The following is a 71,706-nucleotide window of genomic DNA, read 5'->3' on the forward strand; positions in this document are numbered from 1 at the left end:
GTATCAAATAATAAGTTATTGTGAGATCAAACGCATGATACATACATCTTAAGATAACAAATTGTTCCTTTTTATCAAAGACAAATTGTTCCTTGATGTCCTTCATGACTTCTGAATATGAAAGATACAGAGAAAGAAAAAAAAGGAAAGAAAGAAAGATACATGAAATCATAGAGAAAATAGTGAAAGCATCTTACCTCGTTTGAGTTTCCAGTGTTCCTTGATGATCCAGATGCAACGCTTTCACTATCATTACTCTCAGCACTGGGTGACTTATGGTGGACGGCAATGATTGGTTTCTCACCTGCATGTGTCAATGTCCAACATATTAGTACTATGTTTGAAGATATTTTTACAATTGATTCAAAATTCAAAATCACTTATGAGAAAAAGCTTTGTTTTGTAAACTCTGGGTATCAGAATTGACTCTATGAAAAATAAGTTGATCTAATCATGATATATAAGTTTGGGAAAAAGAAAAGAGAACAGTATGAATGTATGATACACTTTTGATATAAATGCAAACAAATTTATCAAAAATGCTGATAATAACATGTTTGAAAATTGTCATACAATTGATTCTAAAATCAAAATTAATTTTAAGAAGAAGTTGATTATGGAAAAAAATGGTTAATTCAAACATGCGTACTCACATGTTTTTTCTTCTTGTTTTCTCTTCTCGGCTTCAACATAATAAATTCTGAAGCTGGGCGAGCCAGGACCTATGCACCTGCCAATTTCATAATCATCCTCATCCTCCTCCTCCTCGTCATTCTCCTCATCATCACTGTGATGTTTTGCAGTTTCTAGTTCATGTTTTGCATTTGCTTCTTTCTGTTTTGCACTTTCTTCTTCACATTTTGCATATGCTTCTTTATGTTGTGCATATTCTTCATCATCTTTTGCATAATTTACTTCTTCATGTTTTTCACTCACTTCTTCAAATTTATCCTCTGGCTCCGGCACTGATTTCTTTATGTCAACCTCCTTTGCAACATCTTTCACTTTTTCTTGTTCTTGATCTTTATGATCTCTACATTGCAACTCATCATTCATGCATTCGAAGTCTGGCAATGGAACAACTTTAGAGAGCTTTTCTACAACCACCACACGCACCAACACGTTTTGCTTTTTTTCTATTTCATTTTCATCAGAAGATTGAGAGTTTTCATCTTCCGCAGCATCATCCTTCAGCAACTGCTTCTTGGACAAACCTCCTTCTTCTCCTACTCCCAGAGAGACTCTGTTGCTTCTCCGTTTTCGAAACTCCTCCATTCGTTGGCGAAGGAGAGGACGGAGTCTCACTGGCAATACCTCTCCATCTCCATTCAAGCTCGAATTGTTGCAACCCATTGAAGATAAATAATAATAACAAAGCAAAAAGCAATGTTATGTGACAATGTTTAAAATTAATTTAAAAACAAGATGAAAGAATATTGTTAGGTAACCTACCCTGCAATGAAGAGCAGGATAGGGGGATTAAGAAGGGGTTTTGCAGTTGAAATAACAAGATACAGTCTGTATTTGCAGGTGTTCTTTGTTGTTGGTCAATAATGGTACCAAAAACAGGTTATATTGTCCTTATTTTTCGTATTTGAACTTGGAAAGTGTCAACATTAGTTATTGGATCCCTTATTTGTACAAGTTATGTTGGTGCTTTATGTAAACCAGTTTGTGACCCCATATCTGTACATTTTCTAAAATAAGGTTTCCTCCTCGTTTTGCTCCTTTTTGTTTTGGATCATCACAAAGAGACTCTTTTCCACTCTTCCAATCATAGTATTTATTTATTTTATCCGACCATTAGGGATGGCAATGGGTCTCGGGCCCATAGGGTACCCACAAAAAATACCTATTTTTTTGGGTAGGGTAAAACCCCGCTAGATGGGTATGAGGTTGGGTATGGGTAATTACCGGCAAAAAGTATTGGGTATTGGTGTCATACCCGCACACACATATTATTATTATTATTATTATTATTATTATTTAGTATTATATGAACAAATTAACTTAAGTTATAGCTTTCAAACTTACTTATTTTAAAAAATAGGTGAATATTTAAGGTATTCATAATCATTACTAATTTACTCTCACTTATTTTTAAAATTAGTAAGTTAATAACCTACAACTTTAGGACTATATTATAAATCCAAAATTATAAATTAAGTTATATCTTTCTTGCTTATTCGTTCTAAAAAAATATTCTTAGTTGAATGATTTTATTAGTTACGTAGATAATCTTTTGTATTTATATTAGTGTTTTTTATTTAAAAAGTTAGTTGTATTTTTTGTTTTCTATTAACAAAAATAGTGAAAAATATATTTTGGTTAGCTAAATTGCGGGTAATGGGCACGAGTACAGGCATATAAGTACCCAGAGGGACGAACATTCAAGTTGCTACCCATGCGGGTATGGAGACAGCTACGATAATTTTTTAAAACGCGGGTACGGGGATGGGTACTATAGTACCCTACCCATTGCCATCCCTACCGACCATCAAAATATGTAACATGACCCAGATAGTTTTATTCACATTTTTTAAAACCAAATTAAATATCGAAAATCTAATTCTTAATTTTTAGTCCTTAACATTATTCACGTGTCCCATATTATCACATGTGCTCTAAGCAACTTTTGCATATTTGCTTCAACTACAAGTTCTTAACTTTGAGTTCTTATTACTATTCATCTGGTCCCACCACACCACATTATTTATACTTTTTAATTTCATAAACTAATAAAACAAAACTCATAAAATAATAAAATGATTTGGATGAGAGAGAAAAAATGTTTTTTATGCTAAGAACTCATAAAGGAAAGTTGCTTAGAGCATCTCCAATACAAAGTTCTTAGTTCTTATTTTTGAGTAAAGAACTAAGAACTGAAAAGAATTTTGATTCGTGTAGTTCATAGTTCTTAAAAATAAGAACTAGGTTCTTATATAAGAAGTTTTACTTTTTGAGTTCTTAGCATAAAAAACTTATTTTTTTTTTCTCTCTCATTCATTTAATTTAAGTATTGAAATAACATTTAAATTTAAATCAAAATTATATGAAAATAAAAATATTAATATAATGGTATTGTGGGACCGAATGGGTAGTGCTAAGAACTAAGAACTCATGGTTGGAGTAAAATCTGCAAAGAGTTGCTTAAGCACATGTGGCAGTACAAGCCCACATGAATAGTGTTAAGAACTAAGAACTAGCATTGAAGATGCTCTTATAAAAGAACTAGTTCTTATTTTTAAGAACTAAGAACTCAATGTCAGCAATCTCCAATGCATAAGAATCAGGTTCTTAGTTTTTAACTTAAGAACACACCTCTAAGAACTAGCATTGGAGAAGAACACTCCTCTCTCAAATGAGAATATAATGTAGTCAAAGGCCAAACAACACAAAAATATCAAGACTGAATAATATTAGAAGAAGACAACATGTAGAACCAACAATATATAATATAGTCATATAGACACGACACATGGATATTCGAAGAGGTGTGACACATTTTAGAGTCAGGACACACACATTTGCGACAATTTTATGTTCTTTTGTAAAATACACACAAATCGCAGTGGTTGAAAATTATCTCAAATTCATTAGTCCCAAAAGTGTCAACCCTTTGCATCTATCCACCAAACATTTTCATATATAAAAGTGCACATAAAAAAGAATTTTGATGGACATTACCTTGAGCACATATAGCTACTTTTAGCAATGACATTCTATTCATTACTCTTTTCCACCTCCTTCTCTCTCAGAGAGAGAGAGAGAGAGAGAGAGAGAGAAGAGAAAAAAAAAAAGAGAAAGAAAAGAGAGAGAGAGAGAGAGATGAGAGAGAGAGAGAGAGAGAGAGAGAGAGAGAGAGAGAGAGAGAGAGAGAGAGAGAGAGAGAGAGAGAGAGAGAGAGAGAGAGAGAGAGAGAGAGAGAGAGAGAGAGAGAGAGAGAGAGAGAGAGAGAGAGAGAGAGAGAGAGAGAGAGAGAGAGAGAGAGAGAGAGAGAGAGAGAGAGAGAGAGAGAGAGAGAGAGAGAGAGAGAGAGAGAGACTAAAAGCAATTATCACTGCAACACCTTGTAGTTCCATTGTTTTTTGTTATCTGATTCTTTTTTTTTGGTTGATCGATCGTCATGTGACTATTATTAATCTTTTAATCATGATTAGATCTAAGACTCATGATTTACACTATAATAAAAACATAAATTTACATTTTTCTTACACTATAATAAAAACATAAATTTACGGTGGTTTAAATAGTTGCAAAATGAGCATTGAGGACGTGGAAAATGCCACAATTACGAGCGCCACACAATATCAATCAACGATGATTTTGGACAATTGCTAGAATAACTACCGGTTAACAAGGGTATTTAAATAAAATTCATAATATAAGATATTTTATGAAGTATATAAAAAATCAGCCCACATGCTAGATTGAACCACTTGAACATTCATCACTCTATTGTTCTTCATGGGAGCAGTACTGTTGTCATTCCATGCTTCTATTCTTATTATTGAATACGTGACACAGAACCCAATCCCCAATCTCCTCTTCATTGTTCTGCCAATCCAAAATCATTTGACATAAGAATTAATATTTATAAATTAAAGCATATACCTTATAACATTCTTTGAATAGATATCATGTTAACTTAAATGTTATACATTGTTGTGTTGCATTGTGACCCAAAAATTTGAAATTAATTACCTGAGATGAATAATTGGAAGCAGTAGTTTCTGAACTGACTAGGCGATATTGATACATGCTCCAATCAGTTTGAGATCCATTTGGAGATTTCCCTTCATAAAATACCAATGTTTTTCTTAGCCCTTCAATTCCATCACTTAATGATGGTAGAACTTTTTTGTCTGATTCTGATTCTTTCCAATATCCAGACTTGGTTGTTTGGTTTTGACAATTGGAGCTGAAAAAATACTTATCTTTCTGATCACAATTTCCTGAAACTAGAATACTAGTGAAGCTATAATTACATACAACTGATACAAGCAATAATCTACTGTAAGAACTAAAACGTGTGTAAGCACAGCGTCTAAGGGGCTGAAATTTTTTTTTTATCCACTACATGTATTTTTACATGAACTTCTTATTTTATTTTTAGTCTGCTCCTTTAAAGATTTTGTAGATTTTAATAATTTTACTCTAACCCTCGCAATGAAAAAATCATGGATACACCTCTCTTTATAAGCATCCGTTAATGGCGCATGTGTTTGTTTTCTCATTCATGTACCATTTCAAATGCCTATCAAAAAAAAAAAATGTACCATTTCAAAAATTCTCGAAATTAACACAAAACACACTTTTCCAAACAATATAAACTTCAAAGGAAGACATTGATCTTGTTAGCTTCCGTATGACGGAATTGATTCTGAAAAAAAAAAAAAAAACTATTTGCGTTTGGACAATTAACTTTGGTACCTGGCAAATTCCAAGGGTCGTTTTGGTAGACATTTATGTCAAGAATCATTGAAATTGATGGCAACTTGCGCGAGAAGATCTTAGATTTCAAGTAATGAAAGACAAGCTCTTCATCTGTTGGCTCAAAATATAAACCAGGAGGTAATCTTCTCATTTGCTCTGAAATTAACTTTGGACTTGTGACAAACTCAAAGTGTGGTTGAGGGCAGGCACATCAAGGAAAGCGTGCTTATACTTATACTTGGTTGGAGTTGGAGCAAGAGGCGAGAACAATGCTTAATGGACTAAATTTTATGCATGTTTGACAATTAATAGTAAACTAAAGTTCTTCCTATCAGTGCTAAAAAATCTTTTTCTTTGCCTTTTGCTACATGCACACGCATTGAAGTTTGATCATGCGACAGAATTATAAATGACATCGACTGTCATGGGATCTGAGGCTATTAGTGGGGTATATATTGTGAGTTTGAAATGCAATTGGTGGAAGTTTGTTGTGCGAGTTAATAGCTACATGGACAAAAAAACACAAAAAAACGCCAGCAAGTTTTCATACAGAAATGTATAGAAAGAGGAAACTGTTAAAAGTGTCTAGCCATGAAATATATTACCCTGACAACTGATGATGTCTATGTGAAAATGAGGCCAACCCCCTTTGAAAGCGCATGAATTATATTTGGAAGATGAAGGGTAGCCAACAATGGAGAAGATGACCCAACAATGTCAGAGCATGTTATTTAAGATGCTGTGTCTTTCATGTGAGTGATATGCATTAAAATTTATATGATATTTTAACAAAGGGATTTAATTTTCTTTTATTAAAATTGAAAAATACATAATCAAAAGCCGCCACAAGCTAATGAAACCAAAATATTAGCGTTCACAAGATGAACCGTAGCCAAAAGAGCATCTTCCACCCAAACTGAATTAGCTAAAGGATTTAATTGGAACATCTAAAAATATATAGGATCTCACTCAATTAAGGAGGGAAGAAGTTTAATTAGATTTTTTAGGAGGGATTATAAGTCAATTACAAGCAATTTTTTTTAGTTTAATTTGATTTCAGATAGTTGAACTCCTAAGGTATATAGGCAAGTGTTTGATTCCTTAGTATTGTGTATGGAGAATAATTTATTAAAAAAGAATTACCTACTTAATGTGATTTTAGAGTCTCGAGGAGATTAGTCTTATGACTGTTGGACGTGAGGATACCGTGGTACAACAATAAAAGTAAACCTTTTAATATTCATTTTTTCCAAAATTTTTATTAAATATTAATGGTCCTCTTCAACTTAGAAAAAAGATATTTTGTTTGAATACTCGGAAAATAATTTATTTTGGGCAAAGCCCTAAAGCCCCAAATCAGAAAATAGTTTTTGGCCATTTTTGGGCTTTGGGCCTTTAAATTTATCCCTCTTTGACAAAAAACCTAGTGTGTCCCCTTTCTTTTTATTTGTATTGACCGTGGTTTCAGTTCACTGGCGTTTTAGGTTTTCAACATACGGCTGGGAACTGAGTACTAGGGTTTTTGATTTCTCTTACGAATCCCTCTCCTCTCTCAATGGATCTTTCAGACATCAATTCACCCGAAATGCAGAGGTTCTACTCAGTAAGTTCGATTTCTTGTTCTCCTTTTCTTACGATTACGTTTGATAACATGAGCTTCCAATTTCCAAGTTATACAGCGTTAATTTCTACTGTTAATTTTGCATTTAGAAGCTTGACCTTGTACCCATTATGTTTTTAATTTTTATTTCAACTATTCTTGTATCTATTCTTGACAGTAATGAAACTTTTTAAAAATTCGTTGCTTAGATATCTAATATGGCTAAAAGGTGAATGAGGGAGTTAAACAAACTTAGCTGAGTTAGACTGTTACTAGTCACTAGACACATTGTCCCTTTGAACCCAATTTGGATTAGGAAAATAAATTTGATTAATTCATACCTATTAGCAATATTTGTGAGGCCTATTTTGTATGCGTTGAGACATGGAATACGCGCGTTCCAGCTGAAGCTCCATATTGTTACCTTAAGTAATAAGCCTGTTGAGAAAGGGGAACGCTACCCCAAACGTCCACCTTATTGTGTAAATAAATCATTTGTTTTAACTCACTTTCATTTTTCCTCTCTCTTTCTTGCACATTCCTACCTCTGTAGATAAAACAAAATTAGCACACATTCAGTTTTGGCATCCCTGAATTATGAAAGCAGAACCTGATGATTGTCTATGATTTGTAAATTAGATAATGTGTGTTTATGATTTGTAAATTGGATAATGAGTGTAACCTAACCTCTAGTGCTGCCTTTTCCAACCTTTTTCTGGTTTTAACTTTCATAGTTGAATATATCTTCTTGTGTTTATTTTGTGAAGAACATTAACAGTTTGTTGTTATTAATTTATTATATAGCTTGGAGTATCTAAATGGTATTACAGATTGTACCACTTATATGTAAAGATTTCCTTCTTTTCTAGGCATTCTTTTGCTTTCAGTTCAAATAATAGAAATTTTGCCTTGCCCCAGAAATTATAGCCTTAACGTTGCCCTCCAAATGCAGGAAGAACAAGAGAGAGCCATGGTTAATGAAATGGTGGCAAAGCTAACAAGTGAATGTTGGGACAAATGCATCACGGGTACACCTGGGAATAAGTTCAGTTCAAGTGAATCTAGTTGTCTTTCAAACTGTGCACAGCGTTACACGGAGATGACCATGCTTATAATGAATAGGTTTAAGAGCATGCAATGAAGATCAAGGCTATCAATATTCTCAGTTGACCAATGTAGTCTTAAATTTCTCCATTTTCACAATCATCAATCTTAGTATCATTATTACCCAATATTTGGTTCTTTTTTGGTTGTCGAGTGAGAATATTTAGTTTGCTGAGTTTTATTTATATTTGGTGAGATTTATATGAATTTTACCGGATAAGAAAGAGTTTATTGGTGTGTGATATTAGTATCTCACTATTTCTCAAAAAATAAATATGTTTTTATGATTGTGATACAATACATTGTGTACTGCCAACTGCCATTTATGCTGTCATAAGATGATTCTTTTAGCTAGCACTGCATTGATGGGTAGATCATGGATTATTAAAATAGGTGGTTGATTAATTCAATGAAAACTGTTTCTTGTGTCCCAGATGATTTTTGTTTGTTATTTTCTGGACAAGGTTTATTGATTTTGGGAAATTTTGAATCGATCAATCTTTGCACTTCAACACTTTCTTTTCCTACCTTAAACCTGTACAAACCTCCATACTCATGAAAGAATTGCAATTTTGTTCATTCCCCTTGTGTCAGGCAATGTGATCCACATTAGCTAGTCGTTTATTTGTCTGTTTTTCGACACCATTTGGCCCCATTTGGTAGTTCTGAAGCATGTCCTCAGCCCAATGAAGGAACCTAGTGTAGTATCTGGAAGGGAAATGAAAGTGACGGACCTGTGTATATTTAGATATTTCTCTTTTGTCCAATCTTTGATCATACTCCTTGTTGTTTGTTAAGGCAATGCCGGCTCGGTTTGTCAACTTCGTTGGTAATAAACCATAGCATAAATGTGAGGGAGGCGAAGCTTCAGTGTCCAAAACTCTGTTTGGAACACTGGGAGGGAGGCCAAGATTTTGTGTCAATTCTCTGTTTGGAAGACTGAACACTGGACTATTGATAATGTCATTGCGTTGTTTGTTGAGGAATCTTTCAACGCCTCCCTTCGGAATGGCATTAGCTACTGTTCCAGTTTTGATATTTATTCTGCTATGTCAGAAAACACTAGGAGATGATTCTAAGCATTTTTGAAAAGGAGGGTTCTCGCTTTTAGTTTTGTGCTTGGTATTTAGTAAGGAGACAAATAAGGCTTGCCAGAACCACTGCACCATTTTCTTATTTTGTAGCATGTCATCACTAATTTAGGAAACACTTACATGTCTCTTTAGATAAATACTAGCGTTTTTACCCCGTGCGTTGCACGACGATTAAGTTTATTGTGTAGATTTATATGTAGAATAGTTGCATAACAGAAAATAGGTTCAAATATGCATGTGAATAGACCAACTTAAAAATGTTAAATAGTAAACGCTGTATAACCCACCAATGTCAACACATGAACAGTAAAATAAATCCAAGTTTTTACGGAATGCCTTGAAAAACAAAATGTTAAATATTGTTTATTTTGGAGAATTAGGACAGGTCTAATCAAAATAAATTAAATCAATTCCTTTGAATAATTCCGGTTTTGTAATTTGTAAGAGTCATGTCAGAAGTCAAATTTGATAAAGACTTTTTGCTGATTTTCATTCCTTCAATTTTATGGTTCTTGGTTTAAATTTAAATGGCTTAAAAGTCAAGCATTAAAAACAACAATATGGGGAATTAAAACAGTTTTATTCAGTACCACAAAAATCAAATCCCCATAATTAATATAGGTACGTAGTTAAAAAAATTGGTACATACAACCGTTTCTTTTTTATTAAATGGAAATAAATTAAAAATCACATGATATTTTGCTAAAAATTATCTTTATACATAAAATAGGTTAAATGCATTAACCACCATCATTTTGATTTATTTATTGTAATTGGACAAAAGAGTTTAAATGTATTGACCACCGACATTTAATGTAATTCTATTTCCTACGAAATTTAATAAATTAATTACGTTGAGTGAATTTTTAAAAATCGTGATAAAAATTAACATTATGTGAAAAACGGTTTTCTTAAATGAATTAGTTACATTCATATTTAAATATAGGTGCAAATTATTATGAATAAAGAGTAAGCAAGTGAATAAGGTAGGAGAAGAGAGGAACAAGAGATAGAGAAATAGTGTGATGGAGATACTCTGCTAGGTGCAGACTCCCTTGTATTTATACTATTAGGTTTAGAGTGTTGAACAAGTATACATGTGGGCCTGGCCCATGGACTCCTAACTCTGATGGGCATCCAAATATTCATAACACTCCCCCTTGGATGATCATCCCTTAAGAATGTGCCTCATTAAAACCTTACTAGGAAAAACCCAGTGTGGGATAAAAATCTAGTGAAGGAAAAAAAGTACATCATTCTATAGTTCGTCTTTGTACATTGCCTCATTAAAAACCCTACCATGAAAAACCCAATGGGAAAAAACATGGTTAAGGAAAAAAGAGTACAATGCATTTTAATTGAAATCTTTAAGCCGACGAACTCCCACATTCTGCACAAGCTTTTCAAATGTTGTAGTTGGAAGAGTCTTCGTAAATAAGTCTGCCAAATTATCACTTGAACGAATTTATTGGATGTCTATGTCACCATTATTTTGTAGATCATGAGTGAAGAAGAGATTCGGTGATATTTGCTCTGTCTCATCTCCCTTGATGTATCCTTCTTTTGATTGAGCAGTGCATGTAGTATTATCTTCATATATAGTTGTTGGCGGCATCTTTCCAGAGGACAAATCAAGTACTCATTGAATCACGAATCTCAGCCAAACGTATTCTCGTCTTGCCTCATGTAATGCTAATATTCCTGCATGGTTAACTGAGGTGGCTATCATAGTTTGTTTCACAGATCTCCATGAAATGGTTGTTCCTCCACATGTAAACAAGTAACCTGTTTAAGATATTTAGACAAATATCCAGCATCTGCATAACCAGTTAGATCAAGCTTGGACGTAGAGGGGAAAAATAAACTCATATCCATTGTGCCTTTAAGATAACGAAAGACTTGTTTTATTCCATTCCAATGTCTTCGTGTAGGTGAAGAACTATATCTTGCTAATAAATTAATAACAAATGTTATATCAAGTCGAGTATGACTAGCAAGATACATTAATGCTCTAATAGCACTAAGATATGATACTTCAGGACCAAGTAATTCTTCATTCTTTTCTCAAGGTCTAAAATGATCTTTATTTACATTTAATGATCTTACAATCAATAGAGTATGGACATGATTTGTCCATATAGATTCCTTTTAATACCTTTGCAATATAAGTCCCTTGGTACATAAATATCTCAACCTTTAGATACTCAATTGATAAGGCTAGACAAAATTTTCATTCTCCACCATTTTATCTCAGATTATTTCTTTAGCAAATCTACAGCTTTGGTAGCTCTTCTAGAGTCCCAATAAATCATTGTCATTGACATTAATTATGACATAAGCAATCTCACATCTCATCATAAATATGCATGAGTTGGTTGGGCCATTTTGTGACCGTCCTTAAGCAAATAATCATCTAGATTGCTTCAATATAATAATTTGTTCATTGTTGAGAACATGAATTGTGTGCTTTAGGCATCTTACAATCTTCAAGGAGTTTTATAGAGATATCAATCTCAAGTGAGCCATACAAATAAGTTGTAACTCCAAGTATCCACCACGATTGTCACATGTGTCTTAAATATGACAGCATTATTTCATTTTACTACAAAGACTCTTTAAACCTTATCATCTTTATACCTTTAGGGTATAGACATGAGGTCCAAAGACCCTTAAATTCAGCAAATGAATTGCTTCTTTCTATTTATGGCCAATCATACCCATTCATTTTCGAATTCAAGATTCTCGCACATATTTCTAATATTGAGCGCTACTTCATCATGTCGACAATTCTTCATGTTCTTGGTTCCTTGTTTTAACTTGTAGAGACATAATCATATGAGATCTCTTAAATAAATAATTACAGGTACCTGAACCTCTTCAGGAGGAATAAACATTTTTGTAGTCTCTACACTTTTCAAGATAGTTTGCCTCCTCAACAAGACCATCATCCTTCTCTATGATCTATCTTTTTGAACCAAGTTTTAGGCATGCCTTAGTCTAATAATAAATTTTCCAACCGGGATATTAAGTTAGAGAAGGGTATTTGCAGCATATAAGGAATTTAATAATTCCTTTTCGGTCAGAGAATGCATCTTTTGAACTTCTGGTTCATAGTGCGAGTATACATATGCATTCTTTACAAATTTCCAGAGCTGCTTAATTTCATCTCCCCCTAATGCTGAGAAACAATAAGTAAGATATGAAATATCTATCGGTAATGGCTCAAATTGATTACATAATCTCAGCTTTTCTTGTGGTATCACCTTAGTGCGTTGTGGTGGAGCAATTGAAAATATATAACGCACATTGAGAATTCTTAGTTGAGAGATATTAGGTTCCTGACCATGAACCAATTACAATGGGAAGAATTCTAATGAATTGTTGGCTTGATGCGTGTCAATGCTGCTAATTGCAAAATCACATGTCCATAAATAAGGCTATTTGTTCTCATATGTAATTATCTAGCCATAAATATGAGGCGTTTAATTAAACAAATCAGCTAGATCATTTGAATACGAACATGTGCAACTAGATATTCAAAATCATGTCATTTACCAACTTGATCAAGGTTGGAATTTTCACTCTATCAATATTGAGAGTTGATGACATATATTTGATCATTTAGTCGATGCATCGATAAATTATGAAATACTTAAATGACTCATAAAAAGAGTGAATACGTGCACATGTATCGCATCTAATATACTCAAGAGTATGCGGGATTCAAACCCATATATTTTACCAATTATTAATTGGTCATGAGAACAAGATATAAGAATTATTATATTGAAGAATCTTCAGGTTCTTCGATGAGTGCTCATATGAATTCATATATTTTCGTATCATAAGACTCGGGATGGTCTAACCGGTCATGCCAATCACATTCACTTTGTTCCATATATAGAACTTTCTCATTCAAAATAATACTTCAATGCTTGAAGTAAAATTTTATGACGTTTTAAATCCTTTAAGGATTTTGATATTTTCAACCCATAGTTTATCGTTACATCAATTAGATGTAAATAAAGTCCTTCAAGACTTTCAAATTAATAAGGAATTTGTGTACATGACAGTTGTGTCACAAGATGAGTATTGCATCTCATAATTTCCTTTAACTCATATCCATCGCATGAAAAAACTCAATAGGTTTGACATCTCTGGATTACTACCGATCCAAGCAATATCTAGCAACAATGTTTATATATGCTCTTTATATTTGTATACTTTGATATCAATTTAGGGGGTGATAAGGGGAGTAGAAAGCATGAGATCATGCGCCAATGTGAGACTGCAACTCACACTTTAATTCTCAACATTCTCCCCCTAAGTGTGAGTCACAAACACATTATTCTCCCCCTAAGTGTGAGTCACAAACACATTATTATGCTCCCCCTTAGCAAGCTATTAGCAATTGCACTGCAATTTGCTTCATCACTGTGCCAATAGGACACGTCGACTGACCACCACATTGTGTCAGGAAGACTTCCGACATAAGGAGTCATTATCATGGTCACATCAACCATTGATTCAAATATCACTTCTATGATTCCAACCGCATTTGGGTTGTTTCTTGCAAAAATATAATATTATTGATCTATGGATCTATTCAAGAGTGTCAATGATCCATTTTAAAATATTGCTTTGAAATTTCATAGACTTCTTCTAGAGAGCCACCACAAAAGTTTCATTTCATGAAACAATACCATATATGTCATTGGATGTCCTTCAGGGACATTTAACCATGCGTTGATCTAAATGATCACAACTTTTGTCATGTTTGTTGAGATATTCACTTCAGGAAATATCTCAATCATTCCTTAATATAGCTACTTCTGTAGCTTACATGATAGACACATGTCTTTCAATCAACTTGATCATTTATAATGACAACGATATAGTTCTCCAGGAACTACAATATAAATATTGACAAAAGACTATAGAGTCTTCTTCTTTTGTTTATTTCAAAAGGCTAAGTTTGTTTAACTATTCTTTTATGATACAAGAAGGAAGTCCAAATATATGTAAATAATTTTTTTTATAAATAACTAAAATAATTTTATCATAACCCCATAGATTTATTCCTAAAATACTCTGTTCATGATCTCATAAATATTTACACATATTAAAAAAACTTTAAATTCTAATTTTATTAAGAGTCCCAAAATCAATTGATATTAGATTAACTCTTCCCATAATATCTAGCCATAAATCAAGCTTTGCAATGTTCTGCATTTTTACTAAAAAAAAAATTAATCAGTTATTATAATGAAAAGACTGGAAAAAGCACAACTCATGTAAATTTTTATTTATTTATTTAGGAACCGTATCCAATTTATTGAAGATAAAAATAAACTCATCATGATCATATATCTTTTAAATATATATATATATATAATTTGAATTGAATTTAAACTGATTATAACAAAAATTAAATGTATGATTATATAAGTATAAAATTTTCATGGAGATAAAAAAACTGATATTGACACCAATAAAAATACACCCGTGATCTAAAAAAAAATTAATTAGAAGATAGTATTTCACAAATCAATTATCAGAAGAGAATTTATGTAACAAATCATAGTATTTTACGTAGATTTTGGCTAATTACAACATTTAAAAATAATGCTGCTGCCACATATGGTATATTCATTTCATTAATGCATTAAAGTAATTTTGGCAAGATTATGATATGAGTTAATTTTTATAAATTAATTGTATAAAAAAAGTCAAACATTAAAATCAAGTGATTCGTACTTTTTTATGCATTATATGATTTCGGTTTATATATGTCTTATTATGGTTACTACACTTAATTAATGCAAAAATAAGCAATACTTAAACAATTAAATGATTGTAATTAATGAAGCAAATGTAATTTGTATCATGATTTTTAACAAATCACTCAACGATATTAATGCATATAATTGTCGTTTATATTTTTAAAATTTATATACATTGAATATAGTAAATGATTAAGCTAATATTGAATGTTCACACATTTTTTATTGAAGAGAACATATTGAAAGTAAATGTTTTTTCCTTGATCTATGGGTTCCACCCATTTTTAATTTAGGCGTTTTTTCTCAATTAATGAAAACATATACTGAACACATTATAGGCGGATTTTTTGTATATACAAAGTAAAGAAAGGTTAATTGAAAACATCCAAAGTAATATCAAATAATTAATAAAAATTTATAATTAAAAATCACATATTTATAATTATTTTCCGTATTTAATTTAATTTCCTTACTTAAAAAAAGTAAATTTAATTTAATTTCCTTATTTAATTCAATTTCCTCATTTAATTTAATTTCCTTATTTAATTTAATTTCCTCATTTAATTTAATTTCCTTATTTAATTAAATTTCCTTATTTAACTCAACAATCAATATTTAAAAAAAAATTAATCAATTAATGTTAAATGATAATTAAGGTGATTATGTTTATTGAATGGGTAATGATTGATTACGCTAAAATTACTACCATTTTTTAAAAACATTCCAAATTTGATTATCAAAATTTGGTGAGTCTGATTTGTTGGAAAAAATTAAGGTTAAGTAAATGCATTTATTTCTCAAAATGAAAAAGAAAAACTCAATATGTCTCAGTTAATTTAATTTCCTTATTTAAGTTAATAATGTAGATTTTAACACAATACTCAATATGTTGTTAAAAAAAATTAAGTAAAATATTGAGTGTATATTTTTAACGTCGTACTCAGGTATAAATTTGTTTTTTAACTTGACACAATGATTTTCCTTAGTGAAGCTCTGATATAGAATTTTTCCGATTTTTTTTAACTTGAAACAAATAATAGTGATATTTGATTTTGAATAAAAAAATGTGTTAATTCAGTTTTTTTATAAAATATAAACAATGAAAATTTGTATCTCATTAAGGAAATAGTGATTATTTATCAAAAATCTCACATTGAATAACGAAATTCTTTTATTTTGAACTTGGAATCAATCAAACATTAATGTCCAAAGTGTTTTACTCAACTTTAATTTTCTCCTTCAAATCAGACTCACCAAATTGGATGATTAAATTTGGAATATTTTTAAAAAATGATTTTCTTAAATGATTTTTATATATTGAACACTAATTTAAATTTGATGATGTTTTTTTGGAAGGTATTCTTCAGCAAACATACTAAATTGAAATCGAACTCAGAAGTACTTGCGAATTCCATTATCCGAATAATTTATTGAAAGGACTAATTGCCAGGCAAAGGTATCAAAATAGGCAATTACACCAAGAAAAACTGTAACGCCACAATTTCTCAACTGAGGAATCACATTAAGTATCCTAACAAAGTCTAAGGACTATTCTGCAATCCCTAAAATCCAAGGGTTTTTTTTTTTAAAATGACTAAATATTATAGGGTTGGAAACACATAATAACTTTATTTAAATAACCTGTTTCACGATATACAGTAATAATAGTTTACAATACCATAAGTAAGGTTCAGAATGAACATGCGCACTTTAACAGTGGCGGAAGCAAGGCTTTAATAACAGAGTTCTCATTATAAAAAAGGAGACTCAAACATAGTCCACAAGAAGAGAAGCAAAGCTGCTTCTCACACCTCTACTCCACCGCTTACAACTCGATCTCCAACTCGAGCAGCTAAGCCTCGGCGGAAGGATCTTCATCGCCTAATAGCGTTAAGCGCCCAAACAACAAATAGCAAATAGAAAGGGTTAACTCCATGATATTACCACGTATAAAAGGGAAAAATATGCTATTCAGATTTAAGTGCATTTCGTGGCACATAAACTAGCAACATAACTCAACTCATATATCAACAACTTAACATAGATTAACTCAGATAATAATAACCTCAACAATGTAACATCAAATCAGATATCAATAAACCAATAACTAAAATCTAACAACATGGGGTCGGGTGTTAGTTCCCTATAATGCAACTATATGCTGCTACCAAAATGGATCGATCAGCAATGTCTCTCAAGACGGGACAATGATTTTAAAACAAGGAAACACAATCATCAACACAAGGAAACACAATCATCAACACAAGCCTCACTAGGAGCAACATGATCTTATAATACTAATCGAAATCATAAAGAAAGCTTTTAAAGCTTCAGAGTTCACATTTGGGCACGAATGGACAACGGAGACTTCGTTCGCTAAAACGAGCATAACTCGAGCTACAGAACTCGGAATGACATGAAACCAACGCCAAAATTTCGACAACGGAAAGTGCTACTCTATAGCTCAGGTAATAGAGACCCAAAATTTATTTTTGGACACGGTACCCTAACAAACAGGTTTCGGCCACTCTAAAAAATAGGGTTTCCGAACTTTTTCTTCGATCTAATTTAATTCCTAGGTATTGTTAGGCGATATCTAGGCCAGGGAAACTCTCAGAAAAATTATCGGATCGAAAACTAGAACAGGGGTATTTTGGTCAAGATTTTTAGCTCGGAAACTCAAAATCAGAATTTCGAAAAATAAATTGGATGAGGTCGATACCAACGACGATTATGACGACTAATCCTACTGACGCTAAACTCAGTCGAGAGTTTTTGAATAAAAAAGCGGAACCTCAGCATAAAATGGGTATTTTGAGCAAAATTGAAGTTCTGCGGCGATTCAACGAGATTCGGCGAAATGTAATCCGCTAAACATGCTCTTGGGCATGCAGGGAATAAGTTTAGACAGAGAAATCAAGTTATTTGGACAGTTTTACAAAAAGCTTGAAACTTTGAGCACAGAAAAACATAGAGAAAAACGACAGAATTTACGATCAGAGGTAACGAAAAGCATCAGTACCTCTAGGCCTACGCGTAGCAACGAACTGTGCGAAGATCAGACAAGAATCGACGAAAAGCTCTCCTCCTCCTTCTCCTCTCCAAGCCGCGGGTTGTGTGTGTGTTGGTGGTGATGTTTTTTTTGATTTTTTTCAAGGGAAAATGAATATTTCGCGATTTCGATTTTTCCTGCACATTCCTCCGTGAATTCTAAGATATGTTCTGGCGACAGAATTCCCAAACTCAAAATAGATTTCTCAGAATTAAAGCAAACGATCCAAAGTCGGTGTAAATCTATTTTACCCGAAAAACTTCTTTTTGCAGTTGATGTCGGATGAGAAAACTTCTTTCTGAAGAAAGATTAGAAACATCGAAAGAAATGGGTGTACGCGTGTGGAATCTTCGTTTGAAGCTCCGATTAGAAAAGTCTTCATCAACAGTTTACTTTAAGGTTCTTGAGTTAACAGGAACTCGGTTTCGGCAAACTTCCGAGAATCGAAATCGATCGTTCGTACAGTCCAGGGTTTCTTGTCGAAACACTCGTCGTGGAAAGGAATAAGAGAAGTTCTTATATTCCCCTGAATATTGTTGAATATCATTTCTACAGTGCTTTAAGAGCAAATTAGTCATTTACTAACGTTTTCGCCCTAAGGCGGAAGTGAATGAAACTCATGTTATAACCTATAGTGAATTTAGTAATATTCTATGTCGTTTCCCAACTTTTCTTCTTCATAATACTGATCCAAACGTCACACACAAGTTAAGTTCCTCTCACGCTTACACATAATCCTATGCGTGAGTTGGAAATTAATTATTTATTTAATTCTAAAATCTTGGGTCTTACAAAAACGGATATTGAGTTTAGACCACATATGACCAGCAGAATTCAAAACAACAATAATGATATAGGTCAACAAAGAAAATTAAATCTAGACCACGTATGGTCAAAACGAAATCCACATCAAAAAACAGGAACATAATTTGCTCATATCTTCTCCTTCTTGACAACTTTCAAAAGCTGATTTCTCCTTCTTGACAACTTTCAATACCTTTTGTTGGTAATCATCAACTACAATTGAAAAAGACAAAAACTCAGTATTAGTTTACAGAAAAATTCAGATCTAACAGGTCAATTGAATAGAAAGTGAAAAAAAAAAACCTTTTGATATGAGAAGGTTGATTGATAAAAATTTGCATACAAAAATTTCGATTGATATGAAAAGTTTGTTTGAAAAAATACCTTTTGTTGTCAATTCAACAACTACAATTGAAAAAGCCAAAAACTCAGAATTATTTAACGAAAAAAATTCAGATCTAACAGTTCAATTGAATGGATAGTGGGAAAACCGGAAAAAATTCAGATCTAACATGTCAAATGAATAGAAAGTGCGAAAAAATACCTTTTGTTGTCAATTCAACAACTGCAATTGAAAAAGCCAAAAACTCAATATTAGTTAACGGAGAAAATTAAGATCTAACAGTTCAATTGAATGGATAGTGGGAAAAACAGAAAAAATTCATATCTAACAGGTAAAATGAATTGAAAGTGCAAAAAAATACCTTTTGATATGAGAAGGTTGAAACTAAAAACTTACAAAATAAGATGGCAAAAACACCTTTTGAATATGAGATGAAATCAACAATAAGAAGGTTGATTTATAGGAAATAATTTTGAAAATTACATTTAATTGGGGACAACAAAACCAAATTATAGGGAAATCAGTGCAATTAATAAATTTGTGTGAATTGTGGTGGCTGTGACACTTGTCAGCCAGTGAGGGGGGTGAGATGAGAGTGAACCTTGGAATGCCACGTGTCTAATGCTTGTTGATAACATTGTTCTTTTATATAGTACTAGCGTTTTTACCTCGTGCGTTGCACGGCGAATATTGATCTCATTATTTAGGCACGTATTAAAAAAAATGAAGATATAATAAAAAAATAAGCATTTAACCAAACAAAATCAATCACAATGGTATCACACAACTTGCAAAATTTGATAAATTTTTTTATATATTTAATCCTAAATATTTTTAAAATTATGAAAAATATACTTAAATTAGATGAAAAATTGTTCCCGAGAGTTAGCAAAAGTGGTAAAAGCTATGAGACATAAGGGTTGGAGGGGAATGAAGAGTTAGGAAAAATTATTAGTTTTTACCTGAATTATTCTTAATGTAAATTGTTTTCCCCTGTGAAAGTTTTTTACCATGTGATTTAAACATAAATATACAGTACTCATTTAAGAAAAATGTTTTAAAATCTGACCGAAAATTTGGCCCCAATTACTATTATTTCGTACTCATTTTAAATTTCAAACTCAATTTTTTTTTTACAATTTTTTAAAAAAGGAAATGCATTAACTTAAATTGAATATTAACTCCTTAATTATGAGGTGATTCTATAAATTATATTTATTTATTTAACAATAAAAGAAACCCAATTAATTTTTGTGAGCGTTTCTTACCCGTGCGTTGCACAACAAATTTTATTCTTTTTATTTAAGTATGTATGTTCATATCAAAATTGATATACTGAAATTAATATTGCCAAGATTTACATTAGGCTTAAAAAGGTGGAGGATATTGAGGCCAAAAAACGTGGATCACACCCCAAAATAAGTCTCTGCATTTAATTACTTATCTTACAATACTTTTCAGAAAAATGTTATTAGTTTTCCCAATATGTCCGTTTGCGAAATTGAAGGCATATGTTGTAGATGCCTTGACCAATTCCCACTCTGAACAATTTTTCTGTTTCTTTTGCAATTATGACCCTTTTAATTGTTTCATCGTTGTGGGCTTTTGGTTGATCCATAGCTCCTTTATAATGGGTTGTGCATGAATTATATTTTGGAGAGACTCATGACTCCTTTATAATGTTTTCATTTAATAGGGGACAAAGAATCAAAATTATAGGGAAATCGATTTGTATAATTAATTTGTGAAAGTTTCTCTGGTTGTGACACTTGTCAGCCAGAGAGAGGGGTGAGAGGAAAATCATTCTGGCAATGTCATGTGTTAATTTTTTGTGGATAAGGATTTTCTTTTAATAAGTATATATATATAGATTTTTTCAGGTATTCGAATTTATACTCTCATCTTTCTTTAAATCATTAATTAATGTATCAAATGTTTTTTTTTGGGTTCAATTATCAAATGTTAGATTTTCTTGACAAATGTTTATACTGCTTACTACTTACTAGTGCTCGTGATATTAGAAACCTCGGCCCACAGGAAATCCAATTAGAGTGACAAAAATAGCCTACTACCACACGCTCACTAAGAAAAGGCCCAACTACAAATTAGAAAGCCTCCATGTGAAACTGTTCATATAAAGTTTTGTTTTCGACCAAAACACATTTGTTTGTCAGTGAAGAAAAACTTTTGTTTTTGTTTTCTGATATATCATATGTATCTAGAAATACAAATGAATAAAATGTACTACATAACTCGGCGGCATACAAAGTTGCGACAATTTTTCACCACACAACTTGCAAAGTAGAAAATCTGTTTATGGTGATTTGAAACCCACATAAATTGTGCATAATTTTTAGGTAAGAATTTTGTGACAGTTATGTGATGTCAAATTGTGAAAAACATATGTCGATCGCATTTCCAATATGTCCAACAATCAATATTATTGTATTGTATACCGCGATTGCTATAGTTTCCACATAAATCTGATGGATTGATGAAAACAAAGTTTGGAAAGAAAATTCTTTGAAAGAAACATATATAGAGGACCATACGATCTAAACTTTGTCATTTTGATACTATACAGTTCTCTCGATTTAAACTTTGTCATTATTCATTTATGATCCATGTCATTCAAAAGCACCATTGAATAGTTTATAGTTCTTCTCTGAGTTTTCAAGGTTAGCCACGCATGCCAAGAATGTATGTGGACTCCATTGTATTAGGAGTGTTATCTACAGTTTTACTCCCATTGCAGCCTCGTCATGGAGAAGATAAGACCAATTTAATTGTTCAAGCATGCGAACATGGCATGACATGTTCAAGGACCTGAATTAATAAATTCCATCCGAATGTGACTCTGTTTTGTAACTTCCATTTATGCAGAGGCTCTCTGCAAGAACCAAATAGTCCACAATTGCTGCAAGCAATCTTGTTATATATGTAGTTGGCTAAAATCGAATAATGTATGACTCAACATTGCATTGGCAAAGTAGAATTAGAGGTGATTGTGAATTGCCTTAACCTTATGCCAAAGTAATCTCATTCATAGCCTCACAATTTGGACATTGATTATGAATGCTACCAACAATCACTCTCTATCCAATACCCACATTTACTCACTTTCAAAGCAGGTAGCTAACTCGTATTAACTCTAATATTGTGTATAGTAATGTTCGTAGGGTCCAGAGTAGTCTAGTTGCAATTCAATGTATGTATACAGTCTTCTTTAGTTAGCAACAAGGTTTTGGTTTTACGATCGATACATCAAGTTACCTTAGCAGACATTCTATTAAATGTTTGATTTCTGTATATGAGACCGATAACAGAGTTCAAGTTGCTGATCTGGAACAATTGCGAAGCCGCATGGTCCAGGTACTAGGTGGTGGCTTCCAAAATTATCTAGAAAGATCTTAAAGGGCTGCTATGGATAGAAATTATTGCATGATCATGGAAGTGATATGTTTGAAAAGTCTCACATTAATTAGAGATATGACTTAATAAGTCCCTATACATAGGAGCAATATTTTAGAACTATCAACTCGGTCGAAATATTGAGTCAATGAGTCACTCATGAATCATTGGTCGGAGTTGTTGACTTGGGATAGGGTTCAGCGGTTGGACGTTTGATAATATTTTGGAAGGTCTAGAGTAGAGTTCGAATCCATCACAATCAGTGGCGGAACTTGAAGACAAAAATTGCAGGGGCCAAAATTATTTTTCAATTCCAAAGTTAAAATATATTTTATTAGTAATAAACACATATATAATTATTTATATATACACACACACAATAAAAGGATTAAATTATTATTAACTTTGTTAGTAAAAGAGTTACACGGAGCCACTTAGTCAGGTAGTCAAGCAATAAAGTTTGAGAAATTTTAAAATTATACTAAATAAAAGAAAAGCAAGAGTTGAACCCGTTACCTCTTAGTCATTCTACAAATGAACAACCACTAGGACACAACATAATTAATGAAAATTTTCCATCGTGTTTTATATATACATATTAGTTTCTTCAAAAGTATGGAGGAGCCAAGGCTCCCACCTGTCACCACCAAAGTCCGCCACTGATCACAATCACATTCCTTCACTTTTTCACTGTTTTACTAGCAACTCTTCAATACTACAATATATTAAAACACGCGGACTTAGCGGCCATAATGTTCAAGCGACACAGTGGTAATGTGAGTTATTTCAATCATTCAGGTCTTGTGTTCAAATTCCTAATTGGTGACGTTTTACTTGCTAGATCCAAACGAGTGTTGATCAGTTTGAAAGCACATCCGATATGAACCTAAGATCAAACAAGCCACAACAACGGGTCCCGATCATACCAGTTCATCTGGTCCGAGTTTTAAAATAGTGAATGGAAGAGCAATCCTTTTCGCTAAATTATCTTTAGGAGTAAAGTTAAGTCTATCTTTTACAAAAGTGATTTATGATATTTTTGTAACATGTTTGATTTCTAAAAGAGACACTGGTCAGTGTGTAATATATAGCACAACTCTTTGAAATTTAGCCTTAAATAAAGATTAGTTTGAGTTGGTAGTTTGGGTAAGGAAAATTATTCGCAAAGTACATACACCTAATAAATACTGAAAATGGGAAATGATGAAGAAAAAAAAGTATAAATATTATATATATATAGAGATAAAAATAAATTAAAATGTGATGTTTATGAAATATTTGCCTTGTTTGAGTGTCCAAATATGATTATTCACTAGTTTAATATCTTAAATCCCCTCATAACTAAGTAAACTTCGTTTTTTCTAAGCCAAGGAAAATTTATAGTATTTAGAAGAAAGAAAGCAAAAGCAGACATGCATGAGTACAATGTGTACCAGCCTGATTAATGTAGAGGTAAAGTTTGTTAGGTTTATGTATGTGTAAGTGAGACAAATTTGTTCATAATTTGAAATGGAGATGTCAAACTAGGAATAAAGTGTATGATATAATTCCTCGATTATGGATGCTGTAATTTTTAATTTAATTAATAACGGTTAATTAATGACGAACGAAAGAAGGAGGAGTGGCCAACAATTAATTGCATGAAAATCATATTTCCAATTTTGTATGGTTGAAATTGAGATAAACATCTTGTCAATATCCACTTGGAGGGTCCCCCTCCCATCATTGTGGAAACAGATATAGATATGGAAGCATGGCTTCAGATTTATGGTCCTCCCTTCAGAAGTAACAAATGCCAACCCAGATAATAATACTAATGATCGAGTAATCAACATCTAACCCGAACCCAAAAACCAAATTTATCAGCTGATGATTTGAACAGTACTCTGTTTCTTGGTTGTGAGTAGACACAAGCACCAGTCAAGACAAATTAAATTGATGAAAAAGTGATGTCAAAAAAGATAGTAATATTCCACTGAATGAAAATACAAGTGATACAAAATCGTTTTATTATGAAGGCGAAACTAGTAAAGGATGATATTGTAGGGGTATCCTTCCCCAAAATGGTTTCTTGACCTCTGTTTGTTTGGGCTTTTTGCCCTTTCTTTTATAAAAAAAAAAGAAACTAACTGAATAAAAAGCTTTTAAATTTTTTTGATAGGCATAAAAAGCTTTTAATATAACTTTTATGTAATTTTGGATTTTATTTATATAATATTTATCAATCAAGACTCATTTTTCTTACTTTAGTACATTTTTTAACAAGTACTTCTTGAAATTAAAAATGCTTAAATATTTGATGGAGTTTTCTTAATTTAATAAAAAAAAATTTACTTTTACAATATAACAAACAATTTACATTAATTCTTTTTTGAAGCAGAACATTGATATTTTTGGTAGTATGTTATATTTTTCTTAAACTGAAATTCACAAGTTGTCTAATGTAACTTATAAGGTTATAAAGCTCAGTCTAGGCGGATAAATATTTTTATTTATGAAATTCAAGTTATTCCAAATTTACTTATCATACATACTATAAGCACATGTAAAATTTTGTGAGGGCGTTCCCCTTTCTGCCCTAGCGGAGTGAGAGCGAGAGGAAAACTGTTGTGAGGGTGCCGCCATTCCTTTCCCTCTTTGGGAGGTTTCTTCTTCTCTATGGAGGGTTTTTCTTATGTTTGGTAGGTGTTTTCCCACAACATTTGGGTTCACTTCCACTTATGTGATTTTGCAACCTAAACAGATGTACTTGAGAAGACTAAGTACAACCAAGCCCTCACAAGAGTGCTACATCAGGGAGGTAATGTTGGGGACAATGGAATAGGGTGACGCAGCTCCGGGATCTGTAGATGAACGTCGAGGGCTCCCGCCAATGAAGCATGTGAGGACACTCCGATTCCTAAGTCAATAAGAGGCGTGGAAATGTGAGGAATATATTAGAGCTGAAAACTTAGCTCCTGAGGTTCATGGTTGGGTCGTGGTATCCTCGCAATCCACTTGTAGTTCTGAACCGGTAGATCACTGATTCCCCCAATCATCGTGTGGTGTGGGATGAGTGTTTTGTCAAGGGATATTAATGAGGGGTTGTTATCACTATGTGTCGGGGGAGACGCGACTCGCTCGCCTCCTTTTATCATATAGTGGTCCCCCAAGCCGCGCCGTAGAAGATGGTGGGGATTATTTCTTACACCAGGTGTTGTCTTTCTTGGCTCTGCATTCGAGGATAGACTCGTCCTCTTAAGTTGTACCTTTGACGTATTAAGAAGTGAGATTGCTTCGCTTTTAGGATTTTGACAAGGTACGCAACTCGCATCCTCGTATGGTGACTCGGTCCAAGTCTTGGCGTTCCTTCCCTGTACCTCAGTCAATGGTCCTGCTCAATGTATGTCGGCGACATCGGTTGGTACCTCTACCCATAATTTTGGTCCTATATGCCTCGGCTACATAACTTTGTATCTCATCATATTGTCAAGCAACCAATTATCCCAAAAGCTTAAGCTGTTGGGTAAGAGTCACTTTAATGGTTTTATATTATATTCTAACACGCCCCCTCACGCAAGAGCCCTTTGGGCTTGAAGCGTGGATAAATGCACAGGCCCACCTACCATGTGCTTAATTAAATTCAACTTTTTAATCAGAAAGTGAGGGGAGCAAGGATCGAACTCTAGAACTCTCGGCCATAGAGGCTCTGGTACCATGTCAAGCAACCAATTATCCCAAAAGCGTAAGCTGTTGGGTAAGGGCCACCTTAATGGCTTTATATTATATTCTAACATATATGACCCTCCTTCAATATATCTCGACGATAGTGAACATTGTCTCTACCTCACTTTTCGGCCCGTGAGACTGTTCTGGTGCTGAGAAATTCGAGGTCACGTAGTGCCACCGCCATACAACACTACCACCATGCATGTACCACCATACAACACTATCACCACCACTACCAAAGCCAACTCCACTGTTGTTTAGATCTCCACCACCATTGTTAGTTCGCCGCTACAATCACCACTCTACCCCACCACTATTGCTACAACTACCATCCTCTGTTATCGCTACCACCACCGTCATCTCAACCACCACCATCCTCCACCAAACATATGATAGTATCAATTTAAACAATATGACAAATATATAGTGTGTGAACAAATGTTATATAGTATAAATTTTTATCAGATATTATCCTATGAGACCTGATACAGTCAAACACAATCCTATTTAATAAGTGCTATCAGACCTGAATTTGTATATATGGGCCCCTTTACATCGCATATGTATCTTAGCTTGCCAAACTGTCTCCGTACGTGGAGAAATATCACAAATAATTTAAGAAAACTTCTGATTCATTCTGATTTGGGAGTGTCTGATTCTCATACTTCCAAAGCACGTAATAGAGAGATGGCGAGAGTTCGAGTATTAGCTAGCAGTATCACATTGGTCAATTTTCATTTCAATCAAGTCATTCCAATGCTGACTATTCCAGGTGTCCCTCCACGTCATTGGTCTATGATGAGCCACACAAACAGAAACCTTCACAAATAATATGCAATCCAATGTTCTTAGCCACACGAAAAGAAAATCCATTATTCACTTATTTACATAAAATCATTCAATCATAGATATGATAGAACCAGCAATGCAGTTTGAGCCACTCGAGTATCTAAAACGTATCAATTTTAGTTATAATTAGTTTCGTGAGGCAATGTAACACCTATTAAAAGAATGATTGGCAAAATTATGATAAAATTGAAGGTTAAAAGTTAAAGCTATAAAATGAAAGTTGAAGATGAAAGCTGAACGTTAAAGCTGAAATATGAGTATAACAGTTTCTTTTTTGTTCCTAGTATAACAGTAATTATGAGTTTTAATATATTTATAGCTCTAATAATCTCTCATTTCATTTTCATTCTCTTTTTCTTTTTATCTCCTTTTACTCCATTACATCACTAATAACGTGTATGCATGTGGAGTTCAAAAAAACGTGTATGCATGTGGTGTGAAAGAAACATTATTGTAACAGTTATATAGGGTATAAGAGCATCCATAACGAAAATATTTGGAAATATTTTATCACTAAGCAATCAGAACTGTTTTTTACCAGTAGTGTTAAAAATTTCACATTGACTAGAGATATGATCAAGTGTTATAGAGTAATCCCTAACTCTAGGATAACCTTTGATATCATATTAAGAGTAAAATATGCATGAGGTGCTTATTATGGATTGTTTAAATACAATGTGGAATTTGAACTAAAGTATGTAGTATCAAGCAACCCAAATAAGCATCATTTTGGATACTTTAAGTATCACAAATTTTTCGGTTTCCTAAGGCTCTCTACAGGCAGCAGCCATATATGAGACTAATCTCTTGAGATTTTTTGATCACATTAAGTGGGTAGAGTTCTACCAACAAATGCTTCTTCAGACACATCACCCAAAAATCAAACCCTAGACTAAAAGTTTAAGGAGCTCAACTATATCTACCAGTTGTGCTATGTCTGATTGGTAAGTATCATAGCTATATATAAATTTATAAAATAAATCATCATAATCATTAGTAATATTATTTACTTACTTTAAAAAGTCATTAAAACAACTCAATCAATAATTGTGTAAAGTAAGTCACTCACTTCTCTAGCTTTAAATTTTAAAAGTGGTAGATAAATGAAAATAAAAAATCTCTTAAAATTATGAGTGATAAAAATAAGGGTTTAATATGTTTTTTTATCTCTAACTTATACACCACAATTTAAAATGGTTTATATAAAAAACAAATTCATAGTTTTTGATGCCTCAAAAAATTTGTTTGACTAACAACTAAAAGTATGAATTATTTATAAGAACTATTTTAGATTTTAGATTATAGTGTATAAATTAGAATGCGTTTAATTCAACTTATTTTGGAAAAATCACTTTTTGTGTTTGTTTCAGCTGAAGCTGAAAACAAATTATTTGAAACAGTTACTTTAGCTTATAATGAAAATCTATGATGATAGATGAGGGGAGATAAAAAAAAAGTGATTTTAATTAGAGTAGTCAAACACGAATCAACTTATGCTTTTTTCAAAATCTCTTAAAAAAATTATAATTAAAAATTAATATTTTTAATCTAAATAAACGCACTTAAAATAACTTAAATAGATAATTAGGTTTCTGCTTTTTTCAATAGCATACTGAAACAACTTAAACAATATATAAGTGATTATTTTAAAGAAATAAGTGATTATTTCATGAAGTAAGCAATAACAAACGGTTTCTATGCAAAATGTTCAATTAAGTTCAATTTGTTTTCCTCAATTAAAAATTAAACATGTAGGGTTATATATGCAATTAAAATCATGGTTCTATTCTATTGACTTGGAGTTACCAAACACAACACATAGAACATTATTGTCCTGTTCCATCCTGTTCTGTTCCGTTCCGTTCTGTTCTGTCCTGTTCCGTTCCGTCACCAAACGCTACCTAAAATATGAATGGACTTTTTTTCTTTATTTTGGCGCTGAAAACGTGTTTGAAGAGAAACGAAAAAGTTTTGCTTTAGGCCTTAAAGGTTAGGTCTTAAATCAATGGCTATTAATAAAAACAGTTAATTGAAAAAACTAAATTATTTAATTTATGAGGCAGCCACGTATGTACTCCCTATATATAAAGGGTTCGAGGCAGAGGTGTGTAACATAGAAATTAAGCTCCAACTACAGCTACAACTACCTTCCCTCCAAACATTCATTCTCTCCCTTCACACAAGAAAATTATCAGAGAGTAGTGAGTGTGTGAGAGAGATTCCAAAACCATGTCACATAGTCATGACCTCTCTTTTGCCTTTGGGCTTCTAGGTACTTAAAATAAATTTCATTAATTATCATTCTCTGTTGTTTCTTCATTTCTTCATATATTATTTACACACACACACACACATATATATATATATATATTATATATATATACTCCTATATTGAGGTCATGAAATATGAACTGATGTGGTTTTCTTCCTTATTTACTTGTGGATGTTTCAGGTAACATTGCCTCCTTCATCTGCTTCCTTGCACCAGTGTAAGTATATATGAACTTTCTTTAAATCCACTTTTTCATTTATATTTTTGATATTTGAACTATAATAAGTAATCAAAATATGTATGTATGTTTTTTTGCAGACCTACATTTTATAGAATTTGTAAAAAGAAATCAACAGAAGGGTTCCAATCAATTCCATATGTGGCTGCACTCTTCAGTGCAATGCTTTGGCTCTTCTATGCCTATGTCAAGACCGGAGCAACTCTTCTTATCACTATTAATGCATTCGGTTGTGTGATTGAGACCATTTACCTTGCCATCTTTCTCTCTTACTGCCCCAAGAAAACTAGAGTACGTGCATAAAATATTAACATTCTTGCTAGCAAACTTCACTTTTTGTCTTTTGTGGTGATCTCATTTAATTTATAAAGTTGAGTGTTAAATAGCTTAAATCTTCAGTGGACCAATGTGATCAACAGAATTACATAACCTTCTTAGCTTGATTTTTATTATTAAAATTTGTTGGTCGGTCATTTGACTTTTCCAAGTAAATTAGACGATCTCTGCTGGTTTCCTAAGTGATTTGTTAGTTTGGAAAATATTTTCCACCAACAGATTCTTGATTTGAAAACCAGCACAAATGAAGAAATCTAAGATTATCTTGAAGTTTATATAGCTGATTAACATAATTTGATATTGTTATTGAACTTGGCAGATGTCAACATTGAGGATGATTGTGTTGCTGAACTTAGTTGGATTTGGCTCAATTGTGGTTCTAACCCACCTCCTAGCAAAAGAACCTGAAGGGCGTGTCAAGATTCTTGGGTGGATTTGTGTAGTATTTGCTACTAGTGTTTTTGCTGCACCTTTAAGTATTATGGTTAGTACTAATATCTTACTTAATCACATATCAATTCGAATTTCTTAACTAACTAAAATACACATACTAAGCATGTATGCATGGTTAATTTGATTACAGAGGACAGTTATTCGAACCAAGAGTGTAGAGTTTCTTCCTTTTCCACTATCACTTCTACTCCTGATAAGCGCAATTTTGTGGCTGTTATATGGAATTTCATTGAAAGACATCTATGTTACGGTAAGTCCTCATCATATTATTCCTGAGAGTTAAGGAACGCCACAATGTGTGTTTTCTGGCACCTGCTATTTTGTCTTTATGGTTGATGAATAACACTCTTTTGTCTTGTGTTTTTTATCTGGACAGCTCCCGAACGTTGTGGGGTTAACATTTGGAATCATTCAGATTGTACTGTATGCAATCTACAGAAACAACAAACCAGTTCAGGATGAGAAGCTCCCACAACACAAAGGGGATATCAACAACAATAATGAAAATGTTGCTCCAGCAACCTTGAGTGATGAGAAACAAAAAGAGAGTGCTCCTCAGAAGGGAGATATTGAGTTTGGGGAGAAGATTAAGGAAGAGAAGCAAGTTGATCCGAAAGTTGATGAGAAGAAGCAGGAACAAGTAGCTAATGGTGATCAAACAGAGTTGAACAACAAAGCAGGGGATAGTGAGAATTGCCAAGTTTGAAGGAAGAACAATTGTGCATGCCTCCATCTCTATTGGTCTCTCTTCAATTTACGTGTGAAATTGTACAAGGGGCAGAGACAATGTAGATACCATTACCAATTTCTTTCTTTTGGTTCACTTTCTTTTTATGTCATTTCTGTTACTTCAAGTTTAATTAGTTATGCTTATGCCCCTGATTATGGAGAAGATGATATTGAAATAGTATCCAAATTATGGGGATATATTATATATAGAGTATAGTTGTAGAAGCTTATTCCAAGGGCCAATCTAGACATAGGAGCTGGTCGAGTCTCCTTGAAGAATTGAAGACCTTCTAATTATTATGTTTCTTCTTCTTCTTCTTTATGAATAAAATTTTGTCCTGTTCTTTTATGTTGTCAATTTTGTACTATTGAAACCGCCTTGTGTCATAAGTTATGAAAACGATTTCTAACTAGCCAGGGACAAAGCATTGCCAACTTGTGGAAGGAACACATGCCACTCAAACCATCAATTTGCCACGGGCCGGGGTTGGTTGGTGATATATGCCTCATTTCCATTGAACATTAGATTTGAGTTTTGTGGATGAAAAAAACTATGTTAAGAGAGTTAGGGCATGTTTAACCACAGTTATAGAGCCTGTTAGTTTGCAGTTTTCAAAATTATTTCAAAACTGTTTTCAGTTTTTAAAACTGGAAACTTGTTTGATACGACCTGTTTTCAAAAACTATTTTCGAAAACAGTTCTCATTTTCAGTTTTTAAAACTAAAAAACAAACCAGCTAAAAGATGTTTTTAGTTTCTGTTTTTAGTTTTCAAATATCAGTTTGTTAAATGTCGGAAAACATGTCCTTCAAATTGTTTTCTTCTTTTGAAAACTGTTTTAAAAACTTTAATTAAACAGACCCTTAGTTTTTCAATTTTTAAAAAGTTTTAAGAAACAATTTTGATCCTGCATCCCCTACGCAGCAAGTTGTGGGCTTTGGTTTCATGGCCAGAAACCACCGTTTCAAGGTGTTGACCTCGATAGCTATGACTCATGGAGGGTCCTTGTTAAAATTCTCACATTGGCTAGAGATAGAGCCTAGTTGCATAGATAGTCTTTATAAGGGTAGTGAAAAACCTCAGCTCTTGAGCTAGCTTTTGTAGTTGAGGATAGGTCTCCCAATTTCTAATATGGTATCAAAGTCTATCATAGATTCATTTGTTGTTTGTTTTAGAGACCTCTCATATTTGGGTCACCCGTTGTTGTTGATCCCACGTTTCAGTTTGTTAAATCCGGGACGTGACAGGGTGTGTTAAAAATCTCACATTGAGTGTGTGTTTGGATGAGCGTTAGCAGAATTGGATCTGGTCAGAAGTGGATCTGGCAGAATTGGATCCGGTAAACGTGAGTTTGAGTGACGTGATTTATGTTTGGATATAGTTACAAGAACGTAATTTTAGTAAGAAAATTTTGTTTGGATATCTTTGATTAGAATTGCTTTTGAGTGTGTAATGACTAAAAGGGGTATGAATACTTAAATCATTATATAAGGCTTGCACCATTTTTTTGAACTTTATATTAGTATGAATTAATTTAAAATTTAAATTCAATAACTTAATTATCATATATGAATGCTATAAAATTTTATTTCATTAAATTAATAATAATATTTGAATGCATACTACTAAAAACTTTCAAATGACATGAAATGGACGATAGTAATAATCAAATTAACATACAAGCAAATATAAAGTAGTCACTAAAAAGTACATTAAGAAATATAAATTATAGTGCCATTACAACTTGAAAAATAACTATGATCCTAGTTAATGTTGTTGGACATTACAATTTGATTTCTAATGATGTCTCGAACATGATCCATCTCTGGTGAGGAAGATATGCTTAAAACCGATGAGGACTCCGAGTTAACATCACCAAGTTGATTATGATCATCTGTGCCAACAATTATGTTCTCATCTTCATAGCGATTGAAGTCAATATCCATATCAGCGTGCCTCCTAATAAAGTTGTGTATAGCCATGGTTGCACAAACTAGTTGAACTTGTGTTTCAATTTTGTATTTAGGCATCTTCCGCAAAATTGCAAACCTATTCTTCCAAACACCAAATGTTCTTTCTATTGTGCACCTTAAGCTTGAGTGATAATAGTTGAATACCTCATTGTGATTCGAAAATCCAGATTGACGCCTAAAATCAGGAAGATGATAGCGTTCACATCTATAGGGTCCAAGGTAGCCCTTTGATGTTGGGTACCCAGCATCTACCAAGTAATATTTACCTGAAAATAAGAATTACATTAACTCCACGTTTACAAGCTAACTCACCCACCACTTTTTTCTTAAATACTGATATTTTGAAGAACTTTGAGCATCATAGGCAAAAGCGGTGGGTTGTTGATGATCTTGAAGCCACAATAAAAAGTAATAACTAGTGATAAGTAATAATTGATCCACAATAAAAAACAATACATAACAAAATCATATTTGGTCACAATAATGAGAGTACACAACAAAGTCATAACTAGTTCAAGGTAAATGGAGTACACAAGAAAGACACAACTAGCTAGTTCACAATAAAGAGAGTACACAATTAAGATAGTTTATAACTAGTCCTACATAGTCATAATGGCTAGGGCTTATTTGCCGCAACCTTAAGCCAATGCAACCTTTTCTCTTCTAAACCTCGCATTGCAACAAACATATCCCTAGCTGGCTTGTGCATCATTAGTAGGCAACATTTGGTATGCAACTCAATATCATTTGAAACTTCTTCAATGGTCTGAAGCTCAGCCATCACTTCACCAATGGATGAATTGTCCACTGCATCATTGCGTGACTTGCATGTTTCCGCAATCACACTAACAGCATCTGCTATCCTTGAGGAGGCAGTTGAGTTTTTTTTGTTCTTTATCTGTTCAGATTGAGTAATTCTCTTTCTCTTCTCTCCAGTCCTTTGACTCTCAACTCCTTGACTCACATTTCCTTGTGAACTATTTAAATTAATACCAGCTAAACCATCTGTTGCTCCAACACTATCATCTTCACTATCAGCTGAGCCTTCCTCTCTACTAGGGCAAAGATTTTCTAAGGATGGGCGGTATCCATCACTAGCATCTTGAACCCCATTAGGCATTACCCCTGATGAGGGTGCCCATGCATGCTCGCCAGTTGCCACAACATCTTTGTAAAGTATAGTCAAGTCATGAGCAAATGGAAGTCCCTTCTCCCTAAGTTTTTCATAATTGGGGTTTTCCTGCATGTTCCAATAGTCTAGTTATAACAGGAAAACACTAAATATAAATTTCAGACTTGCAATTTTCACAAATACCATCATTACATACCATGATCTTCTTCTCCCACCACTCATCTGGTGCATCAAAGTTGTGTTTCACATGATCCCATCCTACGCCAATTTCTTTGCCACATACTTTATACCATGTTCGCCATTCCCTTCTCAAATTATCATACTTATTTTTCTACTTATCCTTGTTATATTTCCTTCCACTTAACTCATTAAATTGCTTTTCAATTCCTATCCACCCCTTCTTAGTAAAGCTGGTACCTTGGCGTTCTCCATTAGCAACTTGAACCAAGCATGCTTGTACGAAATATCCAGTCACTTGAACGTCCCAAGAAGCTTTTGGTATTTTAGAAGTACTCATGTTACTATATACATAGGACATTACAAATATCATAAACTGCACATAGAATCTTTATAAAAATCTCAAGCTACTATTGTCATTTTTAAAGAGATCTAGAAAAACCTTTTCTCCTCTACCAGCAAGAAAGGGAAAATAAAAAGAATATATAGAGAAAGATTATTACGTTGTATATATTATATTCTTTTACATATGTTGTATTTTGTTTTGCCTAGAATATTTGTTTGATAGACAAGAATGCAACAAAATGTTCAAAAATCACACTTTTTTAACATGTTTAAACATAATATGGGGACCATCAAATAAAGCTTTGAGGACTAGCAAAATTTTGGGACCAGCCATTCGTTCAACTAACAAATTTTTTTATAGAACTAAGAAATTAAAATAAGACATATCAGTAGCATGTGACTTAAACAGCAAATGAAATCGGAATGGAAATATGAGAAGAAGTAAGAACTTACATGGCACACACTAGCAGCGGGATTCAGCCACACCAACAGAAAACTTCACAGCAAAAATAAGCTTCAAAAAAGAACAAATGAAGGAAGTAAGGAAATCCAGTAAATTTTGGTTGGTAAGTGTAGTTGAACTTAATAATAAGGTTGGTAGAAATTTAGAGTTCATTTATATTCTCCTGTGTGCAGTAACTACTCTGATCTAATGACCTGCTTTTTTTTTTCAATCCGATGAAGTGCTATATAATAAATATTCTACTGTATGTGCAATAAATATTATGCTTTTTTACATAGTTTATAAGAAACAAGTCGGTGATATCATTAATATATATGGCAGTGAAGTTATGAATTTACATGTGAATTTACATGTCGGTGATATCATCAATTTGAGTCAAGTTATGAATTGTAACATTGAATTTACATGTGTATGCTCGCTTCTATAGTGGTATAAGGAGTGCTTCTTAATTTGTCAATTTTCAGGATTGCTTATTCTCTGACCAAAAGTAATTGGTATTTTCAGTTAGCTGAACTATACCAGAATGTCATAGCCACGGATGCTAGTGAGAAACAGCTTGAATTTGCAACAAAGCTCCCCAATGTGCGATACCAGCATACCCCTTCAACCATGTCCATGTCAAATATGATTTTTTATTTTTGTTAGTCCCACATCGGTGAGAAATTTATTATTCCCACATTGCAACTTTGTTTTCCTTTCCCTTGATTACAGCCACCAAAAACAGAGAGAACAATCTAACCACGTTCTTCTTCGATTGGCATGGAATTGCAAGCCCTTCTTCAGAGGATCGATTGGCAGTGGAAAAATCTAACCATGACAGTGGATGAAGGGAAAAGGGGCACAAAGAGATAGGTTTCAAAAGTTTAAGATTTGGTATTGCCATGGTTTCAGAGATTCACGTTTGATGGATGGAGAAGCTGGTATAGGATGCTTCAGCCAGATCCACGTTCCCTCCTTGATCCGGTTCTCAGACGCGAGTAGCCAAACATCAATTTTACATCAATGATCCACGTTACAGCCTCAGATCCGATTTTCAGCTTCAGATCCACGTTCGAGACTCACAACCAAACACACACTGACTAGAGATAGAGTATAAATAGTCTTTATAACTCTTGATTTAGATTTTGTGGTTGAGTATAACTCTTCTAATTTCTAATAATAGTCATTTTCGGTTCTGGTGAGCCTCTAGCTTTGAGGTGGGCCCTCCGATTGGCGTTGATTTGGGTTTTCAAAAGGTGATTGTAGAGATAAATAACCTAATTGTTTGCAATGCGTGAGGTCTTTTAATAGCAATTTCTCTTATTTAGCGTCTGAGTGTGTTTGGGCTTCCCAGTGTTTCTGTAGTTCATGTTTGTCGCACGAGTAATACGGTGGCAGACTATCTTGCCAATTTTGCTCTCTCAAGTTTCTGCTTTATTTGGATTGAGAATTATCTTCATGTACTAATGAAGTTTCTCTCGTCTAATTTGATTGCTTAATGATTCTAACGTAAAAAAAGAACAAAAATCGTGATTTCTTTCCACTCTAATAATAATTATTTACGTACATAATATTCTTATGTTGTAACTCTGTTCCTATTTCAGTTTCTCTTTGGCGTGACATATTGTTTCCAACCCAATCGGACTCCGCAGCAGATATTTAATCAAGTTGAGCATTTCCTGCATTGTATGTTTTACTTCAATTTGTTATGCTTATTGAGAAAAGTAGGATTAATTTGTTGATTTTATTCCATATGATTTTTTTAAGGTGCTTGGTGTGGTACCTTAATTTAAATGAGGGTATGATACCTTAAATGATGTAAAACCTCTTTATCTCCCATTTTTTAACTTCTAAAAGCCTCTAGCACCATTATTCATGGGTATTTTAGTAGATTATATCATTATCTTGTCGTTCGCCAAACACCAATTTCCATATGTCACCCTTATTGTGGTCAATAACTCTCTTTTTCTTACATCGCATACATTTCCACTTCCGCCACTAGATTCTGACTTAAAAAGAGCTGCAACAACCGACATGACGTCTAAGATTCGAACAAAAGTTAAAAGGTTTAATCTTCTCTCTTTTTCTGCCCTTCAATTTCACAATTTCATCTAGTCGGGTTACCGGACCCAAAAGAATTTCAGGGTACCACAGAATTTGCCTTTTTTTAAAGCAAAGGAGAATATAATTTTGTAATAACTAGGAGCGCAAAATAACAAAAACAATTGTACCTATAAAGCCCATCAAAATAAAAATCCAATGAAAGCCCAAGCAGAGAAAACTCTTACCCAACCATGAATTGTGAATTTTCAATGAGCAATAAACAATAACAATCAGGCTTACTAATACATTTGGTCTTTCACTTATCACGATTTAGCAGTTCTGATCCCTCGGAGAATTTATTAGCCTACAATGTCTTTCACGTTTACTAATTATTGCAGTTTTGGTTTTTTACTAACTTCCATCTAATATTTAATGGTTTTTTAATCAAAAAATCACATAAAAAAATCATAAACTATAAAATTGTTAATCAGAAAACATAAAACTGTTCTTCAAACTTTTTTTAAATTGATTTTTTAATTACAAACGGTTAAATATTGGATGAAAGTTGACGGAAAACCAAAACTGCAACCGTTAGTAAACGTGAGGGATGTTGTAAGCTAATAAATTCCTTAAAAAATCAGAACTGTCATATCGTAATAAGGATTGCAATATGTTTGATCTCTTAACACAGTCCCCATTAAAATTAGAGACAAAACATGCTATTAAGCCTACTAATTATAATATGTTTGATCTCTTAACGCAGTCCCCATTAAAATTAAAGAACATATGATTTTCTTAATTACGTGTACACACCAAGCTAACTAACACATGTATAAATTAAAAAGATTAGTTAGTGTGTTTTGCTTGATACTGACCAGAAATTAAGGATTGCAAATGCAATGGTGGTCTACCAAGATAGTGACTAGATATGAAAATAAAGGCAAGAAGACATATTACAAAATTTGGAAATGTTTAACATCTAATTTTGTTTTTTTTTTTATAGGCAAATGTTAGTGGTTAGTTGTTAGTAAGTTAGAAAATCCCTTCAAATATCCCTTTCAGGATTCGAACCCTGGACCTTCCCCTCCCCAACCCTCATGTCCCCTAGCTCTTACCACTTGAGCTAACCTTCGGGGACAACATCTAATTTTGTACAACATTCAATATACATACGCTTTACTAACCGTTTTTACCGTTGTAAATATTATAACGGTTAAATAAAACCGTCAAATGTCACTCCAAACTTAGATGTCCACATATCATTAGCATTCAAGAAAAGTATTTGTGAATATAAATTAATATTTATCAATAGAAATGATAATAACTAGATTTAAACATGGCAGTGTGAGTTTTTTTATAGGCAAATGTTAATTGCTAGTAATATTAGTAAATTAGTCTCCTCAGGGTTCGAATCTTGGACCCTTCATCTCACCCAACCCTTATGTCCAAAGCTCTTACCATTTGAGCTATCATTCGGGTACAAACATGGTACTGTGGTATTTTACCCATAACTACTTTTTTTAGGAAACTCAATGATACATATTTATTGGTAAAATGAAAATCATAGGCTTAAATAAGTTTTTCGTTCCTAACCTTTCCATAATACCTGGTTTTCGTCCCTCGCCGGAGCAAAGGTGGGGTTTAGTCCCTAACCTTTGCCAAAACGTTTGGTTTTCGTCCCTCCGGAGCTCTGGGTCAACGCCGGAGCTCCGGTGGCCCATGTGGCAATGCCACATAGGATTAGTCAGGCCACGTGTTATTATTATTATTATTGTTAAATTTTGGATCTCATCCTCATGTATAAAATTGAATTTGGTTTTAGTCCCTGGAATAGTAATCATGATTTGGCATGCATCCTTACATAGAATATTGATCTGTGTTTTGGTCCCCTATTGGACATTAAAAGGCTACTTAGGAAGAAAAAACGTGTTAAAGTATGACAATTGCAAATGCCACAACATAATTTCATGCATAAGTCAATGGTGAAAACTTACTGGAGGGGTTGGAGCTGTTGTTGGTGCCTGGTTTCCAGCTTGCTCCTGTGCTGGTTCTTGAGGATTTGTCACATTCCAGCTTGCTCCTGTGCGTGCTAATGTGGATGGACCACTATTTTTATTGATGTAGCCAAGTTAAGCCACTTGTGCAATTTATGTCTTTGTGGATGGACCACTATCATTTTGTAAGAATATTTTGACTTATGCATGAAATTATGTTGTGGCCTTAGCAATTGTCATACTTTAACACGTTTTTTCTTCCTAAGTAGTCTTTTAATGTCCAATAAGGGACCAAAACACAGATCAATATTCTATGTAAGGATGCATGCCAAATCATGATTACTATTCCAGGGACTAAAACCAAATTCAATTTTATACATGAGAATGAGATCCAAAATTTAACAATAATAATAATAATAACACGTGGCCTGACTAATCCTATGTGGCATTGCCACATGGGCCACCGGAGCTCCGGCGTTGACCCAGAGCTCCGGAGGGACGAAAACCAAACGTTTTGGCAAAGGTTAGGGACTAAACCCCACCTTTGCTCCGGCGAGGGACGAAAACCAGGTATTATGGAAAGGTTAGGGACGAAAATCTTATTTAAGCCAAAATCATATATTCATACATACTCAAACATGTGTGTGGGAGGACAGCCTTCAGGTAAATGGCCATCGTTATCGCTGTCACTTGGCAAATTCTCTGTGTTGTCCTCGATGTTCTCATTCGTGGGAGGACATCCTTCATTGCCTGCGAGATTGTCCTTTTTCCCGAGAGGTTTGGACACGTTTGGATGTGCTTGGTTGGCCAGGCTTTGCAGCAGGATCAGTGAAGGATTGCGTGCGCTCCCAAGTTCAATGTCAGCATTCGTATCTGTTCATTGCAGCTGTTTGGGGTGTTTGGCGGTGGCGAAATATTATGGTTTTGGGAGATGATGATTGGTCTATTGAGGGGTTGATTCAGTGGATTAACCAAGACAGCAAGGACTATGCTCGTTGGCTAAGGACATGGAATTTAGACTCGGATCCTAGACCGGTGCGATGGAAGCTCCCTCCGCTTGGCACCGTTAAGCTGAACACAGATGGCTCCTTTCATGAGGATCGTCGACGCTGGGCTATGGCGGGGTGGTGAGGAACTCCTCGGGCAACTGGGTTACAAGATTCATGGCTGGTGCTAGTGGTGGTGATAATTTCATGGCAGAACTGTTAGCTCTTAGATATGGACTCCAGTTAGTTTGGGAGAGTGGCATGCAGGTTGTTATGTGTGAAATTGACTGCTTGGAAATTATTGATACGCTGCAAGGGGATCAGATAGATTTTCATGAGCTCGCTGCTGAGTTTGTTGAGGTTAGAAGTTTGTAGCAGCAAGATTGGGAGGTCCAGCTCTTGCACATTCCGAGAAGTGCAAATGATGTTGCGAATTGTCTTGCCGGATTAGGGGCTACTCGCCAGTGTGCGTTGCTTCGTTTGGATACTCCACCTATGGAGGTGGATCCCATCTTGGCTAGGGATTTGTTAGCCTTGTAGTTTTCTTTTCTTTGTTGTTTATTTTCCGATGTAACAAAAAAAAACATGTGTGTGGGTTACAATTTAGTGTCAACAATTTTAAGTTAAAAAGATACTATAATTCAAAGCGACTCTTCTCGGCAAATTTGGTAAAGAATACAAATGATAAGTTCTGGAAGCTTTTAAATATCCTAAATTTACACTACAAAAATTCAGACCGTTGTTAAATGGACAACTGAAGAAAAGGCCATCACCGCTAGATGCGTCCAAAGCACTAGCGTCAGTTCAAACCGACACCACACCAATATTTTTGAATTGGTCATTTTGATAATGGATTAGCCTCGGTTCCAACTGTCGCAAAATCAGTATTTTTGAATTGACTGTTTTAGTAATGGACTAGCGTCAATTTCACTATTCAAATCTATTTTCTAATGCTGGTTACAACCACCGCTAGTCTACTTAATTTTTTTTACGTTTTATTTATATTTTTGGTCCACTAATTTTCACTCCAAAACTAAGTTTTATATATCATATTTTTATGGAAATTAAGTGCTTTTGAATTATGTATAACTTAGCTGTATTTAATTAGATGACCAACATCTTTTGATAGAAAGAAGCGAATAGTTTGTATTTACACGTACAAGAAAATTAGCACAAATATGCATTAGAGATTTTGAATCTCAACAAAAAGAGTAACCTTACTTAGAGCATCTGAAATTTCTTGAAGTGACGAGATCAAATTAGATCCAAAAGAAGAGGGTGCAGTGGTTGAGGAGAGGAGAGCGGCGAGTTCAACAGAGATCCAGAAGAGGAGGGCACCTGTGTCTGCGTTGGTGACAGAGGATGCGATGAAGGAGGGTGCGTTGGAGGAGAGCAAGCGTAGAGAGAAGAATGAATGTGAGTGAATATGAGTGGAGGATGAGTTTATATGTGCTTTGGCGTTAGTTAAGACTGTCGTTAATATATTTTATTAAAAATTGATATTCAACATTGGTTAAAACCGACGCCAGTCATAAAATGAATTTAATTTCTCTTATCAATTTACCGGCGGTTATAACCGATGTCAGTCACAAAAAAATACCACAAAATACGTTTTCCATAGTGTCGCACGTTCTAACTGATTGTAAAGTTTAACTTAACGACGGTTGATACTAATAACCACCAATAGACAGCTCCAATTTTTGTATTGTTAATAGGTTCATGAGGACATATATGGTCTAATTCATGAGGAGATTAATTGTAGGGTGAAATACGTTCTACATCCTTGAGGTGGTATCACAAACTGCTGAAAAAATCGTAATAGTAGTAGAAAAAACATTGGGTTGCCAAAGTGGAAGCTCAACCGGTACCCATGGTGTTGATTCATCTGTGTTGTCGGAGAACAGAGAAGGAGGGGCGGTGATGGTGTGAAAAATCTCCTGGCGTCCTTGTGCTCAAGGAGAAAGGCGTGGGAGTCATTCTTCAAACAGAGAACCATCAACAACATCGGAACGACGCGAGGTTCATCAAACTTTACTTTCACTGTGTGATTCAGTCACTGATTTTGATATGGAAAACTGCAACAGACGTTTTTGGGTCCAAAATTTAGGTGTGGAGGCTAGGAATTTGTGGGGTTTGTATAAAGAATTGAGAGTTTCTTTTGTGGGGGATGAGGATGAGATGATTCAGAAGCTTATAGCTATGGAGAAAAGGGATAGGTTTGGATAGTTAGAGACAATGAATAGTTCTGCTAGTGGGTTAAATGAGGTTTATTTATGAAGATTCTGAGCCTAAATGCTAGAGGGGTGGCCAATAGGGTCAAATGGAGGGCCATTTAGAATTTGGTAACAAAGGAACAAGTGGCAATGATTCTAATCCAGAAGACAAAGTTGCAATTCGTTACTTCCGGGTTATGCGGTTTGATTTGGGGTGATGGTTATTTTGATTGGAAAGTGAACCCCACGGTCAATAGGGCGGGGGGTTTCTTTGCATCTGGCGCAAATGTTTATTTATTCTACAAGACTACTTTATGGGGGATGGCTTCTTGGGTCTTGTTGGGACGTGGGGAGTGCATTCTTTGGCATGTACAATTATCAATGTCTATTCTCCTTGTGGCCTCGAGGAGAAATGCAGGTTGTGGATGGAACTAGTGACTTGGTGCCGTGAGTCAACTATGACAATTTGGTGTATCGGTGGCGATTTTAATGTTGTCTGTCATGTGGAGGAGAGGAGAGGGGTGGCTGTGACTTTTCAAGGAGGAACTGAGATGGCTGAGTTTAACCTGTTTATCGACCACATGGAAGTCATGGAAATTCCGTTGGGTGACCGAAAATTCACTTGGTTTAGGCCAAATGGTCAATCCATAAGCCGATTGGATAGATTTCTTGTGTCGCATGATTGGGCTTTACTTTGTCCCAACTATTCTCAGTTGGTGATGGATCAGAACTTCTTTGATCATAGCCCCTACTCCTTAGGGATGTAGTGCAGGATTGGGGCCCAAAGCCATTCAGGGTTTTAAACTGTTGGTTTCAGAATCCTTCTTTCAAAAAATTTGTGGAGGATACTTGGTCCTTCATTCGGTTAAAGTTGTTGAGATCAGAGCTGAAGAAGTGGAATTTGAAGTATTTGGAGATGTGAATGTTATTCTAAAAGGGATTTGGAGGAGGATGAATGAACTATATATAATAGCTGAGAATGTAAGGCTACCTGAGGGGGAAAACAAGGAGAGGAGGAAGTTCAAGTAGAATTGTGGCGCATCTCAAAGCTAAATGAGTCTATTCTTTATAAAAATCTAGAATGAGGTGGGTTAAAGAAGGGGATATGAACTCTAAATACTTTCACTCCATTTTTAACTGGAAGAGGAAATCAGGTTCTTTAGTAGGCTTGATTATGGATGGTAGTTGGGTTGATGACGTGAGTAGATTAAAAGAGGCAGCCAGAACGTTCTTTGAGGAGAAGTTTTATTGTCATGGCGGTAGTAATAAACCGACGCTTGACGGAGTGGCCTTCAATATGATATCAGGGGAGGATAACTGCTTTCTTTGCTCTTGGGTCACCTTGGAGGAAATAAAAGAAGTTGTGCGGGATTGTGATAACAACAAAAGTCTGGGTCCATATGGGTTTAATTTCAAATTCATAAAAGCCTTATGAGAGGTGTTGAAATTGGATATCATGCGTGCTTTGGAGGGATTCTGGGCGGCAGGATCGTGGCCACGAGGAGGCAATGCTTCGTTTTTGGTGTTGATTCCAAAAGTGTCTTCCCCTAGAGGCTTCATGAGTTCTGACCTACATCTCTTATCGGATGCTTATATAAGATCGTGACTAAGATCTTAGCTAAGCGTCTCAAAGGGATCCTACCAAAGGTGATAGATGATAAAAAATCTGCTTTCTTGGGTGGTTGAAGCTTGTTGGATGGGGTGGTGGTGGCTAATGAGGTTGTCTATGCGGCCAAATGCGAGAGAAAACCAATGGTACTACTCAAGGTTGACTTTGAAAAAGATTATGATACGGTAGACTAGAGTTTCTTGAGATATATGATGATGAGGATTAACTTTGGCGAGAGATGGATCAGATGGGTGGGCAAGTGCTTATCTACAGCTTCAGTGTCTATGTTAATGAATGGGAGTCCGAGGGAGGAATTTAGAATGGAGAGGGGGGTTCGCTAAGGAGACCCCTCAGCTCCTTTCCATTTTCTTATTGTGGTTGAGGGTTTATCTTGGCTTGTCAAGAGGAAACTTGAGTTGGGGAGACTTTCAGGCTTTAATATGGGGAAAACAAATGGGGTCGAAGTAGCGGTACTCATTTTGTAGATGACACATTACTCATGGGGGAAGCATCCGTACAAAATGTCCTGACTTGGAAATGCATGCTGAGATGCTTTGAAATGGCTTCGGGTTTAAAGGTCAATTTCTTGAAGAGTTGTGTTGTTAGTATTTGTGTCTCTAGTGCAAATCTTTGGATGTATGCGTCTATACTGAATTGTAAATTGACCAATCTCCCTTTTGTTTATCTGGGAATCCCGATTTGGGGGCAACCCTAGGCGTTTTGTGCTATGGCAACCGGTGTTGACTAAGATGCGGAGGAAACTATCTTTGTGGAAGCATAAAATGCTCTCTATAGGTGGGAGACTGTGCCTCATAAGTAGTGTTCTTACCGTGCTCCCACTCCTTTTCCTCTTTTTCTTCCGAGTCTCGAGGGATGGGGGGTAGTAAAGGAAGCAAGGAGAATCATCAGGACCTTCCTGTGGGGTGGATCAAAGTCGGCTAAGAAAATTTGTTGGGGAAAATGGGAGCATATTTGTAGACCTAAGGTGGAGGGTGGTCTAGGCGTAAAGGATTGAGAACTTTTCAACAAAGTCCTCTTGGGAAAATGGAGGTGGAAATTGATACATGAGGCCAATGATCTATGTAGCAAGGTTCTATGGGCCCATTATGGTGATCTAGTAGCGAAAGATATTATGAATGCTACTGGGCGTGACTTAATTTGGTGGTGTGACATCTTTAAATTATGCTTTGAGGATGATGGGGGGACTTGTTGGTTTGATGTTGGTGTACGCCGGAGGGTTGAGAATGGTTGTGCGACCCGATTTTGGAAGGACACTTGGTGTGGTGGGACCCCTCTAAATGTTAGTTTCCAAAAACTCTTTCATTTGTCTTTGCAGAAGATTGAAACTATCAAGAATTTGGGGACGAAGACGAAAGCTGTTGGACTTGGGCCTTTAAATGGAGGAGGAATTTGAGTAATCGGGAGAATCTAATTTTGGAAGACTTGTGTAGTCTTTTGGAGAGCGCGCCACTGGTAGAGGGTACCTTGGACTCATGTACATGGATAGCAAACCTGGAGGGCATATATACGGTGCAATCAGCCTACATGAGTCTTCAGGGCACACTGGATGAGGTAACAGATCCTATCTTTCGAATTGTCTGGGGACCAATGGGTGGATCATAGACCGCTCGCCTACAAGGGTCAATCTCCGCAGGAGGCGAATTATCATAGAAGCGGAGGAATTGTGTTGCCTGCTTTGCTCCCAAAATGAGGAAAGCATTGATCACTTGTTAGTTGTTTGCCCGATCGTTGCAGATGTTTGGTTACATTCCTATAAGTGGCTGGGGTGGATCTTAGTGCTCCCGAGGGATTGCAAACCCCATCTACTACAACACTCTTGCCCCTCCTTAAATTCGCAGTAAAACATGTTGATTCGCTTTGTGTGGTTTGCGGTGGCTTAGACACTCTAGAACGATAGGAGTAGGTTGGTCTTCTTGAAGGGACGATGCAGGAGGGCTCGGGCTTGGTGGAGATTGCCCAACATCGAGCATGGTTCTAGCTCAAAGGAAGGGTTAAGGGGTTTCAATCCTCTTTTTATGAATGGTTAGCAGAACCAGTGTTGTGCATCAAAAGTGTGGCATAATGTGCTCAGTTTTTGCTGGGAAAGGTGGTGTTGGGGGTGGACTTTTACCCAGATTGAGATTTATTGTAGCTGTTAAGCTGCGTGATCTATTGGGCAAGACAGTTTTGCTGGTTTCGCTGCATAATCTAGTCTTGGTAGTGTTGGTTAATCCGCAAGTGTACGGAATTCACCCGGTTTTAAATTATCGAACCACAGGGAATTGGTGTGGCAATTCAGTTTAAGATTCGAGTTCACGGTTGGAAAGCAAATAAAATTCAGTTTTAAGGGTTGATTGTTCAAGTGATTGAGTGACAAACTTAAGAAATGTAAGTGTGTGATAACAATGGTGATCTTGCCTTGGGTTCTTGCTTAACTAAATCAGTTTTAAATTAACCTATTCTTCCCACAAAAATTCTGAGTCTCTCCTTGATGTTATAGCCTAAGTAATCATCTATCAATGCCTTGTATAGACAATCCTCTAAAGTCAAAAGATAGGTTCAATTCCTTGACAACCTAAACATTTTCTAAAGGCACTAAGCATGCAATTCAGGCCAACAAACCCCAACCCCTACTCTATTCCTAGTAGCAAGCATAGAAGAGGTAATCCCATATCATGTCCCTAATCTATAACAAATTTCCATTATATTATAGAAAAGCATAAAGCTAGCTCATGATCTAACTTGAAACATAAAGCATGGATATGAGATTCAAGGGTTTACTCAGAAGATTCATGTGAAGAAAAAGGAAATAAGATTAAAACATCAAGAGTCTTACAAGGAACCCAAAGCAAAAAGGTGTTTAGCCAAGCATGGCTATGAAATCCATACAAGAAAATAAGGATAAAACCTGGATCATGAGACTTAGAGAAAGCTCCTCAAGCTCCAGAACTAAAACCCTATCTTCTACCTTATTACAATATGTGAATTTGACAAAAGGTTCCAAGAGAAATGCCTAAAAACCAATTTATAGGCAAAACAAACGAGTCTGGGCGCTCAGGCGCCAATTCAGAGCGCCTGAGCGCCAATTCCAGCCCAAAAACATGCCTCTGGAAGGAAATTGGCGCCTAGGCGCTGGTTATAAGCGCCTAGGCGCTCTCCCCAGATCCTCTCCATATTATGCCTGGCGCCTAGGCGCCCATTTCAAGCGCCTAGGCGCTCGTACTCGCTGGAAAAGGCTTTTTGACTTCTTTCTTAACTCCTCTTCAAGCTCCATCAAGCTCCATTAATCCCAAGCCTCTTGACCTTCCTTCTCCTTCAGTTTTTGATCTGAAAACTTGAAACACAAGGCAAGGAAAATCCAGAAGCTCAAAGAGCTTCGTTAGCAAAGAGGGGCCTCAATTATCAAAGGGAACACATGCAAGTCCTAAAGTTACTTATAATGCAAGAAAAGTCCCTATAAAACCACAAAATTACTAAAACAAAGCAAAGACACAAAGAAAGATAAAAATGCATGAGAATGCATGAAACACTACATGAGACTCCACAAAAAGACTCAAAATAAGCAAAGAAATGACCCTAAAAACACTACTAAAACAGGGTCATCAGGTAGACACCTATTTGTTGTTCTTTTGGAGGGCTCTACCGTTAGGATGGTTAGAACATGAGCTGGTTTCTCTTTATTAGAAGGACCCCTGTTTCTTTTACGTTTAATGCCCTGTATTCCTGTGTGTTCCATGTTTTTGCTTCTTACCCTCTCTTTCTTTCTCCATGTATTTCCTGGTTCCTTTATCTTTGTAAGGGTTGTCCTGCCTTTTGCCATCTATTTTTAATTCATTGCTTACAAAAAAAAAAGGTCCAAATGGTCTATAAAATTTTTCCGCATAGCTTTTGATTCATCACAAATGTTTTTTATTTAAAATAAAGAATAAATAATGCAATAATGTTTATATATGTGACCTATTTTTTCACAGTCACACCGCCCATGTGGTGGACCTAATAAGCTAAAAAGAGTACATATAGACTTTCCACATCACTTTGGATTGTTGCAAAATTTCTTTTATCAATTTTGGTACTCTTTTAGCTTTCTCCAATTCTTCCATTTCCTCTCCCCACTCGCACCCCCTCTCTCCACCGTTGTTTCAATGAATCATCATGATCCACCCATCACGCCACCATGTTAACAACCACATCAAACATTCTCCCTCCCCTCCCCCTCCCCAAATTTCTCCGTCTCTCATCAAACATTCCCCCTCCCCCTTCTGCATAAATGACATTGTCATATGACATTAGATTATCTCATATGCGTCAATAATTAAAATTTCTATACGACTTATTAGAACACATGCAGGCACTATAAGATAAAGCAATCCCATAAATGACCATTACCACGAACTATATATTTTGACGTTGCATATATATGTTTGTTCGTTTTTTGGTGCCTCCACGGGCAACCAAAAGAAACCCTGTGGTATAATACGTTTAAAATAAAAATGCAAACCATAAATGGGTATAATGGAGATTTCCATGTAGCTGTAACATCATTTTAAAAGGCACTTATTTGCAAAAAGTTTGGGGGAAAAGTGAAAATTTTAAAGAGAAAAATGATGATGCACCGTCAACCAATCAGATTTCAAGAATGCATGTGTCACGTCAATTGATAAAATTAAATAAAAAAAATGAATTTTCTCATATACTTGAAATCTAATTAATTGACAGTGTAAAGTGTTTTTACACCGTAATTCATAGAAATTAAAATCTAACTTAAAATGTTGGCTTAATTGCACTTTTTGTCCCTGACGTATACCCCTTGTGCAATTTTGGTCCCCTTTGTTTTAAAGGAGCAATTTTGGTACATCAAAGATCAATTTGTGACAATTGGGTCCTTCCGTCAGATTCCGTTTAATTCCAAACAGATTTTTCATACGTGGCGCTCATTCATGACGTGGTCCTGACACATTTTGCCACTTAGATGCCATTAGGACTCCACAAAATAAAAAATAAATTTAATTAAAATTTCAAAAATTAAACATTTTGCCACTAATCAATAATCACCCTTCATGTTTATCTAATCTGCAATGAATCAACCACAACAAAAAAAATTCTGGAAACAAATTTTGAAGCAACAACAACTTCATAGACAAAGCTATAGAAATTCCATGAACATTCACCCAAATAAAAAAACCACAAAAATTACCCAGAAACCACCCCAAAAGCCCCTTTCCAAATTCGTTATGGTTATCACAAATTTACCTAAATCTTGGGAATTATTTTGTCTGTTATAAAGGACAATGAACAAGAAAAAGCCACAAGAAAAAGAACAAAAGGAGATAATGGCATGAATTACGTATCTTCAATCCTCTCATTTCTCTAATAACTTTCAACATTTCCTCTAATCTCAATTCTCGACTTCTGTTACAACAATGTCGACTCGATCGACTGGAGCCATAAGCCAGGACTGGGAACCAGTGGTGCTGCACAAATCGAAGCCCAAGGCGCAGAACCTGCGGAACCCCAAGGCCGTGAAGCAGGCGCTGCGGAACGGCACAGAGGTACAGACAGTGAAGAAATCCGACGCCGGATCCAACAGGAAAACCGCTGGCCCGGTCGCGAATGCCAGGAAGCTTGACAAGGCGGCAGAGCTGGCGGCGCTGGAGCGCGTGGCGGTGTAGGTGAGGCACGCGATTCAGAAGGCGTGTTTGGAGAAGATGATTCAGGCCAAGCTAGAGAAGCAGATCAATGAGCGGCCGCAGGTGGTGCAGGAGTATGAGAATGGTAGGGCGGTGCCGAATCAGAAGGTGCTCGCGAAGATGGAGAAGGTGCTCGGGGAGGAAGATGAAGATGTTGAAAGGTGGAGGTTGTGGATGATGGAGGATTCAGGAAGTTAGGAGGGAACGGTGGTTGAGGCAAATTAGGATTAGGGTTCTGTAGGTTTATTCTTTATTTTATTTATTTATTTTCTTTTAATTTATTTATTTGATGATGTGTCATAGATGGTGGTGTAATTAGTAAAAAAAAGGAATCCAAATAAGAATATTCCGTTTAAAATTGGACAGAAGCTGACGGAAGGACTTAATTATCACAAATTGATCTTTAATGTACTAAAATTGCTCCTTTTAAACAAAGGGGACCAAAATTGCACAACAAATATACATCAGGGACGAAAAGTGCAATTAAACCTAAAAGGTTACTCACCCAAACTTTGAATGATGGAGTAGTTCACACATTGTTAAAGCAATAACTGCTTCGGGTTTCTAAATGTGACACCAAAGCATGATATATTAATGTGATTGTAAATTGTAATCCCCATCTCCATCATTCAAAGATCGTCGCATTAAATTTATTTAAAAAATATATAACTACTATATTAATGATAGTTACACCAAATCTTCAGACTGAGTTCTGAACCCATACACACTTTCACCCTTTTTTTTATCTTTATTTTTTATCAACTTCTCTTTTCCTTATCAATTAAATCATATATCACATTTTTGTTTCCTCTCTACTTTCTTTATATCTCTCCTTCTTCCACCTCTAAAAAATGAGGAGTGAAGACATAATTTATCAAAAAAAAAATGATAGTTACGTACTTTTGAAAAATTAATTTTGTAGATTTTTTTAAAAGCCAAAAATGTGATGTGAGTGCACCATCAGTGTAAACTACAGTCACCAAATCGTATTCTGGCACATCAACAAATATATTCTTGTTTTAATTAAAATTTAAGGTGAAAGCTATTATTCCACATACTTAATTGGTATTTTGCGATTGGTTTGTCAGTGTATATAACGAATAAACTCATATTGTTGATAATTTAACTTAAAGATTAACAAATAAATTTTAGGAGTCTTTCAAATTTTCATGGATTAATTACTAGTTCTTTAAAAATGTTAGTTAAAATTTAAAATGCCATTATTCATATTTATGGGTCTTTTCACTAAATTAATCTTTTAAATATTTAATAAGTCGATAAATCAACAGATAGTCGATCGAAGAAGAATAGCTCAAATGGTAAAAGCTGAAAGATAAATGAGTTGAGGATGGGAAGGTCCAGAGATCAGTCCCTATAAAGTTTAATTTATCTTTTTGATGTTCACAAAAATAGATAGTCGATTGTAGATTATTTGTAAAGTTCACCTCTGGTGAAGGTAGAAGGAGGAGGAGGAGATGATTACTACAAGATTATTGAAAGAAATTCAGAATATTTACAACAGAAATGCATAGGGTCCAAGAAGAAAAGTGTTATTACTGACGGCTAAAAAGTCATGGGTATTGGTCTCATCGGTTATTTTTTCCAACAACTTAAAAAACTTCGGTAACTTTCAAAGGTCGTTGATAAATGTTACTTTATAAAAGTTTCAACCATAAAATAAACATCCTTATCCGAAAAATGAGCATTTTGGTACCTTTAAAATAATCACTAGTAATTTATACGAAGAAGAAGAAGAAGAAGAATTAAGGATGTCTAAATAAGAGGTTCTGCAAACACTTACATATATATATATATATGTTTAAATACTCTAGAGGTCCCTGAAATTGTACCCCGTATGAAAATAAGTCCCTGAAATTTTTTTCCCCGATTCCAAGTCCCTAGAATTTTTTTTAATCGAAATAGGTCCCTACGCGTGTTTAAAGCTTAGGTGACTTTATTTTTTGCATAGTCATTAATTCCACGTGGCTTTTATAATTTTTTTTAATTACATATGGATTAATAAAACAAAATTAAACATTTTAATTTTAAATTTAATCCCTAACTCTAATTATCCCTAATCCCTAAGAAATCAAACCAGATCATCTTCAATCAAATTCTTCAGGTCCACCTTCTCCTGTAAATTTGTTTGCTTCAGCAACCTCCGACCACCGGCCACCACCGCAACCCACTCCCACCCCCTCTCCAGAAACCCACTCACCTCTAACCACCACTGCAACCAACCCCACCCCCACCCCCACCCCAGAAACCAGAAATCCACTCACGTCTAACAACCACCGCAACCCACCCCCACCCCAGAAGAAACCAGAAACCCACTCACCCTCCAATTACAGAAAAATTGCCCCTGCCACACCAACCTACTCACCCTCCAACGAAGGGGCGTCTCCCAAACCAGTAGCAGAACCACCCAACTCTCCTCCACCATTTCTTTTTCTTTATTCTCCCAACCCCCATCATCATCCCAACCCAAAAACTCCAAATCTAAAAACCCAAATCCATAATCACAAACCCCCAACATAGAGATCGAGAAAGAGGAAACCAGAGGGATTCGACCCAGGGGTTCATGATGGTGATGGAATTCGACCAAAAGCCAGAGGGATTCGACCCAAATCCAGAATCACAAACCCCCCAACGCGCTGGTGATTATGGATCCGGTGGATTTTCTTAGGCTAAGATGTTGCTTGGGGTGAAATCGTGGGGGGAAACGAGGTGGTGGAGATGGCGAAGGGGTGCAGAGATCTGAGGGAGAAGGTGCCGAGATTTTGGGGCACTACGCCAGAATTTGAATTTTACAGCGCTTATGAAACGCTGTAGAATCAACCGTTGTAGTACTGTCCAACGCTTTTTTGTAAAAGCGCTGTAAAACATAAGACATCCTACAACGCTTATTATTAAAACGCGTGGTAGTATGTATGCATTCCATAAAGCTTTCTTTAAGAAAGCGTTGTAGCTTGTAAGCATTTTTAAAAGAAGCGTTTTAGCATGTAAGCATTGTACAGCGCTTTTCTTAAAGAAACGTTGTAAAATAACATATCCTTTAAAAAAAAAATTACAGGTAAGCCTACTATAACTAGTTCAACAAACAATCACTATTTACAAAAATGGCAAGTTCGATCCAAATTCAAGTATAAACATTTAGTGATTGTTGATACTATTAAGCACTATATCAATTGTCAAAACACATTTGACAGTTCCAATACACCAACAAAACTAATCTATATATATATATATATATATATCCATAGAGGTATAAGGTTGGTTGTTATTGTTATTCCTTGGCCTAAGTCGTGAGCTACAACATGCACAGAAGCCTTGAAAGTGAAAAAATTAACAAAAGTTGTCAGACATTAGATGTTATCTAATTGATACCTAAAATAAGTAGAAAGCACTGCCAGATGCATCCCAGGTTTAGTATGCGTACCTGAGTACGAATGATATTTGTACCCATTCTATGAGCAGCTCTAACTTGCCTTCATAAGAAGAGCCAAAAGCATCTCATCACATGAAGTGTACACACACATTTATTCTGCTATTGATTAATCTATAAATTATCTCTTATTTACTGAAACTAGTATTAGGAAAGAGAAGAGAAGCTAAAAAGTTTCAGTCAGAGCACAAACTGAATCCAGAAGACAGATCTGAATTAACATTTCACATATAAATGGGATTACAAATTTGGAATAGTTATCTATCTTAAATGAATAAACTACTTCACATATGGAAAGAGTAAAAAAAAACATTCATAAACAACATTTGCTTAAGAAATTACACTGATAAAAAAAAACAGAGAAGATCAACATGATCTTCTACTCTGACATTTTCGACACACGAAAAAGAAGATACCAAATACAGCAACTGAAATATCATCTTAATAGGATGCATGGATCATATGATAACACTAAATCTCACTATCTCAGAGAAACTCTCAGTACTTGACCTGGATTTATTTAAAAGTTAACAATTATTTCAATTACGTAAAACAGATTGAATATTGTAGAGGTCTAACTGAAACAAGAGTACAAGACCTTGATGAGCTCTCTTTTATCAGAAGGATACCACGTTCTTCCAAGTACTTGCATATCTTTTCTGCTGTAGTCCATGAATCTTCAATTCCAATAAATATCTGGTATCAAGATTCAAGGGTAGAAAAAACTTAGCAATTAGGATAAAGATAAATAAAGAATTGTCATTGGTAGAACCTTCAACCTGACTTAGTTATGATGGATCTGTACAAAGCTCTAATGATAGCCCGAGCTCACAAATACTTACTCAGAATTTAAGTTGTTGGCACTTGGCAATAGGGACAAAAACTAAGCAATGATGACAACTTAAGAAATCATGGAAAATTCTTCAAAGCAGAAGTAATCAGAGAAATGAAACATTTACACTAGCATAAGTTACACTATAATCAATACTCACCATATTGCTCTCCACAGAACTGGCATCGACTTTGAGTCCTAAAATTTCACTCAGTCCATCTGGAATGAAGGGAAATAAATTACAGGAGAATAGCAAGTTCAAAAGAAAAAAGATTTCTGCTTTTAGATAAAATTATAACTCCTCAAACAGATGCTCAATCATGTGGCATCATTTCAAATTGCATGACATTTACCGGCCAAAGTTCTAGCATTCTTGTGATCACTTTTCAGCTTTCCAACATTTTCATGTAACCCAACAAGTGCAGCAGCACAAAGGATGCCAATCTGCCTCATCCCACCACCCAACGTTTTCCGGAGACGTCTAGCCTAAAAGAAAATATATCAACTAGAATTAAATATTGGTCATTCAGGAAGAATATAGCTTTAAGCCCAGATAAAAGAAAAAGAAAAACATACTAAAACCGAATCAGCAGCTTGGACAAGCCTATCCACAGGAACACCAAGTGCCTGAAAAATCAAATTTTCAGTTAAGCGATTTCATATTTGTTTGCATATGTTGGCAGGAAGAAGAAACTAAAGGGCAATAGATCAAGTTGTGCTTAAATGAAGTTAAAATTTCCAAGCAGTTCCTTTTTCATATGAATAGCCCTTGCAGGAATAGCTAAGATACTCATTTCGACAATTTATCGAACACATGGTGGGCACTTAAAAATTCCCTTGCATCACTTCCTGCTTTTATGTACATCAACCGCAATATTTCTTAACCAAGCAAACAAGTTACCATTCTAAAATCTAAATTAGAGAACCCTAAACTTTTGAGTGGTTATGAATTTGTTGAATAAAAATCCTTGCAACTACTGAAGAATAAGTAAAATTGGGATAATGAATCCTAAGCAATGTACCATTTTGGAATATCGGGGCACAAACCTTGTCTCTGCGATGCTTGAGTCTCGGCATGAGATAAAGCTTGTTGCAGAGAGAGCTTCGCTCAGCCTGGTGCTGGGCGCACAAGAGGCAGAGACCGAAAGGGAGAAAAGAGCGGCGACGACTTGTCTGTGAACAGAACGGTGTGATGATAACAGAGACTTAGTCTTGAATCGACGGTGGTTGGTGCGCTGGCGTTGAAGTCTCCGGCAACGAAGGAGATTTAGAGGTGCTGTGTCGCTCGGATTCTCAGAGAGAGCTACCTGAATCCTTGTTGAACTTGCCTTCTTGCAGAAACTGCTAGCCCGCAAAAGAAAATTAAGATTTGATTTTAGACTTATGAGTGGCGGGTGGTTTAAACTGCTGATACGTTTTTTTATTTGTTAAATCGTTTTTTATATAAAGCATTGTAAAATCAAGTATACTGCGTAAAGCGTTTTATATTCCAAGCGCTTTAAAGAATAAGAGAATATTACTTAAAGCGTTTTTAATGTAAAGCGTCGTAGGATGAACTACATTTCGAAAACGCTTTTTTATCCGAAGCGCTTAAAACAATAAAAGATTATTATTTAAAGCGCTTTACTATATAAAGCGCTGTAAAACGAATTTTATATTTTAAATCACTTATTAAAAAAAGCGCTTTAAATTAGCTTTACGTTGTTTTCGAAAGCGTTTCACACATTAAGCGTTTTAAAAGAGGCGTTGTAGAATGTAAATTCTGGCGTAGTCGGGGTGGAGGTTGATCCGAAGGGTGGGCCAGGCGATGAAGGTGTACGGGGAGAAGAGGCAGGAGAGGGTTCATGTGCTGCATGCGGTGGAGTCGGCGATGAAGAGATTCTTCTTCGTGTATAAGCAGGTTGTAATTGTGATTCCTTGGTAAATTTATTTTACTACTGCTACACAAACACAAGGAAAAGAAAAAGAAAGAAAAAAAATTGTTGAAGAAGAAGCTAAAAGTAGATGAGGTTCAGAGGAAGAAGATAAAGGGAAAATAGTTGGGTTTAAAAAAAAAAATCCACGTGAAACTGTGATTGTGTAAAAATGAAGTCACGTAAACATGAAATACGGGTAGGGACTTATTTAGATTAAAAAAACAATTTTAGGGATTTTAAATCGGGAAAAAAAATTCAGGGACTTATTTTCATACTCCATACAATTTCAGAGACCTCTAGAGTATTTATATATATATATATATATGATACTTTTTTTTTTTGTCAATATATATATATATATGATACTTATAGGTAACCATTTGTAATTTAGAAGTGCGTCAAGTTATCGATGGGCCAAATTTTCAATTTTTATGGCATCGGTAATTCGACTACCAAATTATTTTAAAGCCCACCCAGTTACGGCAGGCTGGAACTTAATTTTGAAATTACTCATCGCCTGGGTGGTTAATAAAGTTGTATGTAAGTTGGTTGTAACTAATCCTATCAAAAGAATATTTATCACAAAATTACAACGATTTCAGCTTCGGTAACTTTTTTATTTTTTTCTTAAAAAACGCTGGTAGTCAGCGATAACAAGATTTAGGGATTTAGGCTGTTTGCAAAGAGTTGTCAGTAAGACGTTGTTTTAATTTCTTTACTGAATTGGTGTGTTGTAAAGGAAAAACCATAAGAATCATTGACGATCAATTGTTTTACTAAGGTGAAGAAATACCAAATGTTCAACCCATAGCAAAGTTAGAGAAAGTTACTAGCTTACATAATGCCTCATCAGGTTATGAAATATAGTTGATGATGAAGATATAAATATATAGAACAAGATGAACTTGAGGAAGCTGAGGATGAAGATAGAATGAGGATAAAGATGATGAATATTAAAACGTACGTTTGGTAGAGATCATTGGATATATTATTTTATTTATTTGCTAATAAAAAAATATTATTTTATTTTCCAGAAATTTCTGGTTTTTTAAGTAGTTGGGGTACTTACACCACATATATACTCACTTGAGAGCTTTGTTCTCAAGTTACCATTCAATAATTTTTTTTTGCTTTTTAACAGAATTAATTAATATTTACTTTTTTTCTTTTTTAAAATAAAAACCTTAACATTTTGTTAAATAAATAAACTAATTTTCTTACTTTGAAAATGGCCTAATTTATTCTCATTAGTGGGTGCAGTTTAGTTGGACTCCGAAGTGGTGGGTGAAAAGTTTTAAATTATAGGGCATAATGAAGATGGATTGCATTTTAAGATTTTTAAGCATATCCCTTCTGATACCAATAATTAAGTTTCAGCTTAAGGTACGTCTCTCCATGATTAAGGTTACGTTTCACATTGTTTTTTTAGTAATCTATTCACTTTAAAATGATAGGATATTATATTTTAAAGTATTTTGGGACAAAAAGCCATCCCACGTGATTACTGTTGATTTGCGCGCACGTGTCATTATTACTACTTTTAAAACTTTATATCCATTTATTTACTTTAATGTTTTATAAAATTTAAATAGCATTCAAATATTTTTATTACTAATCTATTTTTGTTTCTTTTAAGTACTGATTAAGGTAGAGCTAAATAGAATATGAATGAAATTGATATAAAAAATTATAATATTTTAAATATAAAAAATAAAATAGTTAAGAACATGATAATGGATAGTATTTTATTGAGTGAATAACTATTTTGGTCCGTAAAAGTTTGAGCATCAGTCAAGCTCGTCCACAGACTTTAAAATAGGTAAAATAATTTCTCATGTTATACAATGTTTATCACATTTTTTGACTAGGTCATGTTTATCTTCTTTGACCTGATTTACTTTTGCCATTCTAACACCCCTCTAAGCAAAGCGTTGGATTTATGACGATGTGAAGTTTGGATCCAAAGAACTCAAATAACGGGTGAGACAAACTCTTGATTAATACGTTGGTGACTTGCAATCGAGAGAAATATTTAGTGGATAGGTTATCAACAAGATTGAGTTCCCTGACGAAGTGATAATCAATGTGATGTACTTTGCTCATTTATGAGCGAAAATATTGTTGAGCAAAATCGGGTAAACATGACACTAATCGGGTAATCATTTGTCAAGTGAGGGAGCGTGTTAAGAATATAATCATTCATGTGTCCTTACTCAACAATTAAACTTTTAGGGCTTGTTTGGTGGTCAGGATATGATAAGAGCAGGATATGATAAATGATTGGATAAGGACATGATATGATAAGAGCAAGATAAACTCTTATCCTATCCTGCGTTTGAGATGTACAAGATATTAATATGATATGATAGAAATAATGAAAAATGTATCAAATTTTTCTTTGAAATAAATAATTCATAATATTCGTAAACATATATATTATCCTGACAGGATAATTTCTATCTTATTTCCTCCCTCAGGATAACTTTTACACATGATAGACAGGATAGGATAAGGGACAAGATAGTGTTATCCTATCATGCTGGCGCAATAAACAATATATTACAACGGGATAGGATTACTGCTATCATATCCTGTCCACTAAACGGGCTTTGCACATGACATGGTACCAGAGCCTCTATAACTAAGTATTCTAGAGCTCGATCCTGTTGTCCTCAATTCAGCTAATAAAAAATTAAATTTCAACACATTGTAGATGAACATGTTCATTATTTACACTTTAAACTTAAGTGAGTTTTTGCGTGAAGAAGTGTGTTAATATAATCATTTATCTATCCTTACCTATCTGCTTAAACTTTTGGATAATTAGTTAATGTACATGAATTATAACATTAACACATTAGAAACTTCTCTTTTCATCATTGCTCCTGATAACCGAATTAAAATCCCTAACTTAACACCAAGAAGAAGCATTGCATCTGTTTTTGAAATGAACTAATTCAGTCCTGAGATGTTAAAATTGTTCACACCTGTCGATATCTCGAGATAAATATCCATTACGGACAAAATTACCTATACCCACGAATATCCATATATTTATTTAATGGATATTTTCACTAACTATTTAATAGGGTAAGTACAAATATCGAGGTATATATTCATACCAATAGATACACACCTGATATAAAATACTAAAATACCCCTATTTATATAACAATATCGTATTGAGTTTAATTTTTGATGACTTTGTACTTGGGTCTTGTGGGTTGTGATTCTCCAACAAATAAAGTTATAAAATTGTAACGGTAAAAAGAAGCCTTTAGACCCAAAAAAGAGAGAAGAAAATAAATATTCACCATCATGCATGAGCCCACCAAGTTCATGGGTACGCATAAAATTTTCAGGGATATTATAAAACTCACTTAATGAATATTTATGTGGGCATGAAATAAATATAAATACAAATTTTTACCTATAGAACGAGTGATTGATATATATTACTCATGTCCACCATACCCATTAATCTCCCTAATTCAACCCATAACTTCGTTTTTTTTCTTCCAAATTGTATGATGCATATACATTCACAATCACACATTCCAAACATGAATCTACCATATATACTTTCCACCACTTTTAACAACATCAATAACAAAACCGTACCCTAGCCTTTAATTTAAAAAATCACAATTTTTGAAAAATTCTCCGAGCAACCTTTACAACATGCAAATCAGGTGAAATTCAGATATAATACTATCAAATCAAAGTAGTAGATACAAATAACTCTCATCAGATGAGAGGGTGACACTTGGTTGAATCATGAGGACTGAGGAGGACTTTGAATCCCACTGTTCAGGCGTGACAGTCAAAAGCTATGAGATAGAGCGCAATAACACTACAGTTTAATCAAGATAAATATAATTATATATGAATCACTTGCCATTCACCATGCAAAAATATCTAAAAGAATTATTATTCGCTAACATGTTAAGCAATAGTGAATGACTATAACTCCATTTTACACGTGTCCCCTTTTCATAATTGAGTGGGGATGATTTGGTTAGGGGTGTTTGGCGGCCAGGTGCACATCAAAAAACCACGACATCGAGACATAAAAAAATTAAAGGGAGATTAAATTAACAATGAAAAAGGGAGATCGAATTTTTTATATCTGTTTTTTATTTTCGATTAACTACTCTAAACACAATTAAATAAAAAAAATACTTTTTTATGAAGAAGTGCGTGTTTGAATTTTTTTGGCTTAAATGCACTTTTGGACCCCCAAGTTTACATTTATTGCGATTGTTGACGCTGATCTTATTTTTCTACGAAACGAGACCCTCTCCAGGCAATTTGCATGCAAAAGATCGATGGCTGGTCTTTTTGCCTAGAGAGGGTCTCGGTTCGTAGAAAAATAAGATCATGGTCAACAATCGCAAAAAATGTAAACTTGGGGGTCTAAAAGTGCATTTAAGCCAATTTTTTTTATTCTGAACTCAAAGAAGAAGATTTTCTAATTATAGTGCTAAATGTTACATAATTGATTTAATGAAAGAGAGGTCAATTCAAATATATTTCTATATGAACAATTGTGATATTTAAGCATGTAAATAGAGGTGGAATATGGCAGGCCTGTCAAGGCTTTGTGTAGGCCAAGCCTGACCTTCATTCTAGCTGCATGACCTAAGTCAGGGAATGTGGTCTGTCGTAGGCCAAATTTTAAGGTTTGACCTGACCTTTTAGACAGTCTAACCTAACCTACTATCTTGTTTAAAAGCTTATGTAACAGTAAATGCCCTTTTAAAGAAGTCAGTAAGTCAGTGGACTAATAGTCTTTACAGGTTATGTAAACAAGCTACCCTATCAGGCCAAAGATGTTTTTTAATAGGTTTAATCCAACATTTTTACTTAATCAAGCTTTTAAAAAATAAAAATAAAAAACTAAGCTGGACTTTTTAATAAACGAATTAGGCTAAGTCAGATATTTGATGGGTTAGGATGCGAGCCCCAGACGGGTCTCTTGACCAACTTTCAACCCCACATGCAAACATTATATACACTATACATATATCTCGTTTTTTTTTCTATATCTCTTCACCTTACAACAAATCTATTCATATCAAGATATAAAATGCACTTAATTTTTCATTTATTGTATTCTTTTTTTTTTTTTGAAAACAGAATATATATATATATATAATTATAAGGTTGATAGTACAGATAACACACAACGTGTGAATAGTCCACAATGCTACAATGAGAGTCCTAAGACTACTACCTGGCGAATAAACACCTAAAACCTACGAGAAAAGCATCTATCGGGGACCTCGGTGTGGCAAACGTCACACAAACCCAACAAAAATAGAGCTCGACTCGACATTGGGACCCAAATAATCACAGTACATCAAACAAATAGAAACCACCAAAGTGATCACTACCAGCTATATCCAAAAGCTCCGGTTACAGCACCAATAACCCAAAATCACCAACGACGCCCAAAATGTCATCACCAACCACGGACCCTCCACACTCACGAGCACCAGAAAGGGTATGGACCATCAACGCTGCCAGGGAACTCGAATCCATGAATCCGAGCTGATCTGGCCTCAACAGGCACGCACAGATCAAGGCAAGCAAAGAATATTCTTTATATAGTAATAGGAGGACTTGTAGGAATATTTATAAGAAGATAAATCATTATTCTTTGAAATGATTTCTAAAATATCAAGGTGTTAGTATAGAGGTAAGTAAACAATTTATAAGGATGAGAATACAAGTTCAAATTTTGAGAAATTAAAGTTATTTACTACTATAAAAGACAACTACAATAGGAGAAACCAAGACAACTCATAGGTGTCTACCACTCATTTTCTTGTACATGAATTAACATAATGATTGGGAGAATGAAAGTGAAATGTGTATACATTTCTTAAACGAAAAATGAAAATAATATCCAGAAAAGAATGTTTGAATGGGGAAGGAATGCTAATAATGGAGAGTGTCACGTGAGGACGAGGAGGGGATGTTGGGGAAAAGAAGAAATTTTGGGCACGTAACGCGTAGTTAAGTAACGGGGTATACGTGGTCCAATAAATTAGTTATCGAAACACTTCATCCCCCAATTTACGATAGTATAATGAGTTTGCAATCATAATGGCTAGCTTGAGAAATTATTAAAGTGTTCCCAAAGTAAGAAAAAGTTTTCTCTTCGTTTGATTTCATTTACTTAATTATTTTACATTTTAAGAAAGTTTAGAATGCATGTTATGTCCCAAGTATTATACACTAAAGGATATAAAATTAGTAGTTTATTTTCCTAAAAGCATTAGAGATTTTTTCTCTAGCTTTTGTGTGGCTATCAAAATAATGTCCTAGAAAGCAATTTCTCCTTGCATTGTTTCACATGTCCACGCAAAATAGCACAGGTAATATGTTGACAATTAATCTCATCAACACACCCATGCATCAAAGCCAGCTACTCCCTATATAAAGGGACCAAGGTATAGTTGTGACATAGAAATTAAGCTACAACTACAACTAGCTTCTCTTCAAACGTTCCTTCTCTCTCCCCTCACACAAGAGAAATCTTAGAGTGTGTGTGAGAGAGATATTCCAAAATCATGTCTCACAGTCACCTATCTTTTGCATTTGGGGTTCTAGGTATAATTAACATAAGACTTACTTTAAATTAGATACCATCTTCTTTTCCTTTTTCACTCTAGATGTCTATCGGTCTGTCTGGATGTCTACCAAACATTTTCCTGAACAAAAAAATTCATGTGCATTATGTTCTTTTTTTCAATGTGATTTGATTAATTTCTTCCTTATTTTCTTGTGGATGTTTCAGGTAACATTGCCTCCTTCATCTGCTTCCTTGCACCAGTGTAAGTGTGTGTGTGTATATATATATAATATAAACATTCTCTAAATCTTCTTTTTCATTTATATTTTTTATATTTGAACTTTAAGTAATCAAAATATGTATGTATGTTTTTTCGCAGACCTACATTTTATAGAATCTGTAAAAAAAAATCAACAGAAGGGTTCCAATCAATTCCATATGTGGCAGCTCTCTTCAGTGCAATGCTTTGGATATTTTATGCCTATGTCAAAACCGGAGAAATGCTACTTATCACCATTAATGCATTTGGCTGTGTGATTGAGACAATTTACCTTGCCATCTATGTTACTTACTGCTCCAAAAAATCTAGAGTAAACATATTTACATTCTTGGAAACTTATTGTCTTTTTTCATATCATTTAGGAGGTTGTATACTTGTGTACCTTACTCCAAACATTATTAAATAATCTCATCATACTTGGACCAATGTTATCAAGTGATTATATTTAAATATACATTTCTGATTACACATCCAATTGACATATATGTTAGCGGTGGCTTTAAACTGCCGCAAATATTAGCAGTGGCTTTAAACCAAGTTAAAAATCTTCGCTAACATGTATGTTAATTAGGTGTCTGGTGAAAATTGTATCTTCAAGAATCATTTTCATATCAACAAAAATGTGATAGGAATAACATAACAATAACAAGAGATTTAAATTCATATAAATAAGTTTGTTGGTCCATCTAAAATGTGGTTATTAAATTAGACAATCTGTTAATTTATATTTATCATTAATATCATTTGATATTGTTATTGAATATTTGAATTAACTTGCAGATTTCAACATTGAGGATGATTATCTTGTTGAACTTTATTGGATTGGGCTCTATTGTAGTTCTAACCAACATCCTAGCAAAAGGAGAAGGCCGTGTCAAGCTTCTTGGATGGATTTGTGTAGTGTTTGCTACTAGTGTTTTTGCTGCACCTTTAAGTATTATGGTCAGTAATATCTCTCACTTAATCACATACCGATTAGAATTACTTTGCTAAATTATTCATACTAACCATGTACATGAATGGTTAATTTGGTTACAGCGGACAGTTATTCGCACGAAAAGCGTAGAGTTTCTTCCATTTCCACTTTCACTTCTCCTCCTGATTAGCGCAATTTTGTGGCTGTTATATGGAATTTCATTGAAAGATATCTATGTTACGGTAAGTTCACATCATATTCATGAATTTAGGCATAGCACATACATGTGTTATTCTGGTACCTGCAGCTACTTTGTCTTAGTGAATGATAATAAATGCATAACACTCTGTTCTGTTTTTATCTTGACAGCTCCCTAACGTTGTGGGCTTAGCATTTGGAATGATTCAGATGATACTATATGCAATTTACAGAAACAACGTCCCTGTAAAGGATGAGAAGCTTCCAGAACACAAGGGGGAGATCAACAATGATAAAAATGTAGCTCCAACTGTGAGTGATGAGAAACAAGAACAGAGTATTGAGATTGTGGAGAAGAAGGAAGAGAAGGAAGATGAGCATCCTAATGAGAAGAAGCAGGACCAAGTAGCTAATGACAAAACAGAGCTCAAGAAAACAGGGGATGATAGTGAGAATTGCCAAGTTTAATGGAAGAACAAGTGTGCATGCCATTGCCTCCATTTATCTCTGTTGGTCTCTCTTCAATGCACATGTAAAATCATAAGACGCATAAAAGGGGCAGAGATTGTGTAGATACCACTATGATCTATATCTACAATAGGTGTTTAATTAACTTCTTTTTGGTTCACTTTTTTATGTCATTTCTGTTTTGTTTACCTCAAGCTTAGTTAATAATGGTTTTATATTATATGAAGTATAGTTTTTTTTTTTTTTGAACTATATATGATAATATGAAGTATAGTTGTAGTCTTGTTCTTGTAGAAGCTTATTCAATCACCTATCCACACAAGCTGCATGAATACCGACTAGTTAAGTTTTTTTTTTTTTCCATATCTTTCATATCATCACTATTAAGTCATTTTCCATATTTTTGTTTTGTCAAATTTGTACCGCTGAAATTGCCTCATGTCGTAAATTGCCTTAATATTTGGTGTAGACATGTAGGTAGCGTTTGGTGACGGAACGGAACAAGACAGAATTGGATTAAACAGGACAATAATGTTCTGTGTATTGTGTAACTCCAAGTCATTAGAACATAACCATAATTCTAATTACATATATAACCCTTCATGTTAAATATTTGATTCAAAATAAAAATTTGAACTAAGTTGAACATTATGCATAGAAACCGTTTGTTATTGCTCATTTCATGAAATAATCACTTATTTCCTTCAAATAATCACTTATATATTATTTAAGTTGTTTCCGTATGCTTTTGAAGAAAAGTAGAAATCTGATTTTTTCTTTAAACTATTTATGTGTGTTGTGTTTGGTAACTACTAGTCCTTAGAACAAAACCATGATTCTAATAATTACATATACAACCCTTCATGTTAAATATTTGATTAAAGATAAAAAAAAAATTGAACTCAATTGAACATTATGCATAGAAACCGTTTGTTATTGCTCATTTCATTAAATAATCACTTATATATTATTTAAGTTGTTTCATTATTCTTTTGAAAAAAAAGCAGAAATCTGATTATTTCTTTAAGCTATTTCAAGTGCGCTTGTTTAGATAAAAAATAATGATTTTTAACTCTACAAAAAATTAATTTTTAGAGATTTTGAGAAAAGCATAAGTTTGGCTACTCTAATTAAAATCATTTTTTTTTATCTTCTTTCATCTTTCATAATAGATTTGATGATAAGCTAAAGTAGCTTTTCCAAATAATCAAAAGATGAAACAAACATAAAAATGATTTTTTGATTAAAAAAGTTATTTTTTTCTAAAATAAGTTGAATCAAACGCACTCTAATTGGCTTATTTATCATTACTTAAAAAAAGTGATTTTATTTTTGAAAACAATAATTGATTTTATTTTAAGTGATTTTTTTGAAAAGCAGAAATTCATTTATCTTTGTCTACAAATATAATAAATGTTTTTTAATTTAGAAGTGATTTTAAACTGTTTAGATACAAAAGATTTCAAATAGAAATTAGGGGTATTTGACCGTGTAAAAGTTTTAAATAGTGCTCTGTTTCGTTCCACCATTTTCCAGTGAACCAACGTGTTCTGCACCTGGAGCTTTTTGTCTCGTTCTGTACCATCTTAAAAACATGGTAAACACAGAACATAATCCATATGTCTTGTTTCTGTAAGACCCGGATTTGCAGAACTGGATTTAATGTTTAATTTCCGACTCACGCGTAGGATCGGTGTAAGCATGACAGGAGTTTGCTGTTTGGGAAAAAAGTTCAGGAATTGCTTGAGGATAGTACCATAGTCGTTTTAGGAGTTAGTGCGAGTCGTCTGCACACCCGCCTTATGGCGAGAGTGTCCAGAATAGGCTAATTCCGCTCTTAAAGCATTGTTTGAGCGAAATTTCAAATCCTTGGAAAAATAAGAAGTTCTCTTTATTTTTCCTTCGACCAGTGTTTCATTTCGGAACTCTGGACTGTACGCACGATAGTATTCACTTCTCGAAAGTCCGACGACGCTAAATTCTTTTCTTTAAAAACTCTAAATTCCGACGCTGAATGAAGACTTTTTCTATTCGGAGCTTTTAAAAAAGTTTCCATCCGCGTTGCCAGATTTCTTTCGACGTTTCCAATCTTTCTTCAGAACGAAGTTTTGTCATCTGACTTTCACAGCAAAAAGTAGTTTTTCGGGGCAAATTAACTTACACCTCTTTTGAATCGTTTTTCTCAAATTCAAGAGACTTGTTTTGAGTTCTGGAATTCTGTCGCCAGAATCTCGCTTAGAATTCACCGATGAACGTGCTGCAAAAATCGGAATCGCGAAATATTCATTTTCCCGCGATTTCACTCTCCTATAAATAGTAAAAAAATCACAAAACCCACCATTTCTTCACATTGGGGCCGCGAGCTTAGAGGAGAGAAGAGGGAGGAAGAACTTCGTTGTTTCTCGACCGATCTTCGAGTTGTTTGTCTCTATTTCACGACATCGAGGTAACTTGCTTGATTCTTACCTCTGATCATTCTTTTTATCGCATTTCTTTATCTCTTTCTGAGCTCAAAGTTTCGAGCTTTTCGTAAAACTGTTCGATTTTCCCGATTTTTCTTTAGATCCATCTTCTATACTTACCCAACAACCTAGAACACTCGCCGTTGTGCGCCGATTTCGATCGAGTCGCCGAGGATCTGAAAAACTGTATAAAAACCCTTTTGCGCACATATTGAAACTTTATTGTCAAAAAGCCACAATCCGACTTAGTGCCTTTAGGATTAGTTGTTACAAATGTCATTGTGAACGTTTCCATCAAATTTGTTTTCCGAAGTTTTAACTTTGAGTTTTTGAGCTTTAATTTTGGACTAAAATGCCCCTAGCTAGTCGTATTTCGACCCGGTTGTTCTAAAATTTTTCCGACAGTTTCGTTACCCTAGTTTTACCCTAAAACTACCTAGGAATTAAATTAGATCGAAGAAAAAGCGCCGGAACCCTTTTCTCCCATAGTGGCCGAGAGCATGTTTTGAGGGGGGGAGGTTTTCGTTTTTCGATAACTCGTCCTCTCGTGTTCGATTGTTGTACTCTGAAGCTTTAAATGCTTTGTCTATCGTTAATTAGTTGTGTGTGATCGAACTAATCGATTTTGTATGGATTTCTGCTTTGTTTTCTCCGAGGTTCAGTTGAAGGAACTTTGGGTTCTACGGAGCAACTTTGTGAGGAGAACCTATACCGCGAGACTGGAGCAACTCGAGGTTAGGGCAACTTACCTATTAGCTAAGATTGCATGATAGGCGTCGATAAATTCGACTTATGTATGATTTTGATATTGGTTATGATGATGAATTATTGTTATGTTGTTTTCGTAACTTATGATATTGATGTTTTATTGAATTGTGCGTATTGACGCGACTTCGGAGCGAAGAATCACTGAATTGATTCCTTTTAATCTTTCGGGTTGGATGAACAACCCTAGGCAAGTCCAAACCCGAGGTTTGAGACCTAACCATCGTTTGTATACTTAGACTTTCCCCGGGGGTTACATTTGGGGGGTATTTTGGCAAACCTAGAAGGATTAGAATCTAGGAAACTAGAGACCTTAGGGAACTTAGTTTTCGAAAATGAAACTCATAACTTGACTAATTCAACTTGAAACATTTTTATTAATGAATAAAACTGTAGGGAACTTAAATGGGTTATGATTGCGAAAGACGGGGAAATGTCGACAAATCTTGTAGCTATTTGGGAATTGGCGGACGCCACGGAGGAGAGTCACGGTGACGGGAGGAGGTTGTCGAGTGCTTTGATACTCTTGATGTTGGGGTTTATGTCGTCTTGATCATCGATAAACACTTGGGTTTACACATTGGGATCTTCTTTAAGCTAAACACTTGCGTTGTGAGGACGATTCGATGTTTGGCTAACCATATTGCATCATGCATACATTCGAGGTTTGTACGATCGAAAGGTTGGGCCTCAGTGAAGTTGGGACGGCTTCACGAAGGTTGGGACGGCCTTCATCGAAGAACACATGGATGTATCTTCGGCATAGCGGGCAGAGTGATACGACCTAGGGTGGTTGGGACTGATCTGACTATGCATGGGTTTGTAAGCGACACCCGAGCAGAGTTGTCGACACTAGGCCTGTGTCGGGCAGACTCGTGGTGCCCATCCCAAACAACTATCCGAATCATATTGAATTGCATTTCACGCATACATTCACCCTGACTGGAATTGTATGTTGTTTGCATTATCGAATTATTGTTAGAGCCGATAACATGCTAGGAATATATTTATATATATATATATATATAATAACATATATATCCCCCAATCACATGTTGTTTGTATAATTACTCTATTCCGTGAGTTGACCCTAGCGCCTTGGCTTTGGTTTCATGTTTGTGTTTGGGCGGTCGGCCTGCTGCCAGATGTCGATGGCGGATTGGTTTTCGATGGTCTCTCCCTCGGGGGGGGGATCATGTTTGAGCTGGTTGACCGACATACCCCCACCGCTTGGGTGATCGATCCTGTGGATCATCGGGCGACGTATCGGGGAAGGGTCATGGAGGACCGGACTGACAAGCGTGGACGTCTGACGAAGGGAGTTCTACGACGCATGGAGCTGAGCTTCAACTTGCCGACTTCAGTTCACTGTGGACTCCGACTCCGACACCGACGTTGACAGCTACTCGCCGAGCGACGAGGAGGAGGAGGAGGATATGTGAGCAGTGCTGGGAGGGTAGGTTTAGGTAGGAGTCATATTTTGTGTAGAACTCTGATTCGTTTTGTTTTGGGACAGGGTAGGTTCCCGACCCATGGATTTTTTGTGTGGTTCTCTTGCTGGAGGATCACAGAGAGTTAGTCGGACTGTAGGGGTCTTTGCTTAGGCCATTTTGAGGCCGACTTTCTCCTGGAGGATTGTATTTATAACTTTATCACTCACGTTTCTGGATTTGTACATATTTGCCTATGGGCACACTACTTTGGAGTCACTACGAGGGCGCGTGACGTTGGAGTGCAGCTGAGGCTGTACATGTTTATATGATGTACATCGGTTAGTTTAGTTTGCTGGGTCATGTCTTTTTTTTTCTATCGCTCTAATTAAAAAGAAAAAAAATACCTGTTTTCCGCTTAAAGTTTATTTTTGAGTTACTAAAGTGACACCTGGAAATCGGGGTGTTACAGTTTCGTTCCCTTCTCACATGTCTACCAAACACTACCCTAGAGTGAGATATGTAAAGAGGTGAATTAAATAAAAGATGTGAACCTGTGAGGTGACAGGAAGAGACAGATAAAGAAGAAAAAAAAGTTTTTACAAATGCAAGTATTGTTGGGCGGTCTAACAACCAAGACCATGGTAGTTGAATCATGTATCGTATCGAGTATCGAAAGATCTATTTTTCGTCTCGTGTATCGTATCATATTATGTATCATACGATACAAGCACACACAAAAATAAGTCATAAATGAAAAATATACGATATATATATAATATAATTAATCAAAATATGACAAATGCAAGTTTTCATCTCCTTCAAAATCATCAATAACATGACAAATGCAAAGCACTTCCATACTTGCTAAACTATGCTTTAAACCATACTGCAGTACAGGTGAACGGTGTTGAAGTTGAACCCGTAAGCGTTGAAGTTGAACCCTTGTCAAGAGTTGAAATCGGGGATTTAGGGTAATTTCAATCCCTAAATGCATTGGGTCGACCCACTTTGGCCCAAACAAAAAAAAACCGTAAGAAAACGCTAAAAAAAAATTTAAAAATCCGAACTGGATCGCGAACCTGACCCGGTTTGCCCAGTTTCTATATCGTGCGATACAACTTCGTATCGCGATACAACGATACATGATACGATTTAGCCGATACGGACGCGATACAGGGACAATTCGATACACAGGTACGATACGTATCATTTACCTAAAAAAACGTATCGTATCGCGTATCGTATCGGTGTATCGGCCGATACTTACTACCATGACCAAGACTGCATAAATTACGATAACGACTTCTAACTGACTTAGGGGAAAAATATTCCCAACTTGGGAAAGGAACCCAAGCCGCTCAAACTTTCCTCCGAATTTGAACCACTTAATACTCGCACATTCCATAAAGTCCACCTTCGCTCTATTTCCCCCGAGGCTAATCAACCACAAGATCTTCTAGTTTAAGAACTGGAGAGAGACGAATATAGTAATAGCTTCTTTACTAGACCTCGAAAAATGCATGCCCAGGGATTTGGTAGCTTCTTCCTAAACGATCCAATATTGAAGGAACATAGTATAAGATAGACCAAGCAAAGCAGTGTTAAGTTCAAACGCATCATATCGTTTTAAAATCTAATTTTGATCAATAACAATGTTTATATATATAAAAGCACTTCGCTAAAATCTAAGCTTCTCAATTAATTTGAATTTCAGAATTTATTCTATTATGAATAAAGGACTCCAACGTCAATCTATCCTAAAGATAAAGATTCAAATTTGCAAGATTGTCTGACATACATGTGACACAAGCTGAGCCACATCAACTTCTGATCGTTTAAAGCCAGCTCGTCAATCAGAAAGTTGAAGACAAATGTCAAAGCGTCAAAGATAAAGTCAGAATGCAACCAGTTGCTAAGGATTCAAACGAGATCACGTGAAGATTTTGTCTTTCCTTGAAAAACGCTGACCAAAGGGAAAAGTACAACATGTCAACATCAAATTTCCAAATGATCTCACTTCTGAGAAGTAGCCAAAGTCTATTGTCACCTACTAACTGACAAGCCTCACCTTTTCGGCAAAAGGACAAACTTAAAAGTAGCATGCATTTAATATATCTACCAACTGAAGCCATTTGAATCAACCGATGGATCTATCTCACAACGGCTAGAACAACGGTTGGATTTGTCTCACATCGGCTACAACAATTGAAAGCAAGTATTTAAGGAGATTCTGAAGAAAGAAGAGTAGAAGAGTCAAGACCAAAAGAACAAGAACACCAGACATTCATTCCTTCATTCTTCTAAGCATTCAAAGCTCTTCAAGTTCATAGCAGAAATTCTCTTAGTGTAAAATCCTTGACCACTAAATCTGCAAGAAAAGAGAGAGAACCTAGATCCTTAAAGAGTCGAATCTCTTCATTTATTTCTCTCTTAGAATCAGAACTCTTGAGTGATCCAAAGTCATATCTGTACCCAAAAAATTAGAGTTCCAGTGTCATAAACTCTCTACCATCACTCTTGTAAGAAGAGAGTCTTTGTAGAGCCAAACGATCTTGTAAAGATTATAGGACAAGTCCTGGGTAATACCTGTAGGAGAAG

At 34.9% G+C, this 71,706-nt stretch overlaps 7 protein-coding genes and 1 pseudogene across 8 annotated transcripts in view; 4 read left to right on the forward strand and 4 right to left on the reverse strand.

Moving 5' to 3' along the window:
- Window positions 1–1,566, reverse strand: part of LOC130732084 (uncharacterized) — a 1,932-nt gene extending 366 nt beyond the window's left edge. The window contains exons 1-2 of the mRNA XM_057584206.1: window positions 654–1,566; window positions 198–304 (exon numbers count right to left, since the gene is read on the reverse strand). Of these exons, the coding sequence (XP_057440189.1) occupies window positions 198–304; window positions 654–1,353 (807 nt within the window). The 5' untranslated portion in view covers window positions 1,354–1,566. The remainder of the gene's footprint in view (window positions 1–197; window positions 305–653) is intronic.
- Window positions 1,567–4,485: 2,919 nt separating this feature from the next.
- Window positions 4,486–5,587, reverse strand: LOC130747512 (NAC domain-containing protein 83-like). Its single transcript, XM_057600477.1, has 3 exons — window positions 5,434–5,587; window positions 4,705–4,955; window positions 4,486–4,557 (listed from the first exon to the last, which is right to left on the reverse strand). Exons 1-3 carry the CDS (start codon window positions 5,585–5,587, stop codon window positions 4,486–4,488), a joined length of 477 nt encoding a protein of 158 aa, XP_057456460.1.
- Window positions 5,588–6,883: 1,296 nt separating this feature from the next.
- On the forward strand, window positions 6,884–8,438 carry LOC130717140 (mitochondrial import inner membrane translocase subunit TIM8). Its single transcript, XM_057567263.1, has 2 exons — window positions 6,884–7,039; window positions 7,989–8,438. Exons 1-2 carry the CDS (start codon window positions 6,992–6,994, stop codon window positions 8,175–8,177), a joined length of 237 nt encoding a protein of 78 aa, XP_057423246.1. The 5' UTR covers window positions 6,884–6,991; the 3' UTR covers window positions 8,178–8,438.
- Window positions 8,439–29,290: 20,852 nt separating this feature from the next.
- Window positions 29,291–31,561, forward strand: LOC130717160 (bidirectional sugar transporter SWEET13-like). The gene is made up of 6 exons (XM_057567299.1): window positions 29,291–29,456; window positions 29,637–29,673; window positions 29,775–29,985; window positions 30,350–30,514; window positions 30,614–30,733; window positions 30,860–31,561. Exons 1-6 carry the CDS (start codon window positions 29,414–29,416, stop codon window positions 31,187–31,189), a joined length of 906 nt encoding a protein of 301 aa, XP_057423282.1. The 5' UTR covers window positions 29,291–29,413; the 3' UTR covers window positions 31,190–31,561.
- Window positions 31,562–33,667: 2,106 nt separating this feature from the next.
- Window positions 33,668–35,951, reverse strand: LOC130732085 (uncharacterized). The gene is made up of 4 exons (XM_057584207.1): window positions 35,822–35,951; window positions 35,293–35,353; window positions 34,514–34,838; window positions 33,668–34,425 (listed from the first exon to the last, which is right to left on the reverse strand). Exons 3-4 carry the CDS (start codon window positions 34,514–34,516, stop codon window positions 33,802–33,804), a joined length of 627 nt encoding a protein of 208 aa, XP_057440190.1. The 5' UTR covers window positions 34,517–34,838; window positions 35,293–35,353; window positions 35,822–35,951; the 3' UTR covers window positions 33,668–33,801.
- A 13,595-nt stretch (window positions 35,952–49,546) lies between these two features.
- On the forward strand, window positions 49,547–50,013 carry LOC130732086 (multiprotein-bridging factor 1c-like; annotated as a pseudogene).
- A 3,507-nt stretch (window positions 50,014–53,520) lies between these two features.
- Window positions 53,521–55,513, reverse strand: LOC130732087 (low-specificity L-threonine aldolase 1-like). 2 transcript variants are annotated; one of them, XM_057584209.1, is made up of 6 exons: window positions 55,138–55,513; window positions 54,667–54,717; window positions 54,444–54,576; window positions 54,251–54,309; window positions 53,857–53,954; window positions 53,521–53,768 (listed from the first exon to the last, which is right to left on the reverse strand). In XM_057584209.1, the coding sequence occupies exons 1-6, from the start codon at window positions 55,165–55,167 to the stop codon at window positions 53,717–53,719; spliced, it is 423 nt and encodes a 140-aa protein (XP_057440192.1). In that variant the 5' UTR covers window positions 55,168–55,513; the 3' UTR covers window positions 53,521–53,716. The 2 variants fall into 2 exon arrangements, with proteins under 2 accessions (XP_057440192.1, XP_057440191.1); XM_057584208.1 differs by having other exon boundaries at window positions 53,521–53,954; window positions 55,138–55,511.
- A 6,970-nt stretch (window positions 55,514–62,483) lies between these two features.
- LOC130732088 (bidirectional sugar transporter N3-like) lies at window positions 62,484–64,801 on the forward strand. Its single transcript, XM_057584210.1, has 6 exons — window positions 62,484–62,624; window positions 62,812–62,848; window positions 62,966–63,176; window positions 63,647–63,808; window positions 63,905–64,024; window positions 64,152–64,801. Exons 1-6 carry the CDS (start codon window positions 62,585–62,587, stop codon window positions 64,446–64,448), a joined length of 867 nt encoding a protein of 288 aa, XP_057440193.1. The 5' UTR covers window positions 62,484–62,584; the 3' UTR covers window positions 64,449–64,801.
- Window positions 64,802–71,706: the final 6,905 nt, after the last annotated feature.

This window comes from Lotus japonicus, chromosome 1 (assembly GCF_012489685.1).
Source record: "Lotus japonicus ecotype B-129 chromosome 1, LjGifu_v1.2".
Lineage (NCBI taxonomy): Eukaryota > Viridiplantae > Streptophyta > Magnoliopsida > Fabales > Fabaceae > Lotus > Lotus japonicus.

Excerpts from the sequence above, each read along its gene's own strand:
- LOC130747512 (XM_057600477.1), bottom strand. The coding sequence starts at position 5,587 with ATGAGAAGATTACCTCCTGGTTTATATTTTGAGCCAACAGATGAAGAG. Across the intron at positions 4,956-5,433 it reads CGACCCTTGGAATTTGCCAG|GAAATTGTGATCAGAAAGAT; the intron begins GTACCAAAGTTA and ends TTCTAGTTTCAG. Across the intron at positions 4,558-4,704 it reads CTTCCAATTATTCATCTCAG|AACAATGAAGAGGAGATTGG; the intron begins GTAATTAATTTC and ends TTGGATTGGCAG.
- LOC130717140 (XM_057567263.1), top strand. The coding sequence starts at position 6,992 with ATGGATCTTTCAGACATCAATTCACCCGAAATGCAGAGGTTCTACTCA. Across the intron at positions 7,040-7,988 it reads AAATGCAGAGGTTCTACTCA|GAAGAACAAGAGAGAGCCAT; the intron begins GTAAGTTCGATT and ends CTCCAAATGCAG.
- LOC130717160 (XM_057567299.1), top strand. The coding sequence starts at position 29,414 with ATGTCACATAGTCATGACCTCTCTTTTGCCTTTGGGCTTCTAG. Across the intron at positions 30,515-30,613 it reads CTGCACCTTTAAGTATTATG|AGGACAGTTATTCGAACCAA; the intron begins GTTAGTACTAAT and ends ATTTGATTACAG. Across the intron at positions 30,734-30,859 it reads TGAAAGACATCTATGTTACG|CTCCCGAACGTTGTGGGGTT; the intron begins GTAAGTCCTCAT and ends TTATCTGGACAG.
- LOC130732087 (XM_057584208.1), bottom strand. The coding sequence starts at position 55,167 with ATGCCGAGACTCAAGCATCGCAGAGACAAG. Across the intron at positions 54,718-55,137 it reads TCAAGCATCGCAGAGACAAG|GCACTTGGTGTTCCTGTGGA; the intron begins GTTTGTGCCCCG and ends TTGATTTTTCAG. Across the intron at positions 54,577-54,666 it reads AAGCTGCTGATTCGGTTTTA|GCTAGACGTCTCCGGAAAAC; the intron begins GTATGTTTTTCT and ends ATTTTCTTTTAG.
- LOC130732088 (XM_057584210.1), top strand. The coding sequence starts at position 62,585 with ATGTCTCACAGTCACCTATCTTTTGCATTTGGGGTTCTAG. Across the intron at positions 62,625-62,811 it reads TTTTGCATTTGGGGTTCTAG|GTAACATTGCCTCCTTCATC; the intron begins GTATAATTAACA and ends TGGATGTTTCAG. Across the intron at positions 62,849-62,965 it reads ATCTGCTTCCTTGCACCAGT|ACCTACATTTTATAGAATCT; the intron begins GTAAGTGTGTGT and ends GTTTTTTCGCAG.